Below are 72,089 nucleotides of genomic sequence, written 5' to 3'. Positions count from 1 at the left end.
ACAAACTGGAGCAACTCACTAGAAGGATTGTGGTTCCGAGAGGGAATAATGCATGTTTGATGACGAACGAGAGATAGCTTCCTCTTACGGCCTTCAATTTTTTTGTATGTTTAACGTGCACTAATACAACTGTCATGTGAAAATTTGGAAAAATTCAGGGGTCATTTGACCATTTAAAGACATTTAAGTGATTTTCTAACCATTTAATGACCGTAATTCAAATTTGAACTACATCTACATGCAACGCCTAACCAAAATGGTTTGAAAAATCATATTTGTGTGTACTTGTGTGCGAGTTAATTCCATGTGCAGTAAATTAGAAGGAATTTTCAAACATATTGGTCTCAAGGCATGGGCACATGCATTGAGTGCCTTGGCATTTTAATTCCAAAAAATTAAAAAATGATCAGAAAAACATGAAACCTTGCTTGATTTAATGTCATCCACCAAGATGTTGTGGTAAAAAATGGCATGTTTGACGAAAGTTTGGACACACACCCCTCACAAACCGGAGCAACTCACTAGAAGGTTCGTGGTTCCGAGAAGGAACAATGGATGTTTGATGACGAACGGGAGATAACTTCCTCTTACAGCCTTTAAAAAAATTCTATGTTTAACGTGCACTAATACAAGTATCATGTGAAATTTGGAAAATTTCAGGGGTCATTTGACCTTTTAAAAACATTTTAGTGATTTTCTAGCCATTTAATGACCATAATTCAAATTTGAACTACATCTACATGCAAGGCGTAACCATAATGGTTTGAAAAATCATATTTTTGTATACTTGTGTGCGAGTTAAAAAATCATCACACGATGTAAATATATGGTGTTCAAACAAGAAGATGTAAAGATCTAGCAACACAACCGACCCCCACACGATTGGCACTCTATCTCGCGGCTTGAGGTTATGTAGGTGAGTGGCGGGGTTCATTAATCAGGCACGGTTCTCTATTGGAAACCGTCAACTATTATATTCACACACGGATTTTTCTCCGGGAATCATGTGTAATTCAAACTATAGTACTCGTAAATTCCGGCGACCGGCGTGTGTACTGTCCCCGTCGATCTAGATTCCGGCCACCAGGCGGCCTGTGAAGTCCGTGATCCTGCCTGGAAAAAGGAGGCGGCGGAGTTTTGGGGGCGGGCGCGTCGTCGTGCCGAGGAGGTGTACGAAGATAGGTACTTCGTGAGGAAGGTCATAGGCATTGGGCACCTCGTCGCTGCGTGGACGTGGGCCGATAAGCTCCAGCGTGCCACCGACAAGGAGCTCCGGTGGGCGCCCAACGAAATGGCAAGATCGGCCGCACGCGTCCGCCATCAAGAGACAGCTCGGTACATCAAGCGTTGTGAGGCGAAGGAGTTGGAGTACTGCCTCCGCACTGGGAAGACGCCGTGCACCAAGGAGGTGCTGGCGAGGGGCTGCCGGAATACTGGCCCCAGGAGGGATTATTACTTTTAGTATTGTTCGTTTTCAATTTTATGCATTGTACCTAGTAGTTAAGTATTATCACGTATATGTGATGATATTATATATATATATATATGTATATATATATATGTATATATATATATGTATATATATATATTCTATGATGAACTAATGAACAATTAATATATATATTATGAATTCCATTTTCTATCTGTTTTTGTATACTAATTTGAATCTAGCTGTTATCATCCACATATACAGAATGAAAAGCGTATATACACACATTGAAACAGAACATATAAGAATGAAAAACAGAGTACACACATTGAAACAGAGCAATAAATAGAGCAATACTATGATTGCTATGAATACATAGATATCCACGTCAAAACGACTTTTCAAAATAAAATGCGTCCATGAAACCATGACCAGCAGCCCTTGCCTACGGTAGCTCTTGGCTCTGCCTGAACTCGTGCAGGCGTTATTCCAAGCGGTCGACACGCTCACGGTACATCTGAAGCGCGATCTCGAGCTCCAAGTTGGCTATTTCATTGGAGATCACCATCTCGAGGATGCGACGGCCATGTTCCTCTACTACGCCCAGGTGGACACTTGGACCAAGGAGGCGGTCGAGCCTATGGACCAGCGTGTTGGCATCCAGTGGGCCGCGGACAAGGCGAACGGCGGCACCCATGCGAACGGCACGGCGAGCGTCTAGTGCAAGTATGGCACGGCCGGCCTCTAGTGCAAGTACGATGCTGAGGGCCTCTGCCCACTCCTAGCGATGAATGAGGGTACTGACGGGACGTGTACCCAGCTGCGACGCCGTGTCGACAGCAGGCAAGCGCCGATGGATCCGCTCTTGCTGTGCGGCGTGCCGCGCCTCTCGCTCTGCGGCACTCCAAAGGTCTCGCCGAGCTGCGAGCGGCAGCATATTGGCGCGGACGCGCCTAGCTTGCTCTGCGGCGCGGCATCAATCATGTTGTGCGGCGAGCTACAGCCTGTTGGCGCTGACATGCCTATCTTGATCTGCGGCGCTCAAGCGCAATGCGCCGAAGGTCTGCTCAATCCTGCCGATGACGCGCATCACGGCGTCGTCCATCGCATTGCCAGGGAGCGCCTCGGCCTCGACGGGCGGTGGCGCCTGCTCGTTTTCCTCGTCAGCGAGGTTGATGGCAACTGCGGCGATTTGGTGGGTTGGCATGCTTGGAAAAGGGATGTGCTACAGGTTGTGATTGTCGCCTCCGTGCATCGCGCGCCGCCTATTCGCAATATCGCTGGATGGCAGGAAACAGGTGCGGAAATGGCGGGAAACAGTGGCGTGTTCATAAAACGCCATCAATAAATGGAAACTTAGCATAGAAGGAACATCGAGCTAGCACAAGAATTAGATGATGATCAGATGAACATGGACCACCCTAGGGAACCCGTCGGTGATGAATTCATCAATCCCAAATGGTTGAATACGAGCAAGCGTTTGCCCACAACACACACGGCCTATTCCATCACAAACAGGTCGGATGGATCAACTGTATGCCACGTGTCGCACATTGTCAAAAAGTAATACGATGGACCTTCTTTAACATGTGTTAAAAAACAAGGACCTCGAGGTTAAATTAACTCATGGGATGGGTCGTATCAGTCATTTAATTTGACAGATATGACCCATCCTATCAGTTCATTTAACATCAACACAACTTCCCATCCAGTTACCCATCTGATGGCTGCTCCTGCCTGAGCACACTTTGTTGGGTTTCGTAGTAATTTCAAAAAAATTCCTACGCACACGCAAGATCATGGTGATGCATAGCAACGAGAGGGGGGAGTGTGATCTACTCATAATATAATTGTCATCGAAACCTTAAGCGTGCGGACCCCACGGGTTTGAGAACAATGTAGACATGACCGAGACACGTCTCCAGTCAATAAACAATAGCGGAACCTGGATGCTCATATTGGCTCCTACATATTCTACGAAGATCTTTATCGGTCAGACCATATAACAACATACGTTGTTCCCTTTGTCATCGGTATGTTACTTGCCCAAGATTCGATCGTCGGTATCTCAATACCTAATTCAATCTCGTTACCGGCAAGTCTCTTTACTCGTTCCGTAATACATCATCTCGCAACTAACTCATTAGTTGCAATGCTTGCAAGGCTTATGTGATGTGCATTACCGAGAGGGCCCAAAGATACCTCTCCGACAATCGGAGTGACAAATCCTAATCTCGAAATACGCCAACCCAACATGTACCTTTGGAGACACCTGTAGAGCACCTTTATAATCACCCATTTACATTGTGACATTTGGTAGCACACAAAGTGTTCCTCCGGCAAACGGGAGTTGCATAATCTCATAGTCATAGGAACATGTATAAGTCATGAAGAAAGCAATAGCAACATACTAAACGATCGGGTGCTAAGCTAATGGAATGGGTCATGTCAATCAGATCATTCACCTAATGATGTGATCCCGTTAATCAAATAACAACTCCTTGTTCATGGTTAGGAAACATAACCATCTTTGATTAACGAGCTAGTCAAGTAGAGGCATACTAGTGACACTCTGTTTGTCTATGTATTCACACATGTATTATGTTTCCGGTTAATACAATTCTAGCATGAATAATAAACATTTATCATGATATAAGGAAATAAATAATAACTTTATTATTGCCTCTAGGGCATATTTCCTTCAGTCTCCCACTTGCACTAGAGTCAATAATCTAGATTACACAGTAATGATTCTAACACCCATGGAGCCTTGGTGCTGATCATGTTTTACTCGTGGAAGAGGCTTAGTCAACGGGTCTGCAACATTCAGATCCGTATGTATCTTGCAAATCTCTATGTCTCCCACCTAGACTAGATCCCGGATGGAATTGAAGCGTCTCTTGATGTGCTTGGTTCTCTTGTGAAATCTGGATTCCTTTGCCAAGGCAATTGCACCAGTATTGTCACAAAAGATTTTCATTGGACCCGATGCACTAGGTATGACACCTATATCGGATATGAACTCCTTCATCCAGACTCCTTCATTTGCTGCTTCCGAAGCAGCTATGTACTCCGCTTCACATGTAGATCCCGCTACAACGCTTTGTTTAGAACTGCACCAACTGACAGCTCCACCGTTTAATGTAAACACATATCCGGTTTGCGATTTAGAATCGTCCGGATCAGTGTCAAAGCTTGCATCAACGTAACCTTTTACGATGAGCTCTTTGTCACCTCCATATATGAGAAACATATCCTTAGTCCTTTTCAGGTATTTCAGGATGTTCTTGACCGCTGTCCAGTGATCCACTCCTGGATCACTTTGGTACCTCCCTGCTAGACTTATGGCAAGGCACACATCAGGTCTGGTACACAGCATTGCATACATGATAGAGCCTATGGCTGAAGCATAGGGAACATCTTTCATTTTCTCTCTATCTTCTGCAGTGGTCGGGCATTGAGTCTTACTCAACTTCACACCTTGTAACACAGGCAAGAACCCTTTCTTTGCTTGATCCATTTTGAACTTCTTCAAAACTTTGTCAAGGTATGTGCTTTGTGAAAGTCCAATTAAGCGTCTTGATCTATCTCTATAGATCTTAATGCCTAATATGTAAGTAGCTTCACCGAGGTCTTTCATCGAAAACCTCTTATTCAAGTATCCCTTTATGCTATCCAGAAATTCTATATCATTTCCAATTAGTAATATGTCATCCACATATAATATCAGAAATGCTACAGAGCTCCCACTCACTTTCTTGTAAATACAGGCTTCTCCAAAAGTCTGTATAAACCCAAATGCTTTGATCACACTATCAAAGCGTTTATTCCAACTCCGAGAGGCTTGCACCAGTCCATAAATGGATCGCTGGAGCTTGCACACTTTGTTAGCTCCCTTTGGATCGACAAAACCTTCTGGTTGCATCATATACAACTCTTCTTCTAGAAAATCATTCAGGAATGTAGTTTTGACATCCATTTGCCAAATTTCATAATCATAAAATGCGGCAATTGCTAACATGATTCGGACATAGTTAAGCATCGCTACGGGTGAGAAGGTCTCATCGTAGTCAATCCCTTGAACTTGCCAAAAACCTTTTGCGACAAGTCGAGCTTTGTAGACAGTAATATTACCGTCAGCGTCAGTCTTCTTCTTGAAGATCCATTTATTCTCAATTGCTTGCCGATCATCGGGCAAGTCAACCAAAGTCCATACTTTGTTCTCATACATGGATCCCATCTCAGATTTCATGGCTTCAAGCCATTTTGCGGAATCTAGGCTCACCATCGCTTCTTCATAGTTCGTAGGTTCATCATGATCTAGTATCATGACTTCCAGAACAGGATTACCGTACCACTCTGGCGCGGATCTTACTTTGGTTGATCTATGAGGTTCAGTAGTATCTTGTTCTGAAGTTTCATGATCATCATCATTAGTTTCCTCACTAACTGGTGTAGGTGTCACAAAAACAGTTTTCTGTGATGCACTACTTTCCAATAAGGGAGCAGGTACAGTTACCTTGTCAAGTTCTACTTTCCTCCCACTCACCTCTTTCGAGAGAAACTCCTTCTCCAGAAAGTTTCTGAACTTAGCAACGAAAGTCTTGCCTTCGGATCTGTGATAGAAGGTGTATCCAATAGTCTCCTTTGGATATCCTATGAAGACACATTTCTCCGATTTGGGTTCGAGCTTATCAGGTTGAAGCTTTTTCACATAAGCATCGCAGCCCCAAACTTTCAGAAACGACAACTTTGGTTTCTTGCCAAACCACAGTTCATAAGGCGTTGTCTCAACGGATTTTGATGGTGCCCTATTTAACGTGAATGCGGCCGTCTCTAGAGCGTATCCCCAAAACGATAGCGGTAAATCAGTAAGAGACATCATAGATCGCACCATATCTAGTAAAGTACGATTACGACGTTCGGACACAGCATTACCCTGTGGTGTTCCGGGTGGCGTGAGTTGCGAAACTATTCCACAATTTTTCAAATGTACACCAAACTCGTAACTCAAATATTCTCCTCCACGATCAGATCGTAGAAACTTTATTTTCTTGTTACGATGATTTTCAACTTCACTCTGAAATTCTTTGAACTTTTCAAACGTTTCAGACTTATGTTTCATTAAGTAGATATACCCATATCTGCTGAAGTCATCTATGAAGGTGAGAAAATAACGATATCTGCCACGAGCTTCAATATTCACCGGACCACATACATCTATATGTATGATTTCCAACAAATCTGTTGCTCTCTCCATAGTACCGGAGAACGGTGTTTTAGTCATCTTGCCCATGAGGCACGGTTCGCAAGTACCAAGTGATTCATAATCAAGTGGTTCCAAAAGTCCATCAGTATGGAGTTTCTTCATGCGCTTTACACCGATATGACCTAAACGGTAGTGCCACAAATAAGTTGCACTATCATTATCAACTCTGCATCTTTTGGCTTCAACACTATGAATATGTGTGTCACTACTATCGAGATTCAATAAAAATAGACCACTCCTTAAGGGTGCATGACCATAAAAGATATTACTCATATAAATAGAACAACCATTATTCTCGGATTTAAATGAATAACCGTATCGCATCAAACAAGATCCAGATATAATGTTCATGCTTAACACTGGCACCAAATAACAATTATTTAGGTCTAATATTAATCCCGAAGGTAGATGTAGAGGTAGCGTGCCGACTGCGATCACATCGACTTTGGAACCGTTTCCCACACGCATCGTCACCTCGTCCTTAGCCAATCTTCGCTTAATCCGTAGTCCCTGTTTCGAGTTGCAAATATTAGCAACAGAACCAGTATCAAATACCCAGGTGCTATTGCGAGCATTAGTAAGGTACACATCAATAGCATGTATATCACATATACCTTTGTTCACCTTGCCATCCTTCTTATCCGCCAAATACTTGGGGCAGTTCCGCTTCCAGTGACCAGTCTGCTTGCAGTAGAAGCGCTCAGTTTCAGGCTTAGGTCCAGGTTTGGGTTTCTTCTCTTGAGTAGCAACTTGCTTGCTATTCTTTTTGAAGTTCCCCTTCTTCTTCCCTTTGCCCCTTTTCTTGAAACTAGTGGTCTTGTTGACCATCAACACTTGATGCTCCTTCTTGATTTCTACCTCCGCAGCTTTCAGCATTGCGAAGAGCTCGGGAATAGTCTTATTCATCCCTTGCATATTATAGTTCATCACGAAGGTCTTGTAGCTTGGTGGCAGTGATTGGAGAATTCTGTCAATGACGCAATCATCTGGAAGATTAACTCCCAATTGAATCAAGTGATTATTATACCCAGACATTTTGAGTATATGCTCACTGACAGAACTGTTCTCCTCCATCTTGCAGCTATAGAACTTATTGGAGACTTCATATCTCTCAATCCGGGCATTTGCTTGAAATATTAACTTCAACTCCTGAAACATCTCATATGCTCCATGACGTTCAAAACGTCGTTGAAGTCCCGATTCTAAGCCGTAAAGCATGGCACACTGAACTATCGAGTAGTCATCAGCTTTGCTTTGCCAGACGTTCATAACATCTGGTGTTGCTCCAGCAGCAGGCCTGGCACCCAGCGGTGCTTCCAGGATGTAATTCTTCTGTGTAGCAATGAGGATAATCCTCAAGTTACGGACCCAGTCCGTGTAATTGCTACCATCATCCTTCAACTTTGCTTTCTCAAGGAATGCATTAAAATTCAATGGAACAATAGCACGAGCCATCTATCTACAATCAAGCATAAAAAAGCAAGATACTATCAGGTACTAAGTTTCATGATAAATTTAGGTTCAATTAATTTACTTAAAGAACTCCCACTTAGATAGACATCCCTCTAATCCTCTAAGTGATTACGTGATCCAAATAAACTAAACCATGTCCGATCATCACGTGAGATGGAGTAGTTTCATTGGTGCACATCACTATGTTGATCATATCTACTATATGATTCACGCTCGACCTTTCGATCTCCGTGTTCCGAGGCCATATCTGTATATGCTTGGCTCGTCAAGTATAACCTGAGTATTCTGCGTGTGCAACTGTTTTGCACCCGTTGTATTTGAACGTAGAGCCTATCACACCCGATCATCACGTGGTGTCTCAGCACGAAGAACTTTCACAACGGTGCATACTCAGGGAGAACACTTCTTGATAATTAGTGAGAGATCATCTTATAATGCTACTGTCAATCAAAGCAAGATAAGATGCATAAAAGATAAACATCACATGCAATCAATATAAGTGATATGATATGGCCATCATCATCTTGTGCTTGTGATCTCCATCTTCGAAGCACTGTCGTGATCACCATCGTCGCCAGCGCTACACCTTGATCTCCATCGTAGCATCGTTGTCGTCTCGCCAATCTTATGCTTCCACGACTATCGCTACCGCTTAGTGATAATGTAAAGCATTATAACGCGATTGCATTGCATACAATAAAGCGACAACCATATGGCTCCTGCCAGTTGCCGATAACTTGGTTACAAAACATGATCATCTCATGCAATAAAATTTAGCATCATGTCTTGACCATATCACATCACAACATGCCCTGCAAAAACAAGTTAGACGTCCTCTACTTTGTTGTTGCAAGTTTTACGTGGCTGCTATGGGCTTAAGCAAGAACCAATCTTACCTACGCATCAAAACCACAACGATAGTTTGTCAAGTTGGTGCTGTTTTAACCTTCGCAAGGACCGGGAGTAGCCACACTCGGTTCAACTAAAGTTGGAGAAACTGTCACCCGCAAGCCACCTATGTGCAAAGCACGTCGGGAGAACTGGTCTCGCGTAAGCGTACGCGTAATGTTGGTCCGGGCTGCTTCGTCCAACAATACTGCCGAACCAAAGTATGACATGCTGGTAAGCAGTATGACTTATATCGCCCACAACTCACTTGTGTTCTACTCGTGCATATAACATCAACACATAAAACCTAGGCTCGGATGCCACTGTTGGGTTTCGTAGTAATTTCAAAAAATTTCCTACGCACACGCAAGATCATGGTGATGCATAGCAATGAGAGGGGGGAGTGTGATGTACGTACCCTTGTAGATGGACAACGGAAGCGTTAGCACAATGTGGTTGATGTAGTCGTACGTCTTCACGGCCCGACCGATCAAGCACCGAAACTACGGCACCTCCGAGTTTTAGCACACGTTCAGCTCGATGACGATCGCCGGACTCCGATCTAGAAAAGTGTCGGGGAAGAGTTCCATCAGCACGACGGCGTGGTGACGATCTTGATGTTCTACTGTCGCAGGGCTTCGCCTAAGCACCACTACAATATTATCGAGGACTATGGTGGAAGGGGGCACCGCACACGGCTAAGAATCTAATCACGTGGATCAACATGTGTGTCAAGGGGTGCCCCCTGCCCTCGTATATAAAGGATCAAGGGGAGGAGGCCGGCCGGCCCTCTATGGCACGCCAAGGAGGAGTCCTCCTCCTAGTAGGAGTAGGACTCCTACTAGGAGGGGGAAGGAACTGGGGAGGGAGAGGGAAAGGGGGGGGCGCCGCCCCCCTCTCCTAGTCCAATTTGGACCAGGGGGAGGAGGCGCGCAGCCCACCTCTGGCTGCCCCTCTCTCTCTCCACTAAGGCCCATATGGCCCATTACTTCTCCCGGGGGGTTCCGGTAACCCTCCGGCTCTCCGGTTTTCTCCGAAATCACCCGAAACACTTCCGGTGTCCGAATATAGCCGTCCAATATATCAATCTTTATGTCTCGACCATTTCGAGACTCCTCGTCATGTCCGTGATCACATCCGGGACTCCGAACTAACTTCGGTACATCAAAACTCATAAACTCATAATATAACTATCATCGAAACCTTAAGCGTGCGGACCCTACGGGTTCGAGAACAATGTAGACATGACCGAGACACGTCTCCAGTCAATAAACAATAGCGGAACCTGGATGCTCATATTGGCTCCTACATATTCTATGAAGATCTTTATCGGTCAGACAGCATAACAACATACGTTGTTCCCTTTGTCATCGGTATGTTACTTGCCCGAGATTCGATCGTCGGTATCTCAATACCTAATTCAATCTCGTTACCAGCAAGTCTCTTTACTCGTTCCGTAATACATCATCTCGCAACTAACTCATTAGTTGCAATGCTTGCAAGGCTTATGTGATGTGCATTACCGAGAGGGCCCAGAGATACCCCTCCGACAATCGGAGTGACAAATCCTAATCTCGAAATATGCCAACCCAACATGTACCTTTGGAGACACCTGTAGAGCACCTTTATAATCACCCATTTACGTTGTGACGTTTGGTAGCACACAAAGTGTTCCTCCGGCAAACGAGAGTTGCATAATCTCGTAGTCATAGGAACATGTATAAGTCATGAAGAAAGCAATAGCAACATACTAAACGATCGGGTGCTAAGCTAATGGAATGGGTCATGTCAATCAGATCATTCACCTAATGATGTGATCCCGTTAATCAAATAACAACTCCTTGTTCATGGTTAGGAAACATAACCATCTTTGATTAACGAGCTAGTCAAGTAGAGGCATACTAGTGACACTCTGTTTGTTTATGTATTCACACATGTATTATGTTTCCGGTTAATACAATTCTAGCATCAATAATAAACATTTATCATGATATAAGGAAATAAATAATAACTTTATTATTGCCTCTAGGGCATATTTCCTTCACACTTAACTTGAGAGTTTTCTTACATGAGCTACTGGTGGAACAACTAGTCCTTGCTGATAGGATGCCTCTTTGCATCCTTATGGCGTATCCGGATGACCGCCTGTCCCCCAATGGCCAATAGATGTTGTGTAGACCGAGCATATCATATACGTCTTATTAGAAGCAATCATCTGTTTTATTATCGGTTTTCGCACACATTTCTGATTACAGACCTATTTTCCGTGTATCACACACATCCTGTCATATTGATCCATTTCTGTTCTCTTGTCTCAACGCAAACAGTTCATCTGAGTGAACCGCATGCCGTATATCGCACACACCTTCATCTGGCCGCCCGTTTCTTTTGTGTTGCCTAATCACAAACAGTTCATCCGAGTGAACCGTATGCTGTATATCGCACACACCTTCATCTGGCTATCCGTTTCCTTTGTTTCTCCTCATCGCAAACAGTTAATTGAGCTAAACTGTATGCCTGGCATCGCACACGCAACTAAAATTATAACCGTGTTTGATGCATCCTCCATTGCAAACATTTTGCACCTTTTTTGACGGTTATTTTACACCACCGTTTGCGATTCTGTCATTGCACACAGTTTCGTTGAAGGGTCTCTGATCGTAGTGTCGCGTTAGCAGCAACCTGCAGTAGTGAGTATTTTAGGATTCGAGAACACTTGATATATGTCCTACATGTGTTTATCTGTGGTGACAATGGGATATTCACATGATCTAATTGATGTATGTTTTGGTGATCAACTTGCGGGTTTTGTGACCTTGTGAACTTATGCATATGAGTTGGCACACGTTTTCGTCTTGACTCTCCGGTAGAAACTTTGGGGAACTCTTTGAAGTTCCTGGTGTTGGTTTGAATAGATGAATCTGAGATTGTGTGATGCATATCGTATAATCAAACCCGTGAATACTTGTGGTGACATTGGAGTATCTAGGTGATATTAGGATTTTGGTTGATGTGTGTCTTAAGGTGTTATTTTAGTATGAACTCTAGGGCTATTTGTGACACTTCTAGGAATAGCCCAATAGATCGATTAGAAAGAATAAGTTTGAGGTGGTTTCGTACCCTACAATAATATCTTCATTTATTCTTCGCTATTACTGACTTTGGAGTGACTCTTTGTTGCACGTTGAGGGATTGTTATGTGACCTAATTATGTTATCATTTTTGAGAGAGCTTGCACTAGTGAATGTATGAACCCTCGGCCTTGTTTCCAAGCATTGCAATACCGTTTTCGCTCAGTTTTACCACTTATTACCTTGCTGTTTTTATATTTTCATATTATGAAAACCTATATCTACAATCCATATTGCATTTGTATCACCATCTCTTCACCGAACTAGTGCACCTATACAATTTATCATTGTATTGGGTGTGTTGGGGACACAAGAGACTATTTGTTATTTGGTTGCAGGGTTGTTTGAGAGAGACCACCTTCATCCTACGCCTCCCACGGATTGATAAACCTTAGGTCATCCACTTGTGGGAAATTTGCTGTTGTCCTACAAAACTCTACACTTGGAGGCCCAACAACGTCTACAAGGATAAAGTTGCATAGTAGACATCAAGCTCTTTTCTGGCACCGTTGCCGGGGAAGCTAGGTAAGCGGCACTCACATCCCGTCAACGAAGCTCTTTTCTGGCGCCATTGCCGGGGAGGTGAGTGCTTGAAGGTATATCTTTAGATCTTGCAATCGAATCTTTTTTTTCTTGTTTTATCGCTAGTTTATTCTATAAAAGAAAACTACAAAAAATGGAATTGAGGTTGCCTCATATGCTTCATCTTTTTAATGTCTTTCATGAAAATAAGGATTCCGATAATTGTGCCAAAGTGTTAGAAGAAGAATGCATTAAAATCTTTGGCACTAAATCTTTGAATGATGAGCATGATTGCAATGTTGTTACTATGAATTCTTTGAATATCCATGATGCTAATGATATGCAAAGCCACAAGCTTGGGGATGCTATGTTTGATGAAGATGATATTTTTAGTCCCCCAAGTTATGATGAGCAAATTTATTATCATGAAAGCATGCCTCCTATTTATGACGATTATTGTCATGACATTTATGCTATAAATAATAATGATAACCATGAAACTTGTCATCATGATTTCAATTTTCAATTAGATTATGCCTCACATGATAGTTATTTTGTTGAGTTTTCTCCCACTACTATGAATGAGAAGAATTTGTCTTATGTGGTGAGTAGTACAATTTCTATGCTTATGGATCATGAAAGTAATGCCTTATGTGATGGTTATGTTATTGAATTCATTCATGGTGCTACTGAAAATTATTATGAGGGAAATATATGCTTCTAGGAGTTCCAATAATATCAAGTTTCCTCCCTACATGTTGAAGATCTTGAAGTTTTGCTTCCTTTACCTTCCTATGCAAGTTGATTCTTGTTCCCATAAGTTGATTGCTCACAAAATCCCTATGCATAGGATGTGGGTTAGACTTAAATGTGTTAGTCATATTCTTCATGCTGCTCCCATTATGTTTTAATTCCTATCTTTTATATGAGCATCATTGAAATCATCATGCCTAGCTAGAAAGGCATTAAGGAAAAGCGCTTGTTGGGAGACAACCCAACACTTATACCTACTGTTTTTGTGTGTTAACATGATTAGGCTACTCTAGTGATCATGTTTTATAGCTTTTGTTTCAGTAAAGTGTCAAATTTTCAAGTTTTGGGTAAAGATTCAATGGACTATGGAATAAGGAGTGGCAAGAGCATAAGCTTGGGGATGCCCGAGGCACCCCAAGGTAATATTCAAGGACAACCAAGAGCCTAAGCTTTGGGATGCCCCGGATGGCATCCCCTCTTTCGTCTTCGTTCATCGGTAACCTTACTTGAGGCTATATTTTTATTCACCACGTGATATGAGTTTTTCTTGGAGCGTCATTTTATTTTATTAGGATTTGCTTTCTGTTATTTAGAGTATTGTTTGTTGGGTAACGTAGCATAAATTCAAAATTTTCCTACGTGTCACCAAGATCTATCTATGGAGTCATCTAGCAACGAGGGAGGAGTGGATCTACATACCCTTGTAGATCGCGCGCGGAAGCGTTCAAGAGAACGGGGTTGATGGAGTCGTACTCGTCGGGATCCAAATCACCGATGATCCTTGCGCCGAACGGACGGCACCTCCGCGTTCAACACATGTACGAAGCAGCGACGTCTCCTCCTTCTTGATCCAGCAAGGGGGGAGGAGAGGTTGATGGAGATCCAACAGCACGACAGCGTGGTGGTGGAAGTAGCGGGATTCCAACAAGGCTTCGCCAAGCGCTGTGGGAGGAGGGAGATGTGTCATGGGAGGGAGAGGGAGGCGCCAGGGCTTAGGTTGGGCTGCCCTCCCTTCCCCCCACTATATATAGGGCCAAGGGAAAGGGGGGAAGCGCAGCCTTGGCCCTTCCTCCAAGGAAGGGTGTGGCCAGGGAGGAGTCCCTCCTCCCCAAGGCACCTCGGAGGTGACTCTTCCTCTCCCTTGATTCTTGGCGCATGGGCCTCTTGGGGCTGGTGCCCTTGGCCCATATAGGCCAAGGCGCACCCCCTACAGCCCATGTGGCCCCCCGGGGCAGGTGGCCCCACCCGGTGGACCCCCGGGACCCTTCCGATGGTCCCGGTACAATACCGGTGACCCCGAAACTTGTCCCGATGGCCGAAATAGCACTTCCTATATATAATTCTTTACCTCCGGACCATTCTGGAACTCCTCTGATGTCCGGGATCTCATCCGGGACTCAGAACAACTTTCGGGTTACCGCATACTAATATCTCTATAACCCTAGCGTCACCGAACCTTAAGTGTGTAGACCCTACGGGTTCGGGAGACATGCAGACATGACCGAGATGACTCTCCGGTCAATAACCAACAGCGGGATCTGGATACCCATGTTGGCTCCCACATGTTCCACGATGATCTCATCGGATGAACCACGATGTCAAGGACTTAATCAATCCCGTATACAATTCCCTTTGTCTAGCGGTATGATACTTGCCCGAGATTCGATCGTCGGTATCCCGATACCTTGTTCAATCTTGTTACCGGCAAGTCTCTTTACTCGTTTCGTAACACATCATCCCGTGATCAACTCCTTGATCACATTGTGCACATTATGATGATGTCCTACCGAGTGGGCCCAGAGATACCTCTCCGTTTACACAGAGTGACAAATCCCAGTCTCGATTCGTGCCAACCCAACAGACACTTTCGGAGATACCCGTAGTGCACCTTTATAGTCACCCAGTTACGTTGTGACGTTTGGCACACCCAAAGCACTCCTACGGTATCCGGGAGTTGCACAATCTCATGGTCTAAGGAAATGATACTTGACATTAGAAAAGCTTTAGCATACGAACTACATGATCTTGTGCTAGGCTTAGGATTGGGTCTTTGTCCATCACATCATTCTCCTAATGATGTGATCCCGTTATCAATGACATCCAATGTCCATGGTCAGGAAACCGTAACCATCTATTGATCAACGAGCTAGTCAACTAGAGGCTTACTAGGGACATGGTGTTGTCTATGTATCCACACATGTATCTGAGTTTCCTATCAATACAATTCTAGCATGGACAATAAACGATTATCATGAACAAGGAAATATAATAATAACTAATTTATTATTGTCTCTAGGGCATATTTCCAGCAGTCTCCCACTTGCACTAGAGTCAATAATCCAGTTCACATCGATATGTGATTAACACTCAAGGTCACATCCCCATGTGACTAACACCCAAAGAGTTTACTAGAGTCAATAATCTAGTTCACATTACCATGTGATTAACACTCGATGAGTTCTGGGTTTGAACATGTTATGCTTGTGAGAGATGTTATAGTCAACGGGTCTGAATCTTTCAGATCCGTATGTACTTCGCAAATCTCTATGTCATCTTGTAGATGCAGCTACTACGCTATATTTGGAGCTATTCCAAATAACTGTTCTACTATACGAATCCAGTCTACTACTCAGAATAATCTGGATTAGTGTCAAAGTTTGCATCGGCGTAACCCTTTACGATGAACTCTTTTACCACCTCCATAATCGAGAAAATTCCTCAGTCCACTAGTTACTAAGGATAACTTTGGCCGCTGTCCTGTGATCCATTCTTGGATCACTCTTGTACCCCTTGACTAACTCATGGCAAGGCACACTTCAGGTGCGGTACACAGCATAGCATACTGTAGAGAGCCTATGATAAAAGCATAGGGGACGACCTTCGTCCTTCCTCTTTCTTCTGCCGTGGTCGAGCTTTAAGTCTTAACTTCATACCTTACAACTCAGGCAAGAACTCCTTCTTTGACTGATCCATCTTGAACACCTTCAAGATCATGCCAAGGTATGTGCTCATTTGAAAGTACCATTAAGCGTTTTGATCTATCCTTATAGATCTTGATGCTCAATGTTCAAGTAGCTTAATCCAGGCTTTCCATTGAAAAACACTTTCCAAATAACCCTATATGCTTTCCAGAAATTCTACGTCATTTCTGATCAACAATATGTCAACAACATATATTTATCAGAAATTCTATAGTGCTCCCACTCACTTCTTTGGAAATACAAGTTTCTCATAAACTTTGTATAAACCCAAAATCTTTGATCATCATCAAAGCATACATTCCAACTCCGAGATGCTTACTCCAGTCCCTAGAAGGATTGCTGAGCTTTGTATACTTATTAGCATCTTTCAGGATTGACAAAACCTTCTGGTTGTATCACATACAACCTTTCCTCAAGAAAATCGTCGAGGAAACAATGTTTTGACATCCTATCTGCAAGATTTCATAAATAATGCAGTAATCGCTAATATAATTCCAACAGACTCTTAGCATCGCTACGAGTGAGAAAGTCTCATCGTAGTCAACTCTTTGAACTTGTCGGAAAACATCTTAGCGACAAGTCGAGCTTTCTTAATGGTGACATTTACCATCATTGTCCGTCTTCCTTTTAAAATCCATCTGCACTCAACAGCCTTATGACCATCGAGCTGTTCTGTCAAAGTCTACACTTTGTTTCCATACATGGATCCTCTCTCGGATTTTATGGCCTCGAGCCATTTATCGGAATCCGGGCCCACCATCGCTTCTCCATAGCTCGTAGGTTCATTGTTGTCTAGCAACATGACTTCCAAGACAGGATTACGTACCACTCTGAAGTAGTACGCATCCTTGTCATCCTACGAGGTTTGGTAGTGACTTGATCTGAAGTTTCATGATCACTATCATAAGCTTCCACTTCAATTGGTGTAGGTGCCATAGGAACAACTCCCTGTGCCCTGCCACACGCTAGTTGAAGAGATGGTTCAATAACCTCATCAAGTCTCCACCATCCTCCCACTCAATTCTTTCGAGAGAAACTTTTCCTCGAGAAAGGACCCGATTCTAGAAACAATCCCTTATTGCTTTCGGATCTGAGACAGGAGGTATACCCAACTGTTTTGGGTGTCCTATGAAGATGCATTTATCCGCTTTGGGTTCGAGCTTATCAGCCTGAAACTTTTCACATAAGCGTCGCAGCCCCAAACTTTTAAGAAATGACAGCTTAGGTTTCTCTAAACCATAGTTCATATGGTGTCATCTCATCGGAATTACGTGGTGCCCTATTTAAAGTGAATGTGGTTGTCTCTAATGCCTAACCCATAAACTATCGTGGTAATTCGATAAGAGACATCATGGTATGCATCATATCCAATAGGGTGCAGTTATGATGTTCGGACACACCATCACACTATGGTGTTCCAGGCTGTATTAGTTGTGAAACAATTTCCACAATGTCTCAATTATGTGCCAAACTCGTAATTCAGATATTCATCTCTATGATCATATCATAGATATTTTATCCTCTTGTCACGACGATCTTTCAACTTCACCCTGAAATTACTTGAACCTTTCAATAATTCAGACTCATGATTCATCAAGTAAATGTACTCACCATCTACTCAAACCATCTGTGAAGTAAGAACATAACGATGTCCACTACACGCGTCAGCACTCATTGGACTGCACACATCAAAATGTATTACTTCCAACAAGTTGCTTTCTAGTTCCATTTTACTGAAAAACGAGGCTTTCAGTCATCTTGCCCATGTGGTATGATTTGCATGTCTCAAGTGATTCAAAATCAAGTGAGTCCAAACGATCCATCTGCATGGAGTTTCTTCATGCATATACACCAATAGACATGGTTCGCATGTCTCAAACCTTTCAAAAACGAGTGAGCCCAAATATCCATCAACATGGAGCTTCTTCATGCGTTTTATACCGATATGACTTAAGTGGCAGTGCCACAAGTAGGTGGTACTATCATTACTATCTTTTGGCATGAACATGTGTATCACTACGATCGAGATTCAATAAACCATTCATTTCAGGTGTAAGACCATTTGAAGGTATTATTCAAATAAACAGAGTAACCATTATTCTCTTTAAATGAATAACCGTATTGCGATAGACATAATCCAATCATGTCTATGCTCAACGCAAACACCAAATAACAATTATTTAGGTTTTAATACCAATCTCGATGGTAGAGGGAGCGTGCGATGCTTGATCATATCAACCCTGGAAACACTTCCAACACATATCGTCAGCTCACCTTTAGCTAGTCTCCGTTTATTCCGTAGCCTTTTGTTTCGAGTTACTAACACTTAGCAACCGAACCGGTATCTAATACCCTGGCGCTACTAGGAGTACTAGTAAAGTACACATCAACACAATGTATATCCAATATACTTCTATCGACCTTGCCAGCCTTCTCATCTACCAAGTATCGAGGGTAATTCTGCTCCAGTGGTTGTTCCCCTTATTACAGAAGCACTCAGTCTCGGGTTTGGGTTCAACCTTGGGTTTCTTCACTAGAGCAGCAGCTGAATTGCCGTTTCATGAAGTATCCCTTTGTTCCCTTGCCCTTCTTGAAACTAGTGGTTTCACCAACCATCAACAATTGATGCTCCTTCTTGATTTCTACTTTCGTGGTGTCAAACATCACGCATATCTCAAGGATCATCATATATGTCCCTGATATATCATAGTTCATCACGAAGCTCTAGCAGCTTGGTGGTAATGACTTCGGAGAACCATCACTATTTCATCTGGAAGATCAACTCCCACTTGATTCAAGCGATTGTTGTACTCAGATAATCTGAGCACAAGCACAACAATTTAGCTTTTCTCCTTAGTTTGTAGGCTAAGAAAATCATCGGAGGTCTTATACCTCTTGACGTGGGCACGAGCCTGAAATCCCAATTTCATCCCTCGAAACATCTCATATGTTTCGCGACGTTTCAAAAACGTTTTCGGTGCCTCAATTCTAAACCATTTAACTGAACTATCACGTAGTTATCAAAATGTGTATGTCAGATGTTCGCAACATCCACAGACAACGTTCGAGGTTCAGCACACTGAGCGGTGCATTAAGGACATAAGCCTTCTATGAAGCAATGAGGACAATCCTCGGTTTACGGACCTAGTCCGCATAATTGCTACTATCAACTTTCAACTAAATTTTCTCTAGGAACATATCTAAACAGTAGAACTAAAGCGCGAGCTACGACATAATTTGCGAAGACCTTTTGACTATGTTCAGGATAATTAAGTTCATCTTATGAACTCCCACTCAGATAGACATCCCTCTAGTCATCTAAGTGATTACATGATCCGAGTCAACTAGGCCGTGTCCGATCATCACGTGAGACGGACTAGTCATCATCGGTGAACATCTTCATGTTGATCGTATCTACCATACGACTCATGCTCGACCTTTCGGTCTCTTGTGTTCCGAGGCCATGTCTGTACATGCTAGGCTCGTCAAGTCAACCTAAGTGTTTCGCGTGTGTAAATCTGGCTTACACCCGTTGTATGTGAACGTAAGAATCTATCACACCCGATCATCACGTGGTGCTTCGAAACGACGAACTTTCGCAACGGTGCACAGTTAGGGGGAACACCTTCTTGAAATTTTAGTGTGGGATCATCTTATTTACTACTGTCATTCTAAGTAAACAAGATGTATAAACATGATAAACATCATATGCAATCAAATAGTGACATGATATGGCCATCATCACTTTGCTCCTCTTGATCTCCATCTTCGGGGCTCCATGATCATCATCGTCACCGGCATGACACCATGATCTCCATCATCATGATCTCTATCATCGTGTCTCCATGAAGTTGTCTCGTAAACTATTACTTCTACTACTACAGCTAACGGTTAGCAATAAAGTAAAGTAATTACATGACGTTTATGTTGACACGCAGGTCATAAATAAATTAAGACAACTCCTATGGCTCCTGCCGGTTGTCATACTCATTGACATGCAAGTCGTGATTCCTATTACAAGAACATGATCAATCTCATACATCACATATATCATTCATCACATCCTTTTGGCCATATCACATCACATAGCATACCCTGCAAAAACAAGTTAGATGTCTTCTAATTGTTGTTTGCATGTTTTACATGGCTGCTATGGGTTTCTAGCAAGAACGTTTCTTACCTACGCAAAAACCACAACGTGATATGCCAATTGCTATTTACCCTTCATAAGGACCCTTTTCATCAAATCCGATCCGACTAAAGTGGGAGAGACAGACACCCGCTAGCCACCTTATGCAACTAGTGCATGTCAGTCGGTGGAACCAGTCTCACGTAAGAGTACGTGTAAGGTCGGTCCGGGCCGCTTCATCCCACAATGTCACCGAATCAAGATAAGACTAGTAACGACAAGCATATTGAACAAAATCAACGCCCACAACTACTTTGTGTTCTACTCGTGCATAGAAACTACGCATAGACCTAGCTCATGATGCCACTGTTGGGTAACGTAGCATAAATTCAAAATTTTCCTACGTGTCACCAAGATCTATCTATGGAGTCATCTAGCAACGAGGGAGGAGTGGATCTACATACCCTTGTAGATCGCGCGTGGAAGCATTCAAGAGAACGGGGTTGATGGAGTCGTACTCGTCGTGATCCAAATCACCGATGAACCTAGCGCTGAACGGACGGCACCTCCGCGTTCAACACACGTACAGAGCAGCGACGTCTCCTCCTTCTTGATCCAGCAAGGGGGGTGGAGAGGTTGATGGAGATCCAACGGCACGACGGCGTGGTGGTGGAAGTAGCGGGATTCCAACAGGGCTTCGCCAAGCGCTGTGGGAGGAGGGAGATGTGTCATGGGAGGGAGAGGGAGGCGCCAGGGCTTAGGTTGGGCTGCCCTCCCTTCCCCCCACTATATATAGGGCCAAGGGAGAGGGGGGAGGCGCAGCCTTGGCCCTTCCTCCAAGGAAGGGTGCGGCCAGGGAGGAGTCCCTCCTCCCCAAGGCACCTCGGAGGTGCCTTCCCCCTTTAGGAATCTTCCTCTCCCTTGATTCTTGGAGCATGGGCCTCTTGGGGCTGGTGCCCTTGGCCCATATAGGCCAAGGCGCACCCCCTACAGCCCATGTGGCCCCCCGGGGCAGGTGGCCCCATCCGGTGGACCCCCGGGACCCTTCCGGTGGTCCCGGTACAATACCGGTGACCCCGAAACTTGTCCCGATGGCCGAAATAGCACTTCCTATATATAATTCTTTACCTCCGGACCATTCCGGAACCCCTCGTGACATCCGGGATCTCATCCGGGACTCCGAACAACTTTTGGGTTATCGCATACTAATATCTCTATAACCCTAGCGTCACCGAACCTTAAGTGTGTAGACCCTACGGGTTCGGGAGACATGCAGACATGACCGAGATGACTCTCCGGTCAATAACCAACTGCGGGATCTGGATACCCATGTTGGCTCCCACATGTTCCACGATGATCTCATCGGATGAACCACGATGTCAAGGACTTAATCAATCCCGTATACAATTCCCTTTGTCTAGCGGTACGATACTTGCCCGAGATTCGATCGTCGGTATCCCGATACCTTGTTCAGTCTCGCTACCGGCAAGTCTCTTTACTCGTTTCGTAACACATCATCCCGTGATCAACTCCTTGATCACATTGTGCACATTATGATGATGTCCTACCGAGTGGGCCCAGAGATACCTCTCCGTTTACACGGAGTGACAAATCCCAGTCTCGATTCGTGCCAACCCAATAGACACTTTCGAAGATACCCGTAGTGCACCTTTATAGTCACCCAGTTACGTTGTGACGTTTGTCACACCCAAAGCACTCCTACAGTATCCGGGAGTTGCACAATTTCATGGTCTAAGGAAATGATACTTGACATTAGAAAAGCTTTAGCATACGAACTACATGATCTTATGCTAGGCATAGGATTGGGTCTTTGTCCATCACATCATTCTCCTAATGATGTGATCCCGTTATCAATGACATCCAATGTCCATGGTCAGGAAACCATAACCATCTATTGATCAACGAGCTAGTCAACTAGAGGCTTACTAGGGACATGGTGTTGTCTATGTATCCACACATGTATCTGAGTTTCCTATCAATACAATTCTAGCATGGATAATAAACGATTATCATGAACAAGGAAATATAATAATAACTAATTTATTATTGCCTCTATGGCATATTTCCAACATTGTTTGCATCTTTTAGTTCAATAAAAATTCAAGTATAGCCTTTAACATGCTTATTTTACAAGTCTATACGTTGCTGTTTTGAAAACAGAAAGTTTGCTGTTATGTTTTGAATATTTGTGAATAGTCAGAACATGATAAAGTCTTGAAATTTTCACACAATGAGTAAAAACAAATTATCTACAATGTGCTAATTTTTCAGAATGTTTACAGACTATCCTGTTTAGACAGATTGATGTTATGATTGCATTGTTTGCATATGTTTGCTTGTCTAATGATTCTATTTGATGATAGGAGTGTTAAATATGCAGAGGCCTTTAGTATGCAATGTCAAATTATAATTTTAGTGATTTTCTACAGTAGATAATGATAAGGTTTTGCATGGATTTATACTAACTTATCTCATGAGTTCTTGTTGAGTTTTGTGTGGATGAAGATTTTAAGATTTAGGGACACCGCGATATGAAAGAAATTAAGGAGACACAAAAGCTCAAGCTTGGGGATGCCCAAGGCATCCCTATATTTCAAGAAGTCTCAAGCATCTAAGCTTGGGGATGCCTCGGTAGGCATCCCACCTTTCTTCTTCAACAATTATCGGTCAGTTTTGGTTGAACCTAAGTTTTTGCTTCTTCACATGATATGGGTGCAATGTCATTTTGTTTTGTTTTGTTTGCTGTTTGAATAAAGTACTTAAGATCTGAAATTTTATTTATGAGAAGGAGTCTTCACATAGTTACATAATTATTCAACTACCGATTGTGCTTCGCTTATATCTTCTGGAGTAGTTTGTCATTCCCTCTAGTGCTTCACTTATATATTTTTAGCGCACGGCGGTGGTTTTATTTTGAAGAAATTGATGAACTCTCATGCTTGACTTATATTATTTTGAGAGTCTTTAAACAGCATGGTAATTTTCTTAGGTTATGAATCTAGTCCTAATATGATGGGCATCCAAGAGGGATATAATTAAAATTTTCATATAAAGTGCATTGAATACTATGAGAAGTTTGATTCCTAATGATTGTTTTGAGATATAAATATGGTGATATTAGAGTCAAGCTAGTGAGTAATTTTGAATTTGAGAAATACTTGTGTTAAGGTTCGTGAGTCCTGTAGCATGCACGTATGGTGAACAGTTATGTAATGAAGTTGGAGCATGAGATATTTTTTGATTGTCTTCCTTATGAGTAGCGGTCGGGGACAAGCGATGGTCTTCTCCTACCAATCTATCTGCCTAGGAGCATGCGCGTAGTACTTTGTTTTGATGACTAATAGATTTTTTCAATAAGTATGTGAGTTCTTTATGACTAATGTTGGGTCCATGGATTATACGCACTCTCACCCTTCCACCATTCCTAGCCTGTCTAGTGCCGCGCAACTTTCGCCGGTACCTTAAACCCACCATATACCTTCCTCAAAACAGCCACCATACCTACCTATTATGGCATTTCCATAGCCATTCCGAGATATATTGCCATGCAACTTCCATCATTCCATTTATTATGACACATACCATCATTGTCATATTGCTTTGCATGATCATGTGGTTGACATCGTATTTGTGGCAAAACCATCATTCATCATTTTTAATACATGCCACTTTTGAGTCATTGCACATCCCGGTACACCGCCGGAGGCATTCATATAGAGTCATATTTTTTTCTAAGTATCGAGTTGTACTTCTTGAGTTGTAAGTAAATAAAAGTGTGATGATCTTCATTATTAGAGGATTGTCCCATGTGAGGAAATAAGAAAATAAAACAAGAGAGAAAAGGAAAAAAAGAGAAGTCCCAAAAACAAAAAAAATGAGAGAAAAAGAGAGAAGGGGCAATGCTGCTATCCTTTTACCACACTTGTGCTTCAAAGTAGCACCTTGATCTTCATGATAGCAAGCCTCCTATGTTGTCACTTTCATATACTAGTGGGAATTTTTTATTATAGAACTTGGCTTGTATATTCCAACGATGGGCTTCCTCAAATTGCCCTAGGTCTTCATGAGCAAGCAAGTTGGATGCGCACCCACTTACACTACACCACAACACTATATCCCCAGCAGCCAGGTTGGTTGGAAATACAGCTTTCGCCGATAGATAGTCAGTCGAGAAAGACTATTGCTGACCGACCGCGTCTGTTAGGGAAAGACTACAGCCAGGTTAGTTTTCTTTTTGAGCTTTCATAAACTTATAGCTCTAGTGCGTCTGTTGCATGGCAATCCCTACTCACTCACATTGATATCTATTGATGCGCATCTCCATAGCCCGTTGATACGCCTAATTAATGTGAGACTACCTCCCTCTTTTGTCTTCTCCACAACCACTATATTCTATTCCACCTATAGTGCTATGTCCATGGCTCATGCTAATGTATTGTGTGAAAGTTGAAAAGGTTTGAGAACGTCAAAAGTATGAAACAATTTCTTGGCTTGTCATCCCGGTTGTGCATGATTTGAATATTGTGTGTGATGAAGATGGAGCATAGCCAGACTATATGATTTTGTAGGAATAAGCTTTCTTTGGCCATGTTATTTTGAGAAGACATAATTGCCTTGTTAGTATGCTTGAAGTATTATTGTTTTTATATTAATATTAAACTTTTGTTTTGAATCTTATGGATCTGAAAATTCATGCCACAATAAAGAAAAACTACATGGTTAAATATGTTATCTAGCATTCCACGTCAAAAAATTTGTTTTTATCATTTACCTACTCGAGGACGAGCATGGATTAGGCTTGTGGATGCTTCATATGTCTCCAATGTATCTATAATTTTTTATTGTTCCAAGCTATTATATTATCTATCGTGGGTGTTTTATATGCATTTATATGCTATTTTATAAAACTTTTGGGACTAACCTATTAACCTAGAGCCCAGTGTCAGTTTCTGTTTTTTTTCTTGTTTTTGAGTTTCGTAGAAAAGGAATATCAAACGGAGTCCAATTGAGCTGAAAATTTACGGTGATTTTTTATGAACCAGAAGAAGCCCCCGAAGCAAAAGAGTTGGACCAGAAGAGCCACAAGGCCTCCACAAGGGTGGAGGGCGCGTCCTACCCCCTCGGGCGTGCCCTCCGTCCTTGTGGTTGACTCGTCGACCCCCCTGACGTGAAACCGGCGCCAAAAATTCCTATAAATACATAAACCACCGAAAAGAAACCTAGATCAGGAGTTCCGCCGCCGCAAGCCTGTGTAGCCACCAAAAACCAATCGGGAGCCCGTTCTGGCACCCTTCCGGAGGGGGGAACCATCACCGGTGGGCATCTTCATCATTCTGGCGCTCTCCATGACGAGGAGGGAGTAGTTCACCCTCGGGGCTGAGGGTAGGTACTAGTAGCTATGTGTTTGATCTCTCTCTCTTGTGTTCTTGATATGGCACGATCTTGATGTAACGCGAGCTTTGCTATTATAGTTAGATCTTATGATGTTTCTCCCCCTCTACCTTCTTGTGATGGATTGAGTTTTCCCTTTGAAGTTAGCTTATTAGATTGAGTCTTTAATGATTTGAGAACACTTGATGTATGTCCTGCATGTGTTTATCTGTGGTGACAATGGGATATCCACGTGATCTACTTGATGTATGTTTTGGTGATCAACTTGCGGGTTCTGTGACCTTGTGAACTTATGCATAGGGGTCGGCACACATTTTCGTCTTGACTCTCCGGTAGAAACTTTGGGGCACTCTTTGAAGTTCTTTGTGTTGGTTTGAATAGATGAATCTGAAATTGTGTGATGCATATCGTATAATCAAACCCTCAGATACTTGTGGTGACATTGGAGTATCTAGGTGACATTAGGGTTTTGGTCGATGTGTGTCTTAAGGTGTTATTTTAGTACGAACTCTAGGGTTGTTTGTGACACTTCTAGGAACAGCCCAATAGATCGATCAGAAAGAATAACTTTGAGGTGGTTTCGTATCCTACAATAATCTCTTTGTTTATTCTCCGCTATTAGTGACTTTTGAGTGACTCTTTGTTGCACGTTTAGGGATTGTTATATGATCTAATTATGTTATCATTGTTGAGAGAAGTTGCACTAGTGAAAGTATGAACCCTAGGCCTTATTTCCAAGCATTGCAATACCGTTTTCGCTCACTCTTGCCACTTGCTACCTTGTTGTTTTTATATTTTCATATTACAAAAACCTATATCTGCCATCCATATTGCATTTGTATCACCATCTCTTTGCCGAACTAGTGCACCTATACAATTTATCATTGTATCGGGTGTGTTGGAGACACAAGAGACTCTTTGTTATTTGGTTGCAGGGTTGTTTGAGAGAGACCACCTTCATCCTACGTCTCCCACGGATTGATAAACCTTAGGTCATCCACTTGGGAGAAATTTATTGTTGTCCTACAAAACTCTGCACTTGAAGGCCCAACAATGTCTACAAGGATAAAGTTGCGTAGTAGACATCATTCATCCCCCTTTGAGAAAAAAACACTAATAGAGAACTAATTAATCAATATCTATATCTATCTATCTATATCTATATCTATATATATCTATCTATATCTATATCTATACTTCTATCTATATCTATCTATCTATCTATATCTATCTATCTATACTTATACTAATTACCTACTCTCAAGAAATTCCCACGTTAATTAGAAAATATTAGCCGTTTATCTGATGGGGCCGAATTATTACGGTGTAGATTAACCCATACATTTTTTCCCTAGAAGACTCACATAATCATTTCACAGCTGGACTCCTAATTCAATGTATGTAAAACAGCCCATGCATCGTCCAACGACCCAGCGACAATCTCGCTCCGTCAGATTCAATCTGCTACGTAAAATAGCCCATGCATCGTCCAGCGACCCAGCGACAATCTCGCTCCCTTGCCGCTTCCCCTCGCCTCTCCATGTGTCTCCACCGCCGCCGCCTCCCCTCACCTCTCCATGTGTCTCTTTCGATCCCGCGCTAGCAACAACGTTAGGATTCATAGCATGGCACCACTCCAATTAATCCAGTCTCTTTGTCTTCCTATTTTCCTTCGTTTCATAGCATCACAGCTTCCAGGTGTGCCACTAACGAATCCAGCAGCAGGACTTACAGGTTTGGCCGTCTGCCCCTAGCGTCTCCAGGAAGGACCGTAGGTAAGCACGGGTCAATAGCTACAACTAGAAATTAGGTCTGAACGGATTGAAGTCGCCTCCTCAATCCTTACTGACCACCCGATCCTAACTTTGAGGTCTCCCTGTATGCGATGCGGACAGATCATCACCTTCCGCTGATCTTTAGACTTATGTGTCATCTCATCTATAGCCGCCTCATAAAGAAATCCATCGAGGCGACAAGAACGGTTGTCTACCTTCCTTGGAAAAACGAAACAAGGACCAACGACCACATGGCGCTGGCAACGACGGCGGTCTGCTGTGGACTGCTCCCGACCAAGAGGAAGGAAGTGGAAGTGTTGAGCCAACTTTCTATGTATGCATAACACCGGACCAATTTTGTGCAGGATCGCGTTGGAAGAATTAGTCGCCGTTCACAGGCCGACGCTGCAGGCCAGTACGACGACGATCCGTTCAGAACCCCGGCCCTCCTCATTCTCTCTACTTAGCTGATTCTGATGGCCTTCTTCAGCTTTTCCCTGCAGATATCTGAGATGGCACCACGAAAACATGTTTTAGAGCCTATGCACCCGGGTACTCCTTATCCAACCACTCATTCCTGTATCACGATTCGTGCAAATAATTTTTTCTTTTTTGTTTCTCTCATATAGAACATGTATTTGTACTTCAACTTTGTAGCACAACAAAGCTTTCTATGTAGAATGTGGGATAAAACTTACAGATTTTTTGGTCCAACATAAATATACAAAATGAGATTTGTTTGATTAAAAAAAATCTTATTTTTCATATTTATGTCGGACAAAAAAATCTGAAAGTTTTATCTCACGTTCTAGTTACAAAGTTATGTTGTACTGCAAAGTTTGAAGTTCAAGACATGTTTTATATGAGAGGAATGAAAAAGAGAAAATTCCATGTAATACGGTAGTTGTGTAGCACAGATCTCAAAGCAACATTGGAGTGCTAGGATAGTGAGGCCCGGGTGCATAAGCTCACAAAATCTGCATTCCATGGCACCACTGAGTACATTCAGGAGGGAAGTCCTATTTACTAGGACGTACAAGACAGTGGCTGACACATTTAGCCACTTGAAACAAGCAACAATTCATCCAAACAACAGCAACAGCAACATTGATTTGTCCAGCAACGACGTCATCAATGTCGTCCGCAACCACATCAGGTATTTTCTCCGCAATAGATGTACGGTTATATCTCTATAACTGTTTATGTACGAAACAGGTCATGTCTTACATGCATGTTATCTGGCTATGTATCTACGTATTGATGTTGTGCTGGCCAAAGATAATTGTGTGGTTGATATCTTGACCGAAGCATTTAAAGGCACAAACTGAATAAAAGTGGAACATGTCTTGGGTTCAAGTTCCCAATTGTCATTCAGGTGATATATTCTGTAGTTGGGCAGTTGCTACATCTGCACAACATGCTAAATTGTGCACGCTCTTCGAACTAATAAGAAATGAAAACTACAGATTAAATAAACAAATTTTCATATGGTCCAAATTCCATATTTATATTTGAGATCATGGACACTTAAATACTTCACTTTTGGCGTAACGAATTATCATTGTTTTGGATGGTTTTTATGTCAGAAACTTTTCAATGAACTGATGCATGGTCATCCATGCCACTCGATTTGGAATAACAGGTGAGAAGAGAAATATATATATACCATGCTGAGCAGCTAGCATGTTGTGATTTCTGAGGAGTTAGTGAAAAATGTACTAGAGGATTTTGTATTTCTTTTCTTAGAAAAGTGGGTATATGTGATAAGTACATACACTGATATGGAAAGTTGTATTCGTTCTCTTACAACTGTAGGTAGAATAATTACATAATTTAGTATTGAAGAGCAGGATTAGCACCATGTAATGCAAGAAGCGGCAAGTGAGGGATCAGATGAAGTTGCAGAGGCACTGGAGCCTTGGACGTGCATGGTGATAACAGAGATGTGTGTTATTATTGGATGTTTGAGGACAATGGTAGCAACTAATTAATCAGTACTGAATTTGTTTTGGTCTCACCCAGATATCCTAATTAGGTTTGTTCTGGTTTGTAACACAGTTTATTTTGCTCACATAGGCAAGTGCTTTTTTTAACCACTCAAGCAAGTAATTATTTGGGTAACAACATTTTTCTTAGTAAAACTACTAGGTTGGGAGATAGTTGGCATTCTGTGTTAACTATAAGCAGGGGCGGAGGCAGGGGGTGCGAGCAGGGGTCAGACACCCCCCATCGTCTCCACACCCCCCCCCCCCCCCCCCCCATATGAGTTTTCGTTGCCAGGTATACTAGTACAATCTGTACGAATATGTAAAGTGCAGACCAATAGACATATGTTCAACACTAATGGCCTAGCCACGACACCCAAAGGCCCAACATGAGAAAGCATCGCTTGATGCCTTGATCGCTCGTTGTACAAATCAGAGAGAAAAAAGATTACGCATCCGTAAGATCAGGCAATCTGTTTCCTATCTTTCCCATAATTTCGTTAGTGAGCATCGTGACGGCTAGGTCTGCTGGCACCATAAGCCCGTACGCCGTCGTCGCCGCCGTCTCTCGGCTCTCGCTGTTTCCGCCGCTGCGTCACAGGGCAGAGGGCACTATACTCCAACGGCGACTGATTCTACGATGGAGACCATGCATGTTTGTCTGCTGCACCGGCATTATGAATCATAAGATCAGTTTCAATGATCAAGGTATGTCACAGGCAAATAATTATCTTTTTGCATTCATACAATTCCGTCGAGGCCGTAGTTTAGTTCACTAATTAGACACGGGAGAATTACATTCTAGAAAACTAATTTAACGGCTTGTTTAATGTTTAAATCACTGAAGGATGAAGAGAAAGAATACAGCTAAAACATATTCGTTTTTCAAGCCCATTGCATCTAGCTCAAATTGTCATGGCAAATACAAATCTTTGTAGATGCTAATTCCAACCCCAGTCCAGTTGATATGCAGTTTTCTTTTATGTATTAACAAACATATGTTGCAATACAATCATTTCAATTATACGTTTGAGACTATATTATTGTGTTGTGTCTCTCGAACAATTATTATCTTCCTCGCCCCCCTCATGTCTAAACCCTGGCTCCACCCCTGACTATAAGTAAGTGGTTTTCTATTAATACATACAGTTTATTTGATGGCCCGTGCGAATGCACGAGTTAACGACTAGTATATCTAACCTTTGTAAGTGGACTGGCTTCAGTCTATTATTGTTAGTCAAGCGAGCTATGGTGGATGGTGCGGAAAAAAATTTCCTAAACAGCATCCTCTGCGCTCGTTTCTTTAGGCTTCGCAAACGGGTGCACCCGCCCCCCCCCCCCCCCTCCCCCTCCCGTCGTCGTGTTGGGCCGGCCCATTCTGCCTTTTTTTGTAAAGGTGCAAAAAACTATACGGTTGCATGATTCGAACGTGGTAGCGAGGATTAGTGCACGCGGCATCAATCACACCGCCAACCTCACCACATGTGTTACTCATAGCCTTTTCCTCTTTTCTTCTTTATTGCAACATTTTAATTCCGTTTTTTGTTTTTGTTTCTTTTTTCATGGAATGTTTTTTTTTCTTTTTTACAAAAGCTAACAATTGATGAGTTTTTTTTCCAAATTGGTGAACATTTTTCCAAAATAGTGAACTATTTCCCAAAACCGATGACATTTTCCAAATTTGATGAAATTTTTTCAAAATCAAAGAACGTTTTTCCAAATTCGATGAAATTTCTTAAACACATTTGTGAAATATTTCCCCAAAAAAATTGATGAACTATTTCCCTTGACTTTTTTCTCAATATTTGTGAACTATTTTTAAAAGTGATGAACTTTTTTTCAAAATTGATGAACTTTTTTCTCAATTTGTGAGCTATTTTTAAAAATAAATAATGTTTCTTTTCAAAATTTATTAACTTTTTCAAAAACGCTTAACTGTTTTCTCAAAATCTTGACCTTTTTTTTATCAAATATGATGAACTTGTTTTCAAAATCGATGAACAATTTTGTAATTCATGAACTTTTGTCAAAATTCTTATAAATAATTCAAAAATCAAGGTGCTACGGTAAAACGGTACATGTGCAATAAATTGTGCGGCAACAAATGCTCTTAAATAATACACCTGGAATTGGCCACTAGCACGTACTCCCCCCATTCTTAAATATTTGTCTTTTTAGAGATTTCCAATGGACTACCACATACAGATGTATATAGATATATTTTAGAGTGTAGATTCACTCATTTTGCTTCGTATATAGTCAGTTGTTGAAATCTCTAGAAAAACAAATATTTAGGAACGGATGAAGTACTAGGTCTGGTGGTCTGCCAGATCCTCGAGGATAGCTACTTTTGGGGGATAGCAACATTTTGGGCTGTTTTTTGTGCGTTACCTACAAGCTAGCGAACTCGATTGAAGTTTGGCTGGGCCGGCCCAGTAGAATGACCTTTGAGCGCCAGTATGCCGAACCAGTACTTAGAACGGGCGACCCTTATTTCTCGGAAGAAAGTATACTTTTCCCCCTCAAATCTGCCTCAATGGATCAAATCCAACCTGAACTCTAAAACCGGATAAATCACCCCCTGAACTTTGTAAAACCGGATAAATTTCACCCCTGAGCGGTTTTGGAAAGAATTGAAGGTGGTTTTCTTATTAAGGATGCTGACTGGGCTGGTAATCACTAACTAGGCAAGTAATGATGTTGACATGGCAGTGAAAGATTCGCCATGAAATCCGGTCCTTGAGCAATCCATCAAGCTCCACCACATCGTACACGTTCAGATCAATGCTGCAAGTCCCATCGTGATCTCGCCTATGCAGACGTCGTCGTTGTCGTCACTCCTGCCGCTGTCTTGCTTCCATGTAAATCTTCTCACGCACGACAGCGGCGGCAGAGGTCGCACACTGCCGGGAGGAACTCGTACGGCGCCCACCCCGGTCGTGCTTCCGGCCGCTACTTGCATCATGCGATTTTGTTCAATTAATCCGGTCTTTGCTTCCCTATCATTTTTGTTGTTCATGTGATGCGTCTAGGATTCACGTAATTTTCGTCATGCGATTTTGATCCCAACCAATTCCAAGCACATGGGGAAGTGCCGCGTCGGAGAAGCCCATATGGGTCGGCCCAGCTGCGCGGGAGGCAAAGGCCTTTTTGAAAAATTACTGGATAAGTATTTAAAAAAGTTGAACAAGTATTTGAAAATTTTAAATAATAAGTATTAAAAATGTTCAAAAAGTATTTAACAAATGTTAAACGAGTATTAAAAATTGTTGAACAAGTATTTCATTTTTTTGAACAAGATATAATAAAATGTTGAATGAGTATTTGAGATATGTTGAACATGTATTTGCAAAATGTTAAATAAGTATTAAAATTTTAAAAAATATATTTAAAAATTATTGAATAAGTGTTCGGAGAATTTGAATGTGTATGCAAAAAATGTTGATCACTTATTAAAAAATGTTTTTGACATATACGAAAATGTAGAGTGAAAAGGAAAACAAACATAAGAAAAAAAAAGCAAAAAATGGAGAAGAAATGTTAGAAGTATTGTTGGCATATACAAAAAATGTTTAATAATAACCAACAGAGCAAACAAAACAGAAAATAGAAACAAAATAAAGAAATAAAAATTAAATTAAAAACAAAAGATACAAAATGCAAAAAGAAGGAAAAACGGAGAAATAAAATAGTAAAAAGTAAAAATAAAAGAAAGAAAAAGGGGAACAGAGAAAGCGAAAGAAAACAGGGAAGAAAAAAAGAAAATAAATAAAATAAGCAAAAAATCTTAAAGAAAACGGCTCAACTAGCCTCAAGTGGGTGGCGCCCCTTGTTCTTACCATGAAAGGAGGTTGGGCGGAGTGGCTAGTGCAGCGCGCATTCGACCTGAAGATCGGGGATTGATTCCTGCCTTATCACATTTCCTTTTTTTACAAATATACCCATGTAAATGGGCTGGCTCAATATGTTGCGAGGGGAGAAAAAGCTTCAGCGAGAGCTGGTGCTTGTCTCGCTTAAAGCGATAAATAGTCGCCGCATTCGACCTGAAGATCAGGGATCGATCCCCCCTTCTCGCATTTCCTTTGTACAAATATACGCATGTAAATGGTCTGGCCCAATACATTGCGAGGGGAGAAAAAGCTTCAGCGAGAGCTGTTTAGGAGCTTCCGACGGTGGGGCTCTTTCATGCAATAGAAAAATAAATTGAGTGAAACCAAATAATTTCTCTAGCAAAAGCGAAAAATAACTTTGCAATTGCAACAGCAGGAGCTGCCCAATATGTTGCAAGGGGCGAATCACCCACAATCGCTAATACTGGGCCGGCCCAGTAGTGCTAAGGAACGCAAGTGCTGCTTTTGTTTAGGAGCGGGTTTTTTTACAAGGGGTTCCGTCTTTTCTGGATTTTTTCTTTTTCATTTCCCTTTTATTCTATTTTGCTCCAAGTTTTGTTTTCACTTTAGTTTTTTCTGATTTTCTTGTTCTTTTCCATTATACTGTGCTTTTCCTGCATGGTTTTCTCTTCTTTTTCAATTTCCAATTTTGTGGTTTTGTTTTCTTTACTATTTTATTTTTGACTTTTTAACTAATTAACTTTTTTGACGGCTTGAACATTTTAAAAAATAGTGAACTCCTTTTCTATTTGTGAAAATTTATTGAACCCAAGAACTTTTTTCAAATTAGTGAATATTTTTTTACTTTTTAACTTTATTGTATGCACAAGCATTTTATGAATTCATTAAATGCTTCTGAATTCATGAACATTTTTTGAATTCTTAATACTTTTGACCCTTCTCTTGAATTCATGAACATTTTTGAATTTGTGGATATTTTTTAATTCATGAACTCTTTCAAATTCATGAACATTTTTAAATTCATGAACTTTTGAACATTTATTGAATTCACCAATATTTTTTTAACTGCTGAATATTTCAAATTCATGATCATGTTTTGATTTCAAGATTTTTCTATTGAATTCATGAACATTTTTTGAATTAGAAATCCAACTTAGGTAAAAGAAGCCAGGTGTAAAAAAAGGGCTCCGTTAGAAGGAGGCGAAGCGATAAACATCAGTAACCCAGGAACAGACTTGTGTGTCTCCGTTGTCAATGCTGGTCCGACGACACTCGCAATGGGAGTTTCCACCTTCTTCTCCCCCCTTCCCGTGAGTGCGAGAGCACCCTGCCTTCGCCTCCTCCCCCAACCCTTACCTCCAGCTCGGCCTGGTCTCCGCCGTCGTCCCCATCTAAATCCCGAAGGCAATGGTAGGAGCTTCTCATCAGTTGTACTCCTCTCCTACACCCTTGCTTACGGTTGTGGGTCTGCTTTCCCTACCAGCGAGGTGGTATTCACTTGGGCAGCATCACCAACGACACATTTCCCCCCACAGGAGCACGACGCAGAGAGCTCGGCAATTTCCTCGAGGAACCCTACAAACGCTACAGACCAACAAATCAATTTCCCCAAACCGATTTCCTCCATTCTGTGATTTTAGGGGCCGACAACCTCCATCATCGCTCGTGCCAAACCGGCAAGGTCCCGGTTTTCCTCGGCAATGTATGTCTTCTTAATCTTTTCAGTTTACATCATAGTTTGAAATAGCGCGCTATCTATGTTATAGTGGCGCTATACCGCCTGGAGGAGAACCATGGTAAACCGTTTAGCACTATTTAGCATGCTATAAATAAATTTAGCGTGCTGCTTTTGGAGAGTGGCATTCTAGATACCAGGTTTATCTACAAAAAAATTACAGCAACAACTTGTCAATGACTACATCAAATAAGGTACGGTGCTCCCTCTGCTTGGGGTTATTAGTCGAGCATGTTTTTTTAGGTCTTCAGTATGAATAGAAAAATATGTACATTACATTTTACAAAAAATATTTATTTATATTCATCGTCAAATAAAGTTTCTAAGCATATAATTATTGTGGCATATTATACATGTTTTATTAGTCATATCGAAGATCTAAAGATTCGTACCCAGCTTATAAATCCAATCGGTGGAAGTATTGATTTACCTAATGTTTCGTTTTACCTATCTGAAGGAAATATGCCCTAGAGGCAATAATATAGTTGTTATTTTATATTTCCTTATATCATGATAAATGTTTATAATTGATGCTAGAATTGTATTAACCGGAAACTGGATACATGTGTGGATACATAGACAAAACACCGTGTCCCTAGTAAGCCTCTACTAGACTAGCTTGTTAATCAAAGATGGTTAAGTTTCCTAACCATAGACATGTGCTGTCATTTTATGAACGGGATCACATCATTAGGAGAATGATGTGATGGACAAGACCCATCCGTTAGCTTAGCATGTTGATCGTTCAGTTTTATTGCTATTGCTTTCTTCATGTCAAATACATATTCCTTCGACTATGAGATTATGCAACTCCCGGATACCGAAGGAATACCTTGTGTGCTATCAAACGTCACAACGTAACTGGGTGATTATAAAGATGCAGTACAGGTATCTCTGAAGGTGTTTGTTGGGTTGGCATAGATCGAGATTGGGATTTGTCACTCCGAGTATCGGAGAGGTATCTCTGGGCCCTCTCGGTAATACACATAATAATAAGCCTTGCAAGTAATGTGACTAATGAGTTAGTTGCAGTATGATGTATTATGGAACAAGTAAAGAGACTTGCCGGAAACGAGATTGAACTAGGTATGTTGATACCGACGATCGAATCTCGGGCAAGTAACATACCGATGACAAAGGGAATAACGTATGTTGTCATTATGGTACGACCAATAAAGTTCTTCGTAGAATATGTAGGAACCAATATGAGCATCCAGGTTCCGCTTTTGGTTATTGACCGGAGAGGTGTCTCGGTCATGTGTACATAGTTCTCGAACCCGTAGGATCCGCATGCTTAATGTTCGATGACAATTTTGTATTATATGAGTTATGTGATTTGGTGACCGAATGTTGTTCGGAGTACCGGATGAGATCACGGACATGACGAGCAGTCTCGAAATGGTCGATAGGTAAAGATTCATATATAGAACGATGATATTCGGACGCCGGAAGTGTTCCGGGGGTACCGGGTACATATCGGGTCACCGGAAGGGGTTCCGGACATCCCCCGGGAACTACATGGGCCTAATGGGCCAAGAAGGGGACAGACCAGCCCCTAGGGGGCTGGTGCGCCCCATGTAGGCCAAAATAAGGGGGAAGGAAAGAGGGGAAGATAGAAAGGAAGGGGAGCAATTCGGCCTCCCCATTCCTTCTCTCCTCCCTCCTCCTTGCTTCCCCCTCCGGATGAATATGGAGGGGGGAGGCCGAATTGTGAGACACCCAAGTAGGATTCCTCCTACTTGGGGCGCCCCCTTGGCTGCCTCTCTTCCCCTACAACCTATATATATGTGGGGGCACCGCTAGAACACACAAAAAACATCTGTTAGCCGTGTGCGATGCCCCCCTCCACAGTTTACGCCTCCTGTCATATTGTCGTAGTGCTTAGGCGAAGCCCTGCGCGGATCACTTCACCATCACCGTCACCACGCCGTCGTTCTGACGAAACTCTCCCTCGACACTCTGCTGGATCAAGAGTTCGAGGGACATCATCGAGCTGAACGTTTGCAGAACTCGGAGGTGCCCTACGTTCGGTGCTTGATCGGTCGGAACGAGAAGAAGTTCGACTACATCAACCGCGTTGTCAAATGCTTCCGCTTTCGGTCTACGAGGGTACGTGGACACACTCTCCCCCTCTCGTTGCTATGCATATCCTAGATAGATCTTGCGTGAGCATAGGAAAATTTTGAAATTGCATGCTACGTTCCCCAACAGTGACATCCGAGCCAGGTCTATGCGTAGATGATATGCACGAGTAGAACACAAAGTGTTGTGGGCGGTGATCATCATACTTCTTACCACCACTGTCTTATTTTGATTCGGCGGTATTGTTGGATGAAGCGGCCCATACCAACCTTACATGACCACGTTTATGAGACCTGTTCCACCGATAGACATGCAACTAGTTCTGCATAAAGGTGGCTGGCGGGTGTCTATTTCTCCAACTTTAGTTGAATCGAATTTGACTGCGGCCGGTCCTTGTTGAAGGTTAAAACAACAAACTTGATAAAATCACCATTGTGGTTTTGATGCGTAGGTAAGAACGGTTCTTGCTAGAATACCGTAGCAGCCACGTAAAACCTGCAACAACAAAGTAGAGGACGTCTAACTTGTTTTTGCAGGGCATGTTGTGATGTGATATGGTCAAGACATGATGTGATATACGTTATTGTATGAGATGATCATATTTTGTAAAAGTTATCGGCAACTAGCAGGAGCCTTATGGTTGTCACTTTATTGTATGAAATGCAAACACCATATAATTGCTTTACTTTATCACTATGCATTAGCGATAGTTGTAGAAGCAATAGTTGGCGAGACGACGACGACGCTATGATGGAGATCAAGGCGTCAAGCCGGTGACGATGGAGATCATGACGGTGCTTTGGAGATGGAGATCAAAGGCACAAGATGATGATGGCCATATCAAGTCACATATTTTGATTGCATGTGATGTTTATCTTTTATGCATCTTATTTTGCTTACTACGGCGGTAGCATTATAAGATGATCACTCACTAAAATTTCAAGGTATAAGTGTTGTCCCTGAGTATGCACCGTTGCGACAGTTCATCGTGCCGAGACACCACGTGATGATCGGGTGTGATAGGCTCTACGTTACATACAACGGGTGCAAGACAGTTTTGCACATGCGGAATACTCGGGTTAAACTTGACGAGCCTAGCATGTAGAGACATGGCCTCGGAACAATGGAGACCGAAAGGTCGAACATGAATCATATAGTAGATATGATCAACATAGATATGTTCACCATTGATGACTACTCCATCTCACGTGATGATCGTGTTGGGCAGTAATTTCAAAAAAATTCCGACGCACACGCAAGATCATGGTGATGCATAGCAACAAGAGGGGAAGAGTGTTTTCCAAGTACCCTCGTAGACCGTAAGCGGAAGCATTATGACCACACGATTGATGTAGTCGTACTTCTTCACGATCGACCGATCCTAGTACCGAAAGTACGGCACCTCCGTGATCTGCACATGTTCGGCTCGGTGACGTCCCACGAACTCACGATCCAGCAGAGTGTCGAGGGAGATCTTCGTCAGCACGACGGTGTGATGACGGTGATGATGATGCTACCGGAATAGGGCTTCGCCTAAGCACTGCTACAATATGACCGAGGTGGATTATGGTGGAGGGGGGCACCGCACACGGCTAAGAGATCAATGATCAACTTGTGTGTCTACGGGGTGCCCCCTCCCCCGTATATAAAGGAGTGGAGGAGGGGAGGGCCGACCCTCTACTATGGCGCGCCCTAGGGAGTCCTAATCCCACCGGGAGTAGGATTCCCCCCTTTCCAAGTAGGAGTAGGAGAGAAAGAAGGGAAAGAGAGAAGAGAAGGAAGGAGGCGGTGCCGCCCCTCCCCCTAGTCCAATTCGGACTAGGCCTTGGGGGACGCGCGGCCTGCCCTAGGCAGCCCCTCTCTCTTTTCCCTAAAGCCCAATAAGGCCCATATACTCCCCGGGAGGTTCCGGTAACCTCCCAATACTCCTGGAAATGCCCGAACTCATCTGGAACCATTCCGATGTCCAAACATAGGCTTCCAATATATCGATCTTTACGTCTCGACCATTTCGAGACTCCTCGTCATGTCCGTGATCAAATCCGGGACTCCGAACTACCTTCGGTACCTCCGGGACTCCTCGTCATGTCACCGAACGTTAAGCGTGCGGACCCTACGGGTTCGAGAACTATGTAGACATGACCGAGACACGTCTCCGGTCAATAAACAATAGCGGAACCTGGATGTTCATATTGGCTCCCACATATTCTATGAAGATCTTTATCGGTCAAACCGCATAACGATATACGTTATTCCCTTTGTCATCGGTATGTTACTTGCCCGAGATTCGGTCGTCGGTATCTCAATACCTAGTTCAATCTCGTTACCGACAAGTCTATTTACTCATTCCGTAATGCTACATCCCGTAACTAGCTCATTAGCTACATTGCTTGCAAGGCTTATAGTGATGTACATTACTGAGAGGGCCCAGAGATACCTCTCCGACAATCGGAGTGACAAATCCTGATCTCAATCTATGCCAACTCAACAAACACCATCGGAGACACCTGTAAAGCACCTTTATAATCACCCAGTTACGTTGTGCCGTTTGATAATACACAAAGTGTTCCTCCGGTATTCGGGAGTTGCATGATCTCATAGTCACAGGAACATGTATAAGTTATGGAGAAAGCAATAGCAACAAACTAAATGATCATCATGCTAAGCTAACAGATGGGTCAAGTCAATCACATCATTCTCTAATGATGTGATCCCGTTAATCAAGTGACAACTCATGTCTATGGTTAGGAAACATAACCATCATTGATTCAACGAGCTAGTCAAGTAGAGGCATACTAGTGACACTCTGTTTGTCTATGTATTCACACTTGTACTAAGTTTCCAGTTAATACAATTCTAGCATGAATAATAAACATTTATCATGATATAAGGAAATATAAATAACAACTTTATTATTGCCTCTAGGGCATATTTCCTTCAGTCTCCCACTTGCACTAGGGTCAATAATCTAGATTATATTGTAATGATTCTAACACCCATGGAGTCTTTGTGCTGATCATGTTTTGCTCGTGAGAGAGGCTTAGTCAACGGGCCTGCAACATTCAGATCTGTATGTATCTTGCAAATCTCTATGTCTCCCTCCTTACCTTGATCGCGGATGGAATTGAAGCGTCTCTTGATGTGCTTAGTTCTCTTGTGAAATCTGGATTCATTTGCCAAGGCAATTGCACCAGTATTGTCACAAAAGATTTTCATTGGACCCGATGCAATAGGTATGACACCTAGATCGGATATGAACTCCTTCAGACTTCTTCATTCGCTGCTTCCTAAGCAGCTATGTACTCCACTTCACATGTAGGTCCCGCCACGACGCTCTACCTGGAACTGCACCAACTGACAGCTCCACCATTTAATACAAACATGTATCTGGTTTGTGACTTAGAGTCATTCGGATTAGTGTCAAAGCTTGCATCGACGTAACCGTTTACGACAAGCTCTTTGTCACCTCCATATATGAGAAACATATCCTTAGTCCTTTTTGCAGGTATTTTAGGATGTTCTTGACCGCTGTCCAGTGATCCACTCCTGGATTACTTTGGTACCTCCCTGCTAAACTGATAGCAAGGCACACATCAGGTCTAGTACACAGCATTGCATACATGATAGAGCCTATGGCTGAAGCATAGGGAACACCTTTCATTTTCTCTCTATCTTCTGCAGTGGTCGAGCATTGAGTCGGACTCAACTTCACACCATGTAATACAGGCAAGAACCCTTTCTTTGCCTGATCCATTTTTAATTTCTTCAAAACTTTATCAAGGTATGTGCTTTATGAAAGTCCAATTAAGCGTCTTGATCTATCTCTATAGATCTTAATGCCCAATATATAAGTAGCTTCACCGAGGTCTTTCATTGAAAAATTCTTATTCAAGTATCCTTTTATGCTATTCAGAAATTCAGTATCATTTCCGATCAACAATATGTCATCTACATATAATATCAGAAATGCTACGGAGCTCCCACTCATTTTCTTGTAAATACATGCTTCTCCAAAAGTCTGTATAAAACCATATGCTTTGATCACACTATCAAAGCGTATATTCCAACTCCGAGAGGCTTGCACCAGTCCATGAATGGATCGCTGGAGCTTGCACACTTTGTTAGCACCTTTTGGATCGACAAAACCTTCTGGTTGCATCATATACAACTCTTCTTTAAGATATCCATTAAGGAATGCAGTTTTGACATCCATTTGCCAAATTTCATAATCATAAAATGCGGCAATTGCTAACATGATTCAGACGGACTTAAGCATCGCTAGGGTGAGAAGGTCTCATCGTAGTCAACTCCTTGAACTTATTGAAAACCTTTTGCAACAAGTCGAGCTTTGTAGACAGTAATATTAACGTCAGCGTCAGTCTTCTTCTTGAAGATCCATTTATTCTCTATGGACTACCGATCAACGGCCAAGTCAACCAAAGTCCACACTTTGTTCTCATACATGGATCCCATCTCAGATCTCATGGCCTCAAGCCATTTTGCGGAATCTGCGCTCATCATCGCTTCCTCATAGTTCGTAGGTTCGTCATGGTCAAGTAACATGACCTCCAGAATAGGATTACTGTACCACTCTGGTGCGGATCTTACTCTGGTTGACCTACGAGGTTCGGTAGTAACTTGATCAGAAGTTTCATGATCATCATCATTAGTTTCCTCACTTACTGGTATAGGAATCACTGGAACTGATTTCAGTGATGAACTACTTTCCAATAAGGGAGCAGGTACAATTACCTCATCAAGTTCTACTTTCCTCCCACTCACTTCTTTTGAGAGAAACTCCTTCTTTAGAAAGGTTCCATTCTTAGCAACGAATATCTTGCCTTCGGATCTGTGATAGAAGGTGTACCCAACAGTCAACTTTGGGTATCCTATGAAGACACATTTCTCCGATTTGGGTTCGAGATTACCAGATTGAAGCTTTTTCACATAAGCATCGCAGCCCCAAAATTTAAGAAACGACAACTTGGGTTTCTTGCCAAACCACAGTTCATAAGGTGTCGTCTCAACGGATTTAGATGGTGCCCTATTTAATGTGAATGCAGCCGTCTCTAAAGCATAACCCCAAAACGATAGAGGTAAATCAGTGAGAGACATCATAGATTGCACCATATCTAATAACGTGCGGTTACGACGTTCGGACACACCATTACGTTGTGGTGTTACAGGTGGAGTGAGTTGCGAAACTATTCCGCATTGTTTCAAATGAAGTCCAAACTCATAACTCAAATATTCTCCTCCACGATCAGATCGCAGAAACTTGATTTTCTTGTTACGATGATTTTCCACTTCACTCTGAAATTCTTTGAACTTTTAAAATGTTTCAGACTTATGTTTCATTAAGTAGATATACCCATATATGCTCAAATCATCTGTGAAGGTGAGAAAATAACAATATCCGCCGCGAGCTTCAATGTTCATTGGACCACATACATCAGTATGTACGATTTCCAATAACTCTGTTGCTCGCTCCATTGTTCCGGAGAACGGAGTTTTAGTCATCTTGCCCATGAGGCATGGTTCACAAGTACCAAGTGATTCATAATCAAGTGATTCCAGAAGTCCATCAGAATGGAGTTTCTTCATGCGCTTTACACCAATATGACCCAAACGACAGTGCCACAAATAAGTTGCACTATCATTATCAACTCTGCATCTTTTGGCTTCAATACTATGAACATGTGTATCACAACTATCAAGATTTAGTAAAAATAGACCACTCACCAAGTGTGCATGACCATAAAAGATATTAATGATATAAATAGAACAACCATTATTCTCTGGTTTAAATGAATAACCGTCTCGCATCAAACAAGATCCAGATATAATGTTCATGCTCAACGCTGGCACCAAATAACAATTATTTAGGTCTAAAACTAATCCCGAAGATAGATGTAGAGGTAGCGTGCCAACGGCTATCACATCGACTTTGGAACCATTTCCCACGCACATCGTCACCTCGTCCCTAGCCAATCTTCGCTTAATTCGTAGCCCCTATTTTGTGTTGCAAATGTTAGCAACTGAACCAATATCAAATACCCAAGCACTACTGCGAGCATTAGTAAGGTACACATCAGTAACATGTATATCAAATATACCTTCCACTTTGCCATCCTTCTTCTCCGCCAAATACTTGGGGCAATTTCGCTTCCGGTGACCAGTCCCTTTGCAGTAGAAGCACTCAGTCTCAGGCTTAGGTCCAGACTTGGGTTTCTTCACTTGAGCAGCAACTGGCTTGCTGTTCTTCTTGAAGTTCCCCTTCTTCCCTTTACCCTTTGTCTTGAAACTGGTGATCTTGTTGATCATCAACACTTTATGCTCCTTCTTGACTTCTACCTCCGCAGCCTTTAGCATTGCGAAGAGCTCAAGAATCGTCTTATCCATCCCTTGCATATTATAGTTCATCACGAAGCTCTTGTAGCTTGGTGCCAGTGATTAAAGAACTCTGTCAATGACACTATCATCAGGAAGATTACTGAGTCAACTGGTTGTGATACCCAGACATTATGAGTATATGTTCACTGAGAGAACTATTCTCCTCCATCTTGCAACTATAGAACTTATTGGAGACTCCATATCTCTCAATCCGGGCATTTGCTTGAAATATTATAACTTCAACTCCTGGAACATCTCATATGCTCCATGACGTTCAAAATGTCATTGAAGTCCCGGTTCTAAGCCGTAAAGCATGGCACACTGAACTATCGAGTAGTCATCAGCCTTGCTCTGCCAGGTGTTCACAACATCTAGGGTTGCTCCTGAAGCGGGTTTGTTACCTAGTGGTGCTTCCAGGACGTAATTCTTCTGTGCAGCAATGAGGATAATCCTCAAGTTATGGACCCAGTCCGTGTAGTTGCTACCATCATCTTTTAACTTAGCTTTCTCTAGGAACGCATTAAAATTCAACGGAACAACAACATGGGCCATCTATCTACAACAACATAGACATGCAAAATACTATCAGGTACTAAGTTCATGATAAATTAAAGTTCAATTAATCAAATTACTTAAGAACTCCCACTTAGATAGACATCTCTCTAATCATCTAAGTGATCACGTGATCCATATCAACTAAACCATGTCTGATCATCACGTGAGATGGAGTAGTTTTCAATGGTGTACATCACTATGTTGATCATATCTACTATATGATTCACGCTTGACCATTCGGTCTCAGTGTTCCGAGGCCATATATGCATATGCTAGGCTCGTCAAGTTTAACCCGAGTATTCTGCGTGTGCAAAACTGGCTTGCACCCGTGGTATGTGAACGTACAGCTTATCACACCCGATCATCACGTGGTGTCTCGGCACGACGAACTGTAGCAACGGTGCATACTCAGGGAGAACACTTATACCTTGAAATTTAGTGAGAGATCATTAAGGGAGTCCTGGATTAGGGGGTGTTCGGATAGCCGGACTATACCTTCAGCCGGACTCCTGGACTATGAAGATACAAGATTGAAGACTTCGTCCCGTGTCCGGAGGGGACTTTCCTTGGCATGGAAGGCAAGCTTGGCGATAGGGATATGCAGATCTCCTACCATTGTAACCGACTTTGTGTAACCCTAACCCTCTCCGGTGTCTATATAAACCGGAGGGTTTTAGTCCATAGGACAACATACAGAACAACAATCATACCATAGGCTAGCTTCTAGCATTTAGCCTCTCCGATCTCGTGGTAGATCTACTCTTGTACTACCCATATCATCAATATTAAGCAAGCAGGACGTAGGGTTTTACCTCCATCGAGAGGGCCCGAACCTGGGTAAAACTTCGTGTCCCTTGCCTCCTGTTACCATCCGGCCTAGACACACAGTTCGGGACCCCCTACCCGAGATCCGCCGGTTTTGACACTGACATTGGTGCTTTCATTGAGAGTTCCTCTGTGACGTCGCCATCAGGAAGGATGCCTCGCCCCGTCTTTAAAGACGGCACCGTTGCTAAGGGAGCTTTGGCTGTCGGCCAAACCCTCCGGCTAGGTGGTTTTCTTATGACCGCCTGTTCGGCTTCTGCGCCGACGATGACCTCTCAAGCCATCGAAAACAATCTTCATGTCAGCTCGGAACTTGCCGAGCAGTTAGATCCAATGGAGCTCTCCTCCATAAATGAGCTCTTGGATCGCTTCGCCGCCCTGGGAGTCGCTACGGATTACGACCAGATTGGGCCTAAACCCGATCTGAGAGAGATTAACTCTCCCCAAGTCACCCATCACGTTGCCGTGGTAGAGGGACAGTGCGGCGACCCTTCATCCATCTTAAGGACTCGCTACGTCCGGATTCCCGATCCCTCCAAGCCGGATACCCGCAGAGGGGGGGATATCACTCAAGACCTGAACTTAGAGTCAGGCGACGGGCTGGATTCATTGGACAACATCCAGGAATCCAAATTTTTGAGTTTGGAAATTCCTCGGCCTCTGAGCCTCAGATGGGGTGAGGCTTCGTATTTAATTCCACCCACCCACCCCAACATAAGCGATCTATCCAAAATCAGGCAAGAACCCGATGAAACAGTACATCATTACTGAGCCAGATTCCTCCTGGTTAAGAACAGGCTAAGGGACTGCCGCGAGGAAGACGCAATCTCAATCTTCTGCAATAATTGCACGGACAAGGGAATACTCAACGCCATAAGTCGCCGTGATATTACACGCTTCACTGACTTGGCGTCCATTGTACGAAAGTACTATGCGATGAAAAGCACTTGGAAAACCGAAATAAAATTTTGGGACAATCCGGCCATGAATACAAACCCAGTCCGAAATAAAAGGGTGCATCATCACTAGACACCCGGGTCAAGCACTAAAAAGCAAAAACCCTCTACAGGGCATGGAACCGTACTGGAAGGATGGCTTAATGGACCCTGTAAAATTCACAGTACAGAGGACGCCACACCAACTCACAGCCTCAGAGCATGTTGGATACTCTGGCAGGTGGCCAAAATTGGCGAAAATCTCCTAATTCCGGAGGCCACAGAAAGCCACCCCAGAGACACCAATATGGTATTAACAGTCTTCGAGACTTTCGCATCAAATAATATGCGAAAAAGGACACTCCGCAGCCTTGCCGAAGTCTACCAAGTAGCAACAATAAACCCATGGAGTGACACGGCTATTACCTTTAATGCCAGTGATGAACCTAAATTCCGAACAGCCCGAGCACCAGCCGCATTGGTCCTCAGTCCAAGAGTGGATGGCTTTCGTCTTACCAAGGTACTCATGGACGACGGCAGCGGATTGAACCTCATTTATGAGGAAACCCTTCAAAAAATGGAAATAGACTAGAACCGCATTGAGCGAAGCAGCACAACCTTTAGAGGAATAATCCCCAGTCGGGAAGCGTGCTGTACAGGAAAAATCACACTAGATGTGGTGTTCGGCACGCTGGATAATTACAGGTCCGAAGAGGTCACGTTCCATGTGGCTCCGTTCAGCAGCGGTTATCACGCTCTGCTAGGGCGGGAAGCGTTTACAATCTTCCAAGCAATACCCCATTACGGGTACATGAAGCTCAAGATGCCCGGGCCTAACGGGATCATCACTCTCGCTAGTGATCCGGACATAGCACTCCACGCCGAAAACAAGACAGCCGCACTGGCCCTCGAGGCACTATCCGAAGCCCTAGCGGCTGAGGAACTGACTGCGTTGCGCTCTACGGTGAATAGGGACAATGTGGTACTCGACAAAAGATCCAAGTCCACCTCCTTTAAACCGGCGGATGAAATAGTCAAATTCCAAGTCCATCCAACGGACCCCAATAAAACAGCTTCCATCGGGGCACAGTTAAACCCTGATGTAGACGCCACACTGCGAGAGTTCCTACGAGAGAACTGGGACATTTTCGCCTGGCACCCTTCAGACATGCCAGGAATCCCACGCAGGCTGGCCGAGCACAGCTTAAATATCCAAACAGGATTCAAACCTGTCAAACAGGCTCTTCGACGTTTTCCGAACCTAAGAGACAGGCCATGGGAGAGGAGCTAGCAAAGCTATTGGAGGCCGGATTCATCTGAGATATAAAACATCCGGACTGGCTAGCAAACCTGGTGATGGTACCAAAGAAGGACAAATCTTGGCGCCTGTGTGTTGATTTTAAAGACCTTAACAAGGCTTGCCCAAAGGATCCCTTCCCCCTCCCCCGCATCGATCAAATTATCGACGCTACCGCAGGACACGATTCATTGTGTTTCCTTGACGCATATTCTGGCTACCATCAAATCAAGATGGCAGAACCAGACCAAGCCGCAACGGCATTTATCACACCATACGGCCCATTCTGCTTCAACACGATGCCCTTCGGGCTCAAAAACGCCGGTGCAACATATCAGCGCATGATTCAGACATGTCTGGCAAGCCAGATCGGCAAAACAGTGGAGGCATATGTAGATGATGTGGTCGTCAAAACAAGACATGTTGAATCTCTAGTAGACGACTTGAGGCTCACATTTGATAACCTCCGAACATACGACATCAAGCTCAACTCAGAAAAATGCGTTTTCGGCGTTCCAGCCGGAAAGCTCTTGGGCTTCATTGTATCCGGTAGAGGAATTGAAGCAAATCCAGCCAAGATCCGAGCTCTGTCGCAACTGGATATCCCAAAGGACCTCAAACAAATACAAAAGTTAACCGGATGCGTGGCGGCTCTAAGACGCTTTATCTCCCGCTTGGGACAAAAGGCCCTACCCCTTTACCGCCTCCTTCGGGGCACCGAACACTTCAAATGGACGGATGCATCCACGGCCGGACTTGACGAAATAAAAGCCATACTGGCAACAAACCCAGTCCTGGCCGCGCCAAACATTGGCGAACCAATGCTATTATACATTGCAGCAACACATCAGGTTGTAAGTGCAGTGCTCATCGTCGAACGAGAAGCGGACGGACACAAATTCCCCCTTCAAAAGCCGGTCTATTATGTGTCCACTATCCTCACTCCCTGCAAATCACGGTACCCGCATTATCAAAAGATTACGTACACGGTATTCATGGCATCTCGGAAGCTACGACACTACTTTCAAGAGTGTTCAATAACAGTAGCCTCGGAAGTACCACTTAACGATATTATAAACAACCGTGACGCAACGGGCCGGATTGCAAAATGGGCCATTGAGCTCCTCCCGTTCGACATAACTTATAAGCCACAGAGAGCCATCAAGTCGCAAGTCTTGGCCGAGTTCGTCGTAGAATGGACGGAGGCCGAACTCCCTAAAGAGTACGGCACATATTCAAATTGGATCATGCATTTCGACGGCTCCAAGATGTTGGCCGGACTGGGGGCTGGCGTCGTTTTGACGTCCCCCATAGGAGACACAGTTCAATACGTACTCCAGATTATGTACATGGACTCCAACAATGCAGCCGAATATGAGGCCCTTTTACATGGTCTCCGGATGGCAGTATCCATGGGCATTCAATGCCTAGAGGTGCGCGGGGACTCGAACCTCGCAATATCCCAAATAAATGGAGACTTCGATGCCAAGGATCCAAAAATGGCAGCTTACCGCAACGCCGTCCTAAAAATGTCAGCTCGGTTCGAGGGGCTTGAATTTCACCATATAGCCCGGGAAAATAATCAGGCGGCAGATGTCCTGGCATGCGTCGGCGCAAAACGCGATGTAGTCCCCCCCCCCCAACATCTTCTTGGAAAGGCTGTTCAAGCCATCCGTAGTATGGGAAGGGGAGCCGAACAATAACAGCCCGGACCCAACCTCACTGCCCGACACCGAACATTCTGACACAATCGGAGGCTCTGCCAATGAAATAACACCTTCAGCCCACGTAATAATGGCCATCATCGCCCCATGGACAGAACCATTCCTCGCCTACCTTACTAGGCAGGAACTCCCCGAGGACCAAAATGAGGCACGCTGCATAGTGCGGCGATCCAAAGCCTACAGAGTCCACGAGGGAGAGCTTTATAAGAAAAGCACTACCGGAGTCCTTCAAAGGTGCATCTCCGAAGAGGAGGGGCGGAACCTCCTGGCTGAAATTCATGCCGGACTCGGCGGTCATCACGCTACAGCTTGGTCCCTTGTAAGCAAGGCCATCCGTACAGGCTTTTATTGGCCGACGGCCCGGGCAGACGCTTAGGACTTAGTCCAACGATGCACCGGTTGCCAGCTCTTTGCAAACCAAAGCCATATGCCACCCACCTAACTCCAAACTATCCCCATTACTTGGCCCTTCGCGGTCTGGGGGCTTGACATGGTTGGACCCCTTAAAGGCGGAACCCACAAGCAAAAATACTTACTGGTCATGGAGGATAAGTTCACCAAATGGATAGAAGCCAAGCCTGTTAAGACGGCCGAATCTGGACCGGTGATAGACTTTATATCCGGGGTTGTACACCATTACGGCGTCCCCCACAGCATCATCACTGATAACGGCATGAACTTCACGGCCGACGAGGTAAAACTCTGGTGCAAAAACATGGGCATCAAGCTCGATTATGCTTCCGTCTATCACCCACAAAATAACGGCCAGGTCGAACGTGCAAATGGTCTTATCTTGAGCGGCATCAAACCCAGATTAGTGCGGTCCCTCAAGGAATCTAACACGCACTGGGTAGAGGAGCTCGACTCCGTACTCTGGGGGGCTGCGGACCACGCCGAATCGCACCACCGGATACACACCATTCTTTATGGTGTACGGCGCAGAGGCAGTTTTGCCTTGCGACATAATTCATGACTCACCTCGAGTGCGCATGTACGAAGAAAGAGAAGCCGAGCTCGATCGGCAGGACAGCTTCGACGCATTGGAGAAGGAGCGTGACGAGGCAAAAGCCCGTTCCGCATTCTATCAACAGCAGGCTCGAAGATACCAAAGCAGAGAAGTACGGGCCAAAAATTACAACATTGGCGAATTAGTTCTACGACTACCGGACAAGAAAAAGGACAAACTCAAGCCCAAGTGGGAAGGTCCCTTCATAATTGACCAAGTCCTGACTGGCGGAGCGTACCGCCTGCGGGATGCATCGGATAACCGACTCGAGCCGAACCCATGGAACGCAGCCTGTCTCCGAAGATTCTATGCCTAGCGCCGGACTCTGTGTTCGTCTCCTTCCTCTGTCCATTTTTTTATATATTTTCTGTCTTACATTTCTCTTCTTCTCTCTCTCTCTCTCTTTCTCTCTCTCTCTCTCTCTCTCTCTTATAGCCTTTAAAGGCTCATAAAGTGACGCGCTATCCGCGCTCATTAAACCTGGGGGCTTCTTTAAACAGAAGCTTATTCATACGGGCTTCATGCCCAACACATGTGTCACACTTTCGCATGTACCTTTTATTCACCATTATATGCATCAATATGACTTAAGTTTTGGCCAAGCTGGGTTGCCTGGCTCCTGTGCTTACCCCTACGTTCCCGATTGTTCGGCTAGGTGGTAAAGGGAGCACCTCTGCGATTGTTACTGCCGGGTCAGCCGGACGTGTACCTCAGACTGGGTGAAGCCGAAAGCTAGCGTTCTTAAGGGAATATTCGGTCGGTGAACTAAATATGATCTTTTTTATTTTTATCTATACGCCCCCAGATGTTTTTCCTGCGCTTCTTTTCGCAGCATGGACATGCACCTTAGGGCATGCCTCCCAGGGAAAGGAACCCCTAACGGAACTATTCTCCCTGGAAGATTTTTCTTACTAACCATGTAATATAACATAACTAGCCGGGCACTTGTCTGTTCATGCACTAATGACCCCTACGCATGGTCTCCATGCATTCCCCGGTTCCTATATAACCGCATGGGAATTCGGACACACTCCGGACCGTCAGGTCCCAAGGCTGAAGCGAAAAGGTCGGCCATGAAAAATGATCTACAATCCAGCTAGAAGGCAATATAAATGCCAATTAAATTACATAGTCATTTTGACTGATTGTATTCCTCTTCAATACCATCTAACAAGCTGTCTAATTTACAGTCCTGCTGGGAATACTTTGCGGCCAACTCTACTTGGCCGTATACTAAGCTTACAGGGATCTCCTTCCCATCGGGCCCTACAAGACCGACCTCGGCCATGTGGTTGGGGTCAGCCCTTGCGTACCGCGTCTTCACCATGGCCCAGGCCTCCCTAGCGCCTTGACGGCAGGCCGATATCTTCCACAATCGAAAGCACCGCTGTGCTCCCTTTAGCTTCTCCGCAAGCTCTCCAAGACCTTCGGGCATGGAGACGGATGGCCACAGGGCCTGGGCGACGCCTTGCATCGCCTGCCGAACTTGATCGAGCAGTTGCGAGAGCTCGGGAAGAAGGTCACCCGTAGAACCGGGCATCTCCTCCGCAGGACGACCTGTTAGCACACCTACGGACATTGCTCTGTTAGTCGACTTCCCCGCCGAACTTTCTTTCAAAGGTTCGTTCAAGCACTTACTAAATATGCCGCGCCAAAGCCATTGATTCTCCTTCACGGAGTCTGACAGCTGGGCATGAACATCTTTTAGCTCGATGCCCAGCTTGGTGTTGGCATCTTGGAGATCGCTCTTCTCCCGCCTCACCTTTCTCAGCACCTTCTCACCAGCCTTTAGCTGGCATAGGAGGTGTTGCCTTTCCGGATTCAATCCGGTGCCATCTGCAATTTCATTTGTCAGATTCGCACCCATGCCGTGCTTCGCAAAATACTTATCTTTCGAAGTGTATATCACTAGAGGGGGTCTCCTTGGGCTCCCCTGCCGCGGCTAGTGCGACCTCAAGTTGGGCTTTGCACTCTTCCAGCTCCTTGGACAGTAGGGAATTCTTTTCTGTAAGAACCTGCATAACAAATGATACTTAAATCAGTTATTTTAACTGTTTCAAGTCTGGGGGCTACTGGTATATATATATAATTACCAAAATTTTCTTACCCGTATGTCTTTTACATATTGCTCCGTGGCTCTGGCTAGACCATTTTGAGCGGCACGGAGGTACGCATCTCCCGAGTTGAAGGCATCTAACGCCCCTTGGGAGAAACAAGCGTCGCGAAGAATTGTCCGGTGACGCCTGTGGTTCATGGCACTCTCCACCTCAGAGTTGGTGGCAGACAACCCGTCCACATCCTCCATCGGAGGAGCGTCTGGCGCGCGCCTTGCGTTCGCCTCCGCCTCCGGACCAGGCTTTGGAGCCTGGCTGGTGGAGGCGCGATTGGCAGCCTCTCCGGATATAGTCCGGCGAGGTCTCTTTGTCCTGAAGAGAGCACGAGTGTCAATGTGCCTTGAAGGTATAACACCTGGGATAAGGGGGCGCGCCATACCTTTGCGCTGACGCCTCGGTCCGGACTGCACTTCTTTTCTACCCACGGGGCCCTGCGGCCCCTCGTTGGCTTGTCGCCGTAGGTTCGGCCTTCCACCTTAAAAACCTCCCCTGCAAAGTTCGGTTGTAATCAGGAAACTGAAAACACGAGAGGGCGGACACCTATTCGGGGTACTGGGACTTCGATCTCAGTTCCCTGGGAGGCCGGGATTAGCCCTGGGTAATTGGCCGTAATGGCCACCAAGGTGTTGTCCTTGCTCAATTGATGGAACACTCCATCAATCAGCTCCACAGATATGTCCGGATCCTCTTGAGAGGCCGGGTCGAGGGACCGTCCTGGGTCCTTGGGTTGTGGAGGAGGGCTGCTTATTTCCTTAACAGCCCGGCACAGTTCCTGCGTTGAAGTCGTCAGACTGAATATTTAACAATTGGAATACAAAACGGATGGGCAAGTAAATGCGACCACTTACCCAGCTTGGGGGATTGTGCATAGAGAATCCGCCCTGTGGGTTGACGTGGAGAAATTCCTCCTCTTCTCCCTTATACAAAGTGGACAAGATCTTTAGTAGAGCGGCAGCTGAATCCGGCCCCTTACGGCCGTAGCGGGTGGCGTCGTCCTCCCCGTTGAAGTCCCACATGGGGTGGCTTCTATACTGAAGCGGCTGCACCCCCTGCATGATGCATTCGGCCATAACCCCGATCATGATTAGTCCGGAATGGGCTAACAATCTTATTCGGCCCATCAGGTAAATGATGTCCCTGTCACTTTCCCTCTGAGGGCTCCGTGGACGCCAGCTTAGGCGCTTCTTTAAGGGAGCACTGCCAAATTCAGGTAGGCCGATCTGGACAGGATCCGGCAGCGGGATGTCTTCTATATAAAACCATTCCGAGGGCCAGTCTTCGGACGCCTTCTTTGGGGTTCCGGACAGATATCCGGTCCCGGCGATGCGCCACACTTCGGCTCCGCCCACTTGATACATTGACCCCTCCTTAGAGCGGGGCACAAGGTAGAATAACCTTTTCCATAGCCCGAAATGAGCCTCGACACCCAAAAACAGCTCGCAGAGGGCTACGAAGCCCGCGATATGCAATACGGAGGCAGGCGTGAGATTGTGTAGCTGGAGGCCATAGAACTCCAGCAGCCCCCGGAGAAATGGATGGATTGGAAACCCGAGCCCCCTTATTAAATAAGGGACAAGGCATACCCGCTCTCCTTTGGAGGGATTGGGGCACTTTCCGCTTGCTTTCTTCCGTTATAGATGGCAAGACCGGCTCGAACCGGGATCATGTAGGCCGGGGGGAGGAATCCCTTGGTCTGGAGCATCACTAGCTCGCTATGCGGGACAGAGCATCTCTCCCAGTACCCAGGCTGAGGGCTGGAAGGGCGAGAGGAGGAGTTGCGATGGCTGGCCATGGTGGAATGGACCTTTGTCGGATGCGCTCTGATGAACACTCGCAAAGGGGGGAAGATGTGGTTTGGATCTAAATCCTCGTCCCCTTAAATAGGGCAGCTCATTTACGCGGCTAGGGGTGTGAATGTAAAAACACTCAGACTTTTCATATTCGTTTGACACGTGGGAAGCGGCCATTATTGGGCGTAGAAGCCAAGGAGCGCAACATCTACAAGAAACCAGACTTTATTCAACAGGTACACGGAATTTGGGGGAGAACCCGCCTTGCAATGCCGAAGACAATCTGCGCGCCGGACTCATCGTCATTGAAGCCTGGTTCGGGGGCTACTGAGGGAGTCCTGGATTAGGGGGTGTTCGGATAGCCGGACTATACCTTCAGCCAGACTCCTGGACTATGAAGATACAAGATTGAAGACTTCGTCCCGTGTCCGGAGGGGACTTTCCTTGGCGTGGAACGCAAGCTTGGCGATACGGATATGCAGATCTCCTACCATTGTAACCGACTTTGTGTAACCCTAACCCTCTCCGGTGTCTATATAAACTGGAGGGTTTTAGTCCGTAGGACAACATACAGAACAACAATCATACCATAGGCTAGCTTCTAGGGTTTAGCCTCTCCGATCTCGTGGTAGATCTACTCTTGTACTACCCATATCATCAATATTAATCAAGCAGGACGTAGGGTTTTACCTCCATCGAGAGGGCCCGAACCTGGGTAAAACTTCGTGTCCCTTGCCTCCTGTTACCATCCGGCCTAGACGCACAGTTCGGGACCCCCTGCCCGAGATCCGCCGGTTTTGACACCGACAATCATCTTATAATGCTACCGCCGAACTAAGCAAAAAAAAGATGCATAAAGGATAAATATCACATGCAATCGATATAAGTGATATGATACGGCCATCATCATTTTCTGCCTTTGATCCCCATCTAGAAAGCACCGTCATGATCACCATTATCACCGGCTTGGCATCATGATCTGCATCGAAGCATCGTTGTCATCTTGCCAACTATTGCTTCTACGACTATCGCTACCGCTTAGTGATAAAGTAAAGCAATTACATGGCGATTGCATTTCATACAATAAAGCGACAACCATATGGCTCCTGCCAGTTGCTGATAACTGTGTTACAAAACATGATCATCTCATACAATAAAATTTAACATCATGTCTTGACCATATCGGATCACACATGCCCTGCAAAAACAAGTTAGACATCCTCTACTTTGTTGTTGCAAGTTTTACGTGGCTGCTACGGGCCAAGCAAGAACCGTTCTTTACCTACGTATCAAAAACCACAACGCGATATAGTGATTGCTTTTTGATCTTCAGAAAGAACCCTGTTCATTGAATCCGATTCAACTAAAGTTGGAGAAACTGACACCCACCAGCCACCTGTGTGCGAAGCACGTCGGTAGAACCAGTCTCGCGTAAGCGTACGTGAAATGTCGGTCTGGGCCGCTTCATCCAACAATACTGCCGAATCAAGAATCAACTAGTGACGGCAAGCAATATGTATATACCCACGCCCACAACTCATTTGCGTTCTACTCGTGCATATAACATCTACGCATAAACCTGTATCAGATGCCACTGTTGGGGAACGCAGTAATTTCAAAAAAATTCCTATGCACACGCAAGATCATGGTGATACATAGCAATGAGAGGGGAAGAGTGTTGTCCATGTACCCTCATAGACCGTAAAAGGAAGCGCTATGACAACGTGGTTGATGTAGTCATACGTCTTCACGATCGACCGATCCTAGTACCGAAAGTACGTCACCTTCGTGATCTGCACACGTTCGGCTCGGTGACGTCCCACGAACTCATGATCTAGTAGAGTGTCGAGGGAGAGCTTCGTCAGCATGACGGTGTGATGACGGTGATGATGATGCTACCGGAACAGGGCTTCGCCTAAGCACTGCTACGATATGACCGAGGTGGATTATGGTGGAGGGGGGCACCACACACGGCTAAGAGACCAATGATCAACTTGTGTGTCTATGGGGTGCCCCCTCCCCCGTATATACAGGAGTGGAGGATGGGGAGGGCCGCCCCTCTATTATGGCGCGCCCTATGGAGTCCTACTCCCACCGGGAGTAGGATCCCCCCCTTTCCAAGTAGGAGTAGGAGAGAAGGAAGGGAAAGAGAGAAGAGAAGGAAGTAGGGGGTGCCGCCCCTCCCCCTAGTCCAATTCGGACTATGCCTTGGGGAGCGCACGGCCTGCCCTAAGCAGCCCCTCGCTCTTTTCCCTAAAGCCCAATAAGGCCCATATACTCCCCGGGGGGTTCCGGTAACCTCCCGGTACTCCGGAAAATGCCCGAACTCATCCGGAACCATTCCAATGTCCAAACATAGGCTTCCAATATATCGATCTTCACGTCTCGACCATTTCGAGACTCCTCATCATGTCTGTGATCAAATCCGGGACTCCGAACTACCTTCGGTACATCAAAACACATAAATTCATAATACCGATCGTCACCGGACGTTAAGCGTGCAGACCCTATGAGTTCGAGAGCTATGTAGACATGACTGAGACACATCTCCGGTCAATAAACAATAACGAACATGGATGTTCATATTGGCTCCCACATATTCTACGAAGATCTTTATCAGTCAAACCACATAACGATATATGTTATTCCCTTTGTCATCGGTATGTTACTTGCCCGAGATTCGATCGTCGGTATCTCAATACCTAGTTCAATCTCGTTACCGGCAATTCTCTTTACTCGTTCCGTAATGCTACATCCAGTAACTAACTCATTATCTACATTGCTTGCAAGGCTTATAGTGATGTACATTACCGAGAGGGCCCAGAGATACCTCTCCGATAATCGGAGTGACAAATCCTAATCTTGATCTATGCCAACTCAACAAACACCATCGGAGACACCTGGAGAGCACCTTTATAATCATCCAGTTACGTTGTGATGTTTGATAGCACACAAAGTGTTCCTCCGGTATTCGGGAGTTGTATGATCTGATAGTCATAGGAACATGTATAAGTTATGGAGAAAGCAATAGCAACAAACTAAACGATCATCGTGTTAAGCTAACGGATGGGTCAAGTCAATCACATCATTCTCTAATGATGTGATCCCATTAATCAAGTGACAACTCATGTCTATGGTTAGGAAATGTAACCATCATTGATTCAATGAGCTAGTCAAGTAGAGGCATACTAGTGACACTCTGTTTGTCTATGTATTCACACTTGTACTAAGTTTTCGGTTAATACAATTCTAGCATGAATAATAAACATTTATTAGGATATAAGGAAATATGAATAACAACTTTATTATTGCCTCTAGGGCATATTTCCTTCAGTCTCCCACTTGCACTAGAGTCAATACTAAAATTTTGCTTACTACGGCGGTAGCATTATAAGATGATCACTCACTAAAATTTCAAGGTATATGTGTTGTCCCTGAGTATGCACCGTTGCGACAGTTCATCGTGCTGAGACACCGTGATGATCGAGTGTGATAGGCTCTACATTACATACAACGGGTGCAAGACAGTTTTGCACATGCGGAATACTCGGGTTAAACTTGACGAGCCTAGCATGTAGAGACATGGCCTCGGAACACTGGAGACCGAAAGGTCGAACGTGAATCATATAGTAGATATGATCAACATAGATAGGTTCACCATTGATGACTAATCCATCTCACGTGATGACCATGTTGGGGAACGCAGTAATTTCAAAAAAATTCCTACGCACACGCAAGATCATGGTGATGCAAAGAAATGAGAGGGAAAGAATGTTTTCCACGTACCCACGTAGACTGTAAGCGGAAGCATTATGACAACTCGGTTGATGTAGTCGTACGTCTTCATGATCGACCGATCCTAGTTCCGAAAGTACGACACCTCCGCGATCTGCACATGTTCGGCTCGGTGACGTCCCACAAACTCACGATCCAGCAGAGTGTCAAGGGAGAGCTTCGTCAGAACGACGGTGTGATGACCGTGATGATGATGCTACCGGAACAGGGCTTCGCCTAAGCACTTCTACGATATGACCGAGGTGGATTATGGTGGAGGGGGGCGCCGCACATGGCTAAGAGATCAATGATCAACTTGTGTGTCTACAGGGTGCCCCCTCCCCAGTATATAAAGGAGTGGAGGAGGGGGAGGGCCGGCCCTCTACTATGGCGTGCCCTAGGGAGTCCTACTCCCACCGGGAGTAGGATTCCCCCCTTTCCAAGTTGGAGTAGGAGAGAAGGAAGGGAAAGTGAGAAGAGAAGGAAGGAGGGGGCGCCGCCCCTCCCCCTAGTCCAATTCGGACTATGCCTTGTGGGGCGCGCGGACTGCCCTAGGCAGCCCCTCTCTCTTTTCCCTAAAGCCCAATAAGGCCCATATACTCCCCGGGGGGTTCCGGTAACCTCCCCGTACTCCGGCAAATGCCCGAACTCATCCGGAACCATTCCGATGTCCAAACATAGGCTTCTAATATATCGATTTTACGTCTCGACCATTTCAAGACTCCTCGTCATGTCCATGATCAAATCCGGGACTCTGAACTACCTTCGGTACATCAAAACACATAAACTCATAATACCGATCGTCACGGAACGTTAAGCGTGCGGACCCTACGGGTTCGAGAACTATGTAGACATGACCGAGACACGTCTCCAGTCAATAAACAATAGCGGAACCTGGATGTTCATATTGGCTCACACATATTCTACGAAGATCTTTGTCGGTCAAATCGCATAACGATATACGTTATTCCCTTTGTCACCAGTATGTTACTTGCCCGAGATTCGGTCGTCGGTATCTCAATACCTAGTTCAATTTTGTTACCGACAAGTCTATTTACTCGTTTCGTAATGCTACATACCGTAACTAACTCATTAGCTACATTGCTTGCAAGGCTTATAGTGATGTACATTACCGAGAGGGCCCAGAGATACCTCTCCGACAATCAAAGTGACAAGTCTTGATCTCAATCTATGCCAACTCAACAAACACCATCGGAGACACCTGTAGAGCACCTTTATAATCACCCAGTTACGTTGTGATGTGTGATAGCACAGAAAGTGTTCCTCCGGTATTCGGGAGTTGCATGATCTCATAGTCATAGGAACATGTATAAGTTATGGAGAAAGCAATAGCAACAAACTAAACGATCATCATGCTAAGCTAACAGATGGGTCAAGTCAATCACATCATTCTCTAATGATGTGATCCCGTTAATCAAGTGACAACTCATGTCTATGGTTAGGGAACATGACCATCATTGATCCAACGAGCTAGTCAAGTAGAGGCATACTAGTGACACTCTGTTTGTCTATGTATTCACACTTGTACTAAGTTTTCGGTTAATACAATTCTAGCATGTATAATAAACATTTATCATGATATAAGGAAATATAAATAACAACTTTATTATTGCCTCTAGGGCATATTTCCTTCAGTCTCCCACTTGCACTAGGGTCATTAATCTAGATTATATTGTAATGATTCTAACACCGATGGAGTCTTGGTGCTGATCATGTTTTGCTCGTGAGAGAGGCTTAGTCAACGGGTCTGCAACATTCAGATCCGTATGTATCTTGCAAATCTCTATGTCTCCCTCCTTGACTTGATCGCGGATGGAATTGAAGCGTCACTTGATGTGCTTAGTTCTCTTGTGAAATCTGGATTCCTTTGCCAAGGCAATGGCACCAGTATTGTCACAAAAGATTTTCATTGGACCCGACGCACTAGGTATGACACCTAGATCGGATATGAACTCCTTCAGACTTCTTCATTCGCTGCTTCCGAAGCAGCTATGTACTCCGCTTCACTTGTAGGTCCCGCCACGACGCTCTGCCTGGAACTGCACCAACTGACAGCTCCACCATTTAATACAAACATGTATCTGGTTTGTGACTTAGAGTCATTCGGATTAGTGTCAAAGCTTGCATCGACGTAACCGTTTACGACAAGCTCTTTGTCACCTACATATACGAGAAACATATCCTTAGTCCCTTTTTCAGGTATTTTAGGATGTTCTTGACCGCTGTCCAGTGATCCACTCCTGGATTACGTTGGTACCTCCCTGCTAACCTGATAGCAAGGCACACATTAGGTCTGGTACATGAAGGAAATATGCCCTAGAGGCAATAATAAAGTTATTATTTATTTCCTTATAATCATGATAAATGTTTATTATCCATGCTAGAATTGTATTAACCGGAAACATAATACATGTGTGAATACATAGACAAACAAAGTGTCACTAGTATGCCTCTACTTGACTAGCTCGTTAATCAAAGATGGTTATGTTTCCTAACCATGAACAATGAGTTGTTATTTGATTAACAAGGTCATATCATTAGTTGAATGATCTGATTGACATGACCCATTCCATTAGCTTAGCACCCAATCGTTTAGTATGTTGCTATTGCTTTCTTCATGACTTATACATGTTCCCATGACTATGAGATTATGCAACTCCTGTTTACCGGAGGAACACTTTGGGTGCTACCAAACGTCACAATGTAACTGGGTGATTATAAAGGAGCATTACAGGTGTCTCCAAAGGTAGATGTTGGGTTGGCGTATTTCGAGATTAGGATTTGTCACTCCGATTGTCGGAGAGGTATCTCTGGGCCCTCTCGGTAATACACATCACATAAGCCTTGCAAGCATTACAACTAATATGTTAGTTGTGAGATGATGTATTACGGAACGAGTAAAGAGACTTGCCGGTAACGAGATTGAACTAGGTATTGGATACCGACGATCGAATCTCGGGCAAGTAACGTACCGATGACAAAGGGAACAACGTATGTTGTTATGCGGTCTGACCGATAAAGATCTTCGTAGAATATGTAGGAGCCAATATGGGCATCCAGGTCCCGCTATTGGTTATTGACCAGAGACGTGTCTCGGTCATGTCTACATTGTTCTCGAACCCGTAGGGTCCGCACGCTTAAGGTTACGATGACAGTTTCATTATGAGTTTATGCATTTTGATGTACCGAAGGTTGTTCGGAGTCCCGGATGTGATCACGGACATGGCGAGGAGTCTCAAAATGGTCGAGACGTAAAGATTGATATATTGGAAGCCTATGTTTGGACATCGGAAGTGTTCCGGGTGAAATCGGGATTTTACCGGGTTACCGGGAGGTTACCGGAACCCCCCGGGAGCCATATGGGCCTTCATGGGCCTTAGTGGAAAGGTGAAAGGGCTGCCCACAAGGGCTGCACACCTCCCCCCTCTCCCTAGTCCTATTAGGACTAGGAGAGGTGGCCGGCCACCCCTCTCCCTCTTTCCCCCTCGGGGAATCCTAGTTGGAATAGGATTGGAGGGGAGTCCTACTCCCGGAAGGAGTAGGACTCCTCCTGCGCCTCTCTCCCTGGCCGGCGCCCCTCTCCCCCCTTGGCTCCTTTATATACTGAGGTAGAGGCACCCTAGAACACAGAATTTGATCCACGTGATCTATTCCTTAGCCGTGTGCGGTGCCCCCTGCCACCATATACCTCGATAATACTGTAGCGGAGTTTAGGCGAAGCCCTGCTGCTATAGTTCATCAAGATCGTCACCACGCCGTCGTGCTGACGGAACTCTTCCCCGACACTTTGCTGGATCGGAGTCTAGGGATCGTCATCGAGCTGAACGTGTGCTCGAACTCGGAGGTGCCGTAGTTTCGGTGCTTGATCGGTTGGATCGTGAAGACGTACGACTACTTCCTCTACGTCGTGTCATCGCTTCCGCAGTCGGTCTGCGTTGGGTACGTAGACAACACTCTCCCCCTCGTTGCTATGCATCACATGATCTTGCGTGTGCGTAGGAAATTTTTTTGAAATTACTACGAAACCCAACAGTGGCATCCGAGCCAGGTTATTTATGTTGATGTTATATGCACGAGTAGAACACAAGTGAGTTGTGGACGATACAAGTCATACTGCCTACCAGCATGTCATACTTTGGTTCGGCGGTATTGTTGGACGAGACGACCCGGACCAACCTTACGCGTACGCTTACGCGAGACCGGTTCCCTCGACGTGCTTTGCACATAGATGGCTTGCGGGCGACTGTCTCTCCAACTTTAGTTGAACCAAGTATGGCTACGCCCGGTCCTTGCGAAGGTTAAAACGGAGTCTATTTGACAAACTATCGTTGTGGTTTTGATGCGTAGGTGAGATTGGTTCTTACTTAAGCCCGTAGCAGCCACGTAAAACATGCAACAACAAAGTAGAGGACGTCTAACTTGTTTTTGCAGGGCATGTTGTGATGTGATATGGTCAAGGCATGATGCTGAATTTTATTGTATGAGATGATCATGTTTTGTAACCGAGTTATCGGCAACTGGCAGGAGCCATATGGTTGTCGCTTTATTGTATGCAATGCAATCGCGATGTAATGCTTTACTTTATTACTAAACGGTAGTGATAGTCGTGGAAGCATAAGATTGGCGAGACGACAACGATGCTACGATGGAGATCAAGGTGTCGCGCCGGTGACGATGGTGATCATGACGGTGCTTCGGAGATGGAGATCACAAGCACAAGATGATGATGGCCATATCATATCACTTATATTGATTGCATGTGATGTTTATCTTTTTATGCATCTTATCTTGCTTTGATTGACGGTAGCATTATAAGATGATCTCTCACTAAATTATCAAGAAGTGTTCTTCCTGAGTATGCACCGTTGCCAAAGTTCGTCGTGCCCAGACACCATGTGATGATCGGGTGTGATAAGCTCTACGTCCATCTACAACGGGTGTAAGCCAGTTTTGCACATGCAGAATACTTAGGTTAAACTTGACGAGCCTAGCATATGCAGATATGGCCTCGGAACACGGAGACCGAAAGGTCGAGCGTGAATCATATAGTAGATATGATCAACATAACGATGTTCACCATCGAAAACTACTCCATCTCACGTGATGATCGGTCATGGTTTAGTTGATTTGGATCACGTAATCACTTAGAGGATTAGAGGGATGTCTATCTAAGTGGGAGTTCTTAAGTAATATGATTAATTGAACTTAAATTTATCATGAACTTAGTCCTGGTAGTATTTTGCAAATCATGTTGTAGATCAATAGCTCGCGTTGTTGCTTCCCTGTGTTTATTTTGATATGTTCCTAGAGAAAATTATGTTGAAAGATGTTAGTAGCAAAGTTGCGGATTGGATCCGTGATCTGAGGTTTATCCTCATTGCTGCACAGAAGAATTATGTCCTTGATGCACCGCTAGGTGACGGACCTATTGTAGGAGCAGATGCAGATGTTATGAACGTTTGGCTAGCTCAATATGATGACTACTTGATAGTTTAGTGCACCATGCTTAATGGCTTAGAATCGGGACTTCAAAGACGTTTTGAACGTCATGGAACATATGAGATGTTCCAGGAGTTGAAGTTAATATTTCAAGCAAATACCCGAGTTGAGAGATATGAAGTCTCCAACAAGTTCTATAGCTAAAAGATGGAGGAGAATCGCTCAACTAGTGAGCACGTGCTCAGATTGTCTGGGTACTACAATCACTTGAATCAAGTGGGAGTTAATCTTCCAGATAAGATAGTGATTGACAGAATTCTCTAGTCACCATCACCAAGTTAGTAGAACTTCGTGATGAACTATAGTATGCAAGGGATGACGAATACAACTCCCAAGCTCTTCGTGATGCTAAAATCAACGAAGGTAGAAATCAAGAAAAACATCAAGTGTTGATGATTGACAAGATCACTAGTTTCAAGAAAAGGGCAGAGGGAAGAAGGGGAACTTCAAGAAGAACAGCAAGCAAGTTGCTTCCCAAGTGAAGAAGCCCAAGTCTGGTCCTAAGCCTGAGACTAAGTGCTTCTACTGCAAAGGAACTGGTCACTGGAAGCGGATCTACCCCAAGTGATTGGCGGATAAGAAGGATGGCAAAGTGAACATAAGTATATTTGATATACATGTTATTAATGTGTACTTTACTAGTGTTTATAGCAAACCCTCAGTATTTGATACTAGTTCAGTTGCTAAGATTAGTAACTCGAAACGGGAATTGCAAAATAAACAGAGACTAGTTAAGGGTGAAGTGACGATGTGTGTTGGAAGTGGTTCCAAGATTGATATGATCATCATCGCACACTCCCTATAATTTCGGGATTAGTGTTGAACCTAAATAAGTGTTATTTGGTGTTTGCGTTGAGCATGAATATGATTTGATCATGTTTATTGTAATACGGTTATTCATTTAAGTAAGAGAATAAATTGTTGTTCTGTTTACATGAATAAAACCTTATATGGTTACACACCCAATGAAAATAGTTCGTTGGATCTCGATCGTGGTGATACACATAATCATAATATTGAAACCAAAAGGTGCAAAGTTAATAATGATAGTGCAACTTATTTGTAGCACTGCCGTTTAGATCATATTGGTGTAAAGCGCATGAAGAAACTCCATGCTGATGGGATTTTGGAATCACTTGATTATGAATCACTTGATGCTTGCGAACCATGCCTTTTGGGCAAGATGACTAAAACGCCATTCTTCGGAACAATGAAGCGAGCAACAGATTTGTTGGAAATCATACATACTGATGTATGTGGTCCGATGAATATTGAGACTCGCGACAGGTATCATTATTTTCTGATCTTCATAGATGATTTGAGCAGATATGAGTATATCTACTTGATGAAACATAAGTCTGAAACATTTGAAAAGTTCAAAAGAATTTCAGAGTGAAGTGGAAAATCATCGTGACAAGAAAATAAAGTTTCTACAATCTGATCGCGGAGAAAAATATTTGAGTTACGAGTTTGGTCTTCAATTAAAACAATGTGGAATAGTTTCACTACTCACGCCACCTGGAACACCATAGTGTAATGGTGTGTCCGAACATCATAATCGTACTTTATTGGATATAGTGCAATCTATGATGTCTCTTACTGATCTACCACTATCGTTTTGGGTTATGCATTAGAGACAGCTGCATTCACGTTAAATAGGGCACCATCTAAATCCGTTGAGACGACACCATGTGAACTAAGGTTTGGCATGAAACCTAAGCTGTCGTTTCTTAAAGTTTGGGGTTGCGATGCTGATAAGCTCAAACTCAAATCGGAGAAGTGCGTCTTCATAGGATATCCAAAGGAAACTATTGGATACACCTTCTATCACAGATCTGAAGGCAAGACTTTTGTTGCTAAATTCGGAAACTTTCTGGAGAAGGAGTTTCTCTCGAAAGAAGTGAGTGGGAGGAAAGTAGAACTTGACGAGGTAACTGTACCTGCTCCCTTACTGGAAAGTAGTACATCACAGAAAATTGTTTCAGTGACACCTACACCAGTTAGTGAGGAAGCTAATGATAATGATCATGAAACTACATATCAAGATACTACTGAACCTCGTAGATCAAGCAGAGTAAGATCCGCACCAGAGTGGTACGGTAATCCTGTTCTGGAAGTCATGCCACTAGATCATGATGAACCTACGAACTATGAAGAAGCGATGGTGAGCCCAGATTCCGCAAAGTGGCTTGAAGCCATGAAATCTGAGATGGGATCCATGTATGAGAACAAAGTATGAACTTTGGTTGACCTGCCCGATGATCGGCAAGCAATTGAGAATAAATGGACCTTCAAGAGGAAGACGGACGCTGATAGTAGTGTTACTATCTACAAAGCTAGAATTGTCGCAAAAGGTTTTCGACAAGTTCAAGGTGTTGACTACGATGAGAGTTTCTCACTCGTATCTATGCTTAAGTCTGTCCGAATCATGTTAGCAATTGCCGCATTTTATGAAATCTGGCAAATGGATAAACAAAACTGCATTCCTTAATGGATTTACTAAAGAAGAGTTGTATACGATGCAACTAGAAGGTTTTGTCGATCATAAAGGTGTTAACTAAATATGCAAGCTCCAGCGATCCATCTATGGACTGGTGCAAGAATCTCGGAGTTGGAATATACGCTTTGATAACTTGATCAAAGCATATAGTTTTATACAGACTTGCGGTGAAGCCTGTATTTACAAGAAAGTGAGTGGGAGCACTACAACATTTCTGATAAGTATATGTAAATGACATATTGTTGATCGGAAATAATGTAGAATTATTCTGTAAAGCATAAAAGGAGTGTTTGAAAGGAGTTTTTCAAAGAAAGACTTCAGTGAAGCTGCTTACATATTGAGCTTCAAGATCTATAGAGATAGATCAAGACGCTTGATAATTTTTTCAATGAGTACATACCTTGACAAGATTTTGAAGTAGTTCAAAATGGAACAGTCAAAGAAAAGTTTCTTACCTGTGTTACAAGGTGTGAAGTTGAGTAAGACTCAAAGCCCGACCACGGCAGAAGATAGAAAGAAAATGAAAGTCATTCCCTATGCCTCAGTCATGGGTTCTATAAAGTATGCCATGCTGTATACCAGATCTATTGTATGCCCTACCACTGAGTTTGGCAAGGGAGTACGATAGTGATCTAGGAGTAGATCACTGGACAGCGGTCAAAATTATCCTTAGTGGAATAAGGATATGTTTCTCGATTATGGAAGTGAAAAAAGGGTTCGTCGTAAAGGGTTACGCCGATGCAAGTTTTGACACTAATCTAGATGACTCTAAGTCTCGGTCTAGATACATATTGAAAGTGGGAGCAATTAGCTAGAGTAGCTCCATGCAGAGCATTGTTGACATAGAAATTTGCAAAATACATGCGGATCTGAATGTGGCAGACCCGTTGACTAAGATTTTCTCACAAGCAAAACATGATCACACCTTAGTACTCCTTGGGTGTTAATCACATAGCGATGTGAACTAGATAACTGAATCTAGTAAACCCTTTGGGTGTTGGTCACATGGCGATGTGAACTATGGGTGTTAATCACATGATGATGTGAACTATCGATGTTAATCACATGGTGATGTGATCTAGATTATTGACTCTAGTGCAAGTGGGAGACTGAAGGAAATATGCCCTAGAGGCAATAATAAAGTTATTATTTATTTCCTTATAATCATGATAAATGTTTATTATTCATGCTAGAATTGTATTAACCGGAAACATAATACATGTGTGAATACATAGACAAACAAAGTGTCACTAGTATGCCTCTACTTGACTAGCTCGTTAATCAAAGATGGTTATGTTTCCTGACCATGAACAATGAGTTGTTATTTGATTAACAAGGTCATATCATTAGTTGAATGATCTGATTGACATGACCCATTCCATTAGCTTAGCACCCGATCGTTTAGTATGTTGCTATTGCTTTCTTCATGACTTATACATGTTCCCATGACTATGAGATTATGCAACTCCCGTTTACCGGAGGAACACTTCGGGTGCTACCAAACGTCACAACGTAACTAGGTGATTATAAAGGAGCATTATAGGTGTCTCCAAAGGTAGATGTTGGGTTGGCGTATTTCGAGATTAGGAAATTTTTTTGAAATTACTACGAAACCCAACAGTACACAACATTGCATACATGATAGAGCCTATGGCTGAAGTATAGGCAACACCTTTCATTTTCTCTCTATCTTCTGCAGTGGTCGGGAATTCTATCGGACTCAACTTCACACCTTGCAATACAGGCAAGAACCCTTTCTTTGCCTGATCAATTTTGGACTTCTTCAAAACTTTATCAAGGTATGTGCTTTATGAAAGTCCAATTAAGCGTCTTGATCTATCTCTATAAATCTTGATGCCCAATATATAAGCAGCTTCACCGAGGTCTTTCATTGAAAAATTCTTATTCAAGTATCCTTTTATGCTATTCAGAAATTCAGTATCATTTCCGATCAACAATATGTCATCTACATATAATATCAGAAATGCTACGGAGCTCCCACTCATTTTCTTGTAAATACAGGCTTCTCCAAAAGTCTGTATAAAACCATATGCTTTGATCACACTATCAAAGTGTATATTCCAACTCTGAGAGGCTTGCACCAGTCCATGAATGGATCGCTGGAGCTTGCACACTTTGTTAGCACCTTTTGGATCGACAAAACCTTCTGGTTGCATCATATACAACTCTTCTTTAAGATATCCATTAAGGAATGCAGTTTTGACATCCATTTGCCAAATTTCATAATCATAAAATGCGGCAATTGCTAACATGATTCGGGCGGACTTAAGCATCGCTACGGGTGAGAAGGTCTCATCGTAGTCAACTCCTTGAACTTGTTGAAAACCTTTTGCAACAAGTCGAGCTTTGTAGACAGTAATATTAACGTCAGCGTCAGTCTTCTTCTTGAAGATCCATTTATTCTCTATGGACTACCGATCAACGGGAAAGTCAACCAAAGTCCACACTTTGTTCTCATACATGGATCTCATCTCAGATCTCATGGCCTCAAGCCATTTTGCGGAATCTGCGCTCATCATCGCTTCCTCATAGTTCGTAGGTTCGTCATGGTCAAGTAACATGACCTCCAGAATAGGATTACCATACCACTCTGGTGCGGATCTTACTCTGGTTGACCTACGAGGTTCGGTAGTAACTTAATCAGAAGTTTCATGATCATCATCATTAGTTTCCTCACTTACTGGTATAGGAATCACTGGAACTAATTTCAGTGATGAGCTACTTTCCAATAAGGGAGAAGGTACAATTACCTCATCAAGTTCTACTTCCCTCCCTCTCACTTCTTTCGAGAGAAACTCCGTCTCTAGAAAGGTTCCATTCTTAGCAACGAATATCTTGCCTTCGGATCTGTGATAGAAGGTGTACCCAACAGTCAACTTTGGGTACCGATCAACGAATATCTTGAAGCTTTTTCACATAAGCATCGCATCCCCAAAATTTAAGAAACGACAACTTGGGTTTCTTGCCAAACCATAGTTCATAAGGTGTCGTCTCAACGGATTTAGATGGTGCCCTATTTAATGTGAATGCAGCCGTCTCTAAAGCATAACCCCAGAACAATAGAGGTAAATCAGTGAGAGACATCATAGATTGCACCATATCTAATAACGTGCGGTTACGACGTTCAGACACACCATTACGTTGTGGTGTTCCAGGTGGCGTGAGTTGCGAAACTATTCCGCATTGTTTCAAATGAAGTCCAAACTCATAACTCAAATATTCTCCTCCACGATCAGATCACAGAAACTTGATTTTCTTGTTACGATGATTTTCCACTTCACTCTGAAATTCTTTGAACTTTTAAAATGTTTCAGACTTATGTTTCATTAAGTAGATATACCCATATCTTCTCAAATCATCTATGAAGGTGAGAAAATAACAATATCCGCCGTGAGCTTCAATGTTCATTGGACCACATACATCAGTATGTACGATTTCCAATAACTCTGTTGCTCGCTCCATTGTTCCGGAGAACGGAGTTTTAGTCATCTTTCCCATGAGGCATGGTTCACAAGTACCAAGTGATCCATAATCAAGTGATTCCAGAAGTCCATCAGAATGGAGTTTATTCATGCGCTTTACACCAATATGACCCAAACGGCAGTGCCACAAATAAGTTGCACTATCATTATCAACTCTGCATCTTTTGGCTTCAATACTATGAACATGTGTATCACTACTATCAAGATTTACTAAAAATAGACCACTCACCAAGGGTGCATGACCATAAAAGATATTAATGATATAAATAGAACAACCATTATTCTCTGATTTAAATGAATAACCGTCTCGCATCAAACAAGATCCAGATATAATGTTCATGCTCAACGCTGGCACCAAATAATAATTATTTAGGTCTAAAACTAATCCCAAAGGTAGATGTAGAGGTAGTGTGCCGACGGTGATCACATCGACTTTGGAACCATTTCCCACGCGCATCATCACCTCGTCCTTAGCCAATCTTCGCTTAATCCATAGCCCCTGTTTTGAGTTGCAAATGTTAGCAACTGAACCAGTATCAAATACCCAAGCACTACTGCGAGCATTAGTACGGTACACATCAATAACATGTATATCAAATATACCTTTCACTTTGCCATCCTTCTTCTCCGCCAAATACTTGGGGCAATTTTGCTTCCGGTGACCAGTCCCTTTGCAGTAGAAGCACTCAGTCTCAGGCTTAGGTCCAGACTTGGGTTTCTTCACTTGAGCAGCAACTGGCTTGTTGTTCTTCTTGAAGTTTCCCTTCTTCCCTTTACCCTTTTTCTTGAAACTGGTGGTCTTGTTGATCATCAACACTTTATGCTCCTTCTTGACTCCTTTAGCATTGCGAAGAGCCCAAGAATCGTCTTATCCATCCCTTGCATATTATAGTTCATCACGAAGCTCTTGTAGCTTGGTGCCAGTGATTAAAGAACTCTGTCAACGACACTATCATCGGGAAGATTAACTCCCAGCTGAGTCAACTGGTTGTGGTACCCAGACATTCTGAGTATATGTTCACTGAGAGAACTATTCTCCTCCATCTTGCAGTTGTAGAACTTATTGGAAACTTCATATCTCTCAATCCGGGCATTTGCTTGAAATATTATAACTTCAACTCCTGGAACATCTCATATGCTCCATGACGTTCAAAATGTCATTGAAGTCCCGGTTCTAAGCCATAAAGCATGGCACACTGAACTATCGAGTAGTCATCAGCTTTGCTCTGCCAGGTGTTCACAACATCTGGCATTGCTCCTGCAGCGGGTTTGTCACCTAGTGGTGCTTCCAGGACGTAATTCTTCTGTGCAGCAATGAGGATAATCCTCAAGTTATGGACCCAGTCCATGTAGTTGCTACCATCATCTTTCAACTTAGCTTTCTCTCGGAACGCATTAAAATTCAACGGAACAACAACACGGACCATCTATCTACAACAACATAGACATGCAAAATACTATCAGGTACTAAGTTCATGATAAATTAAAGTTCAATTAATCAAATTACTTAAGAACTACCACATAGATAGACATCTCTCTAATCATCTAAGTGATCACGTGATCCATATCAACTAAATCATGTCCGATCATCATGTGAGATGGAGTAGTTTGCAATGGTGTACATCACTATGTTGATCATATCTACTATATGATTCACGCTCAACCATTTGGTCTTAGTGTTTCGAGGCCATATCTGCATATGCTAGGCTCGTCAAGTTTAACCCGAGTATTCTGCGTGTGCAAAACTGGCTTGCACCCGTTGTATGTGAATGTACAACTTATCACACCCGATCATCACGTGGTGTCTCGGCATGACGAACTGTAGTAACGGTGCATACTCAGGGAGAACACTTATACCTTGAAATTTAGTGAGAGATCATCTTATAATGCTACTTTCGAACTAAGCAAAATAAGATGCATAAAGGATAAACATCACATGCAATCGATATAAGTGATATGATATGGACATCATCATTTTGTGCCTTTGATCCCCATCTCCAAAGCACCGTCATGATCACCATTGTCACTGGCTTGACACCGTGAACTCCATCGAAGCATCGTTGTCATCTCGCCAACTATTTCTTCTACGACTATCGCTACCGCTTAGTGATAAAGTAAAGCAATTACATGGCGGTTGCATTTCATACAATAAAGCGACAACCATATGGCTCCTGCCAGTTGCCGATAACTGTGTTACAAAACATGATCATCTCATACAATAAAATTTAGCATCATGTCTTGACCATATCGGATCACAACATGCCCTGCAAAAACAAGTTACACGTCCTCTACTTTGTTGTTGCAAGTTTTACGTGGCTGCTACGGGCTAAGAAAGAACCGTTCTTTACCTACTTATCAAAAACCACAATGCGTTATAGTGATTGCTTTCTGATCTTCAAAAAGAACCGTGTTCATTGAATCTGATTCAACTAAAGTTGGAGAAACTGACACCCAGAAACTGACACCCACCAGCCACCTGTGTGCGAAGCACATCGGTAGAACCAGTCTCGTGTAAGCGTACGCGAAATGTCGGTCTGGGCCGCTTCATCCAACAATACCGCTGAATCAAGAATCAACCAGTGACGGCAAGCAATATGTATATACCCACGCCCACAACTCATTTATGTTCTACTCGTGCATATAACATCTACGCATAAACCTGTCTCAGATGCCACTGTTGGGGAACGTGGTAATTTCAAAAAAATTCCTACGCACACGCAAGATCATGGTGATGCATA

The sequence above is a fragment of the Triticum urartu genome, chromosome 1A (assembly GCF_056163025.1).
Source record: "Triticum urartu cultivar PI428250 chromosome 1A, HENAU_Tu73, whole genome shotgun sequence".
NCBI lineage: Eukaryota > Viridiplantae > Streptophyta > Magnoliopsida > Poales > Poaceae > Triticum > Triticum urartu.
This window is presented reverse-complemented; position numbering follows the sequence as displayed.